The sequence below is a fragment of the Triticum aestivum genome, chromosome 2D, assembly GCF_018294505.1.
Source record: "Triticum aestivum cultivar Chinese Spring chromosome 2D, IWGSC CS RefSeq v2.1, whole genome shotgun sequence".
NCBI classification, from domain to species: domain Eukaryota; kingdom Viridiplantae; phylum Streptophyta; class Magnoliopsida; order Poales; family Poaceae; genus Triticum; species Triticum aestivum.
This window is the reverse complement of record NC_057799.1, coordinates 592,206,424-592,278,512: the sequence shown is the minus strand read 5'-3', so window position 1 is coordinate 592,278,512 and position 72,089 is coordinate 592,206,424. Positions and strand designations below refer to the sequence as shown.

Here is a 72,089-nt window from a genome sequence, read left to right as displayed (position 1 = left end):
ACTCAAAGTACGACATACGGATCTGAATATGGCAGACCCGTTGACTAAACTTCTCTCACAAGCAAAACATGATCACACCTTAGTACTCTTTGGGTGTTAATCACATAGCAATGTGAACTAGATTATTGACTCTAGTAAACCCTTTGGGTGTTGGTCACATGACGATGTGAACTATGGGTGTTAATCACATGGTGATGTGAAACTATTGGTATTAAATCACATGGCGATGTGAACTAGATTATTAACTCTAGTGCAAGTGGGAGACTCAAGGAAATATGCCCTAGAGGCAATAATAAAGTTATTATTTATTTCCTTATTTCATGATAAATGTTTATTATTCATGCTAGAATTGTATTAACCGGAAACTTGATACATGTGTGAATACATAGACAAAACATAGTGTCACTAGTATGCCTCTACTTGACTAGCTCGTTGATCAAAGATGGTTGAGTTTCCTAGCCATAGACATGAGTTTGTTGGGAATCGTAGCATAATTTTAAAATTTTCCTACACTCACCAAGATGCATCTATGGAGTATACTAGCAACGAGGGGAAAGGAGTGCATCTACATACCCTTGTAGATCGCGAGCGGAAGCGTTCCAATGAACGTGGATGACGGAGTCGTACTCGCCATGATCCAAATCACCGATGACCGAGTGCCGAACGGATGGCACCTCCGCGTTCAACACACGTATGGTGCAGCGACGTCTCCTCCTTCTTGATCCAGCAAGGGGGAAGGAGAGGTTGATGGAGATCCAACAGCACGACGGCGTGGTGGTGGATGTAGCGGGTCTCCGGCAGGGCTTCGCCGAGCTTCTGCGAGAGAGAGAGAGATGTTGCAGGGGAGGAGGGAGGCGCCCAAGGCTGTAGGTTGCTGCCCTCCCTCCACCCCCCTTTATATAGGCCCCTGGGGGGGCGCCAGCCCTGGGAGATGGGATCTCCAAGGGGGGGCGGCGGCCAAAGGGGGGGAAAGGGTTGCCTTGCCCCCCAAGGCAAGGGGGAAGTCCCCCACCCTAGGGTTCCCAACCCTAGGCGCATGGGGGGAGGCCCAAGGGGGGCGCCCCAGCCCACGAAGGGCTGGTTCCCTTCCACTTTCAGCCCACGGGGCCCTCCGGGATAGGTGGCCCCACCCGGTGGACCCTCGGGACCCTTCCGGCGGTCCCGGTACAATACCAGTAACCCCCGAAACTTTCCCGGTGGCCGAAACTGGACTTCCTATATATAATTCTTCACCTCCGGACCATTCCGGAACCTCTCGTGACGTCCGGGATCTCATCCGGGACTCCGAACAACTTTCGGGTTTCCGCATACATTTATCTCTACAACCCTAGCGTCACCGAACCTTAAGTGTGTAGACCCTACGGGTTCGGGAGACATGCAGACATGACCGAGACGCCTCTCCGGTCAATAACCAACAGCGGGATCTGGATACCCATGTTGGCTCCCACATGCTCCACGATGATCTCATCGGATGAACCACGGTGTCGAGGATTCAATCAATCCCGTATACAATTCCCTTTGTCAATCGGTATGTTACTTGCCCGAGATTCGATCGTCGGTATCCCAATACCTTGTTCAATCTCGTTACCGGAAAGTCTCTTTACTGGTACCGCAATGCATGATCCCGTGACTAACGCCTTAGTCACATTGAGCTCATTATGATGATGCATTACCGAGTGGGCCCAGAGATACCTCTCCGTCACACGGAGTGACAAATCCCAGTCTCGATCCGTGCCAACCCAACAGACACTTTCGGAGATACCCGTAGTGCACCTTTATAGTCAGCCAGTTACGTTGTGACGTTTGGCACACCCAAAGCACTCCTACGGTATCCGGGAGTTGCACGATCTCATGGTCTAAGGAAAAGATACTTGACATTGGAAAAGCTCTAGCAAACGAAACTACACGATCTTTTATGCTATGCTTAGGATTGGGTCTTGTCCATCACATCATTCTCCTAATGATGTGATCCCGTTATCAATGACATCCAACGTCCATAGTCAGGAAACCATGACTATCTGTTGATCAACGAGCTAGTCAACTAGAGGCTTACTAGGGACACGTTGTGGTCTATGTATTCACACATGTATTACGATTTCCGGACAATACAATTATAGCATGAATAATAGACGATTATCATGAACAAAGAAATATAATAATAACCATTTATTATTGCCTCTAGGGCATATTTCCAACAGTCTCCCACTTGCACTAGAGTCAATAATCTAGTTACATTGTGATGAATCGAACACCCATTGCGTCCTGGTGTTGATCATGTTTTGCCCTAGGGAGAGGTTTAGTCAATGGATCTGCTACATTCAGGTCCGTATGTACTTTACAAATATCTATGTCTCCATTTTGAACACTTTCACGAATGGAGTTGAAGCGACGCTTGATATGCCTGGTCTTCCTGTGAAACCTGGGCTCCTTCGCAAGGGCAATAGCTCCAGTGTTGTCACAGAAGAGAGTCATCGGGCCCGACGCATTGGGAATCACCCCTAGGTCGGTAATGAACTCCTTCATCCAGACTGCTTCCTGTGCTGCCTCCGAGGCTGCCATGTACTCCGCTTCACATGTAGATCCCGCCACGACGCTTTGCTTGCAACTGCACCAGCTTACTGCTCCTCCATTCAAAATATACACGTATCCGGCTTGTGACTTCGAGTCATCCAGATCTGTGTCGAAGCTAGCGTCGACGTAACCCTTTACGACGAGCTCTTCGTCACCTCCATAAACGAGAAACATATCCTTAGTCCTCTTTAGGTACTTCAGGATATTCTTGACCGCTGTCCAGTGTTCCATGCCGGGATTACTTTGGTACCTTCCTACCAAACTTACGGCAAGGTTTACATCAGGTCTGGTACACAGCATGGCATACATAATAGACCCTATGGCCGAGGCATAGGGGATGACACTCATCTTTTCTATATCTTCTGCCGTGGTCGGGCATTGAGCCGTGCTCAATTGCACACCTTGCAATACAGGCAAGAACCCCTTCTTGGACTGATCCATACTGAACTTCTTCAATATCTTGTCAAGGTATGTACTTTGTGAAAGACCAATGAGGCGTCTTGATCTATCTCTATAGATCTTGATGCCTAATATATAAGCAGCTTCTCCAAGGTCCTTCATTGAAAAACACTTATTCAAATAGGCCTTTATACTTTCCAAGAATTCTATATCATTTCCCATCAATAATATGTCATCCACATACAATATGAGAAATGCTACAGAGCTCCCACTCACTTTCTTGTAAACACAGGCTTCTCCATAAGTCTGTGTAAACCCAAACGCTTTGATCATCTCATCAAAGCGAATGTTCCAACTCCGAGATGCTTGCACCAGCCCATAGATTGAGCGCTGTAGCTTGCATACTTTGTTAGCATTCTTAGGATCGACAAAACCTTCCGGCTGCATCATATACAATTCTTCCTTAAGGAAGCCATTAAGGAATGCCGTTTTGACGTCCATCTGCCATATCTCATAATCATAGTATGCGGCAATTGCTAACATGATTCAGACGGACTTCAGCTTCGCTACGGGTGAGAAAGTCTCATCGTAGTCAACCCCTTGAACTTGTCGATAACCCTTAGCGACAAGTCGAGCTTTGTAGATGGTCACATTACCATCCGCGTCCGTCTTCTTCTTAAAGATCCATTTGTTTTCTATGGCTCGCCGGTCATCGGGCAAGTCAGTCAAAGTCCATACTTCGTTTTCATACATGGATCCTATCTCAGATTTCATGGCTTTTAGCCATTTGTCGGAATCCGGGCCCGCCATTGCTTCTTCATAGTTCGAAGGTTCACCGTTGTCTAACAACATGATTTCCAGGACGGGGTTGCCGTACCACTCTGGTGCGGAACGTGTCCTTGTGGACCTACGAAGTTCAGTAACTTGATCTGAAGCTTCATGATCATCATCATTAACTTCCTCCCCAGTCGGTGTAGGCACCACAGGAACATTTTCCCGTGCTGCGCTACTTTCCGGTTCGGAAGGGGTGACTATCACCTCATCAAGTTCCACTTTCCTCCCACTCAATTCTTTCGAGAGAAACTCCTTCTCCAGAAAGGACCCGTTCTTGGCAACGAAGATCTTGCCTTCGGATCTGAGGTAGAAGGTATACCCAATAGTTTCCTTAGGGTATCCTATGAAGACGCATTTTTCCGATTTGGGTTCGAGCTTTTCAGGTTGAAGTTTCTTGACATAAGCATCGCATCCCCAAACTTTTAGAAACGACAGCTTAGGTTTCTTCCCAAACCATAATTCATACGGTGTCGTCTCAACGGATTTCGACGGAGCCCTATTTAAAGTGAATGCGGCAGTCTCTAAAGCATAGCCCCAAAATGAGAGCGGTAAATCGGTAAGAGACATCATAGATCGCACCATATCCAATAGAGTGCGATTACGACGTTCGGACACACCGTTTCTCTGAGGTGTTCCAGGCGGCGTGAGTTGTGAAACTATTCCACATTTCCTTAAGTGTGTACCAAATTCGTGACTTAAATATTCTCCACCACGATCTGATCGTAAGAATTTTATTTTTCTGTCACGTTGATTCTCAACTTCACTCTAAAATTCCTTGAACTTTTCAAAGGTTTCAGACTTGTGTTTCATTAGGTAGACATACCCATATCTACTTAAATCATCAGTGAGAGTGAGAACATAACGATATCCTCCGCGAGCCTCAACACTCATTGGACCACACACATCGGTATGTATGATTTCCAATAAGTTGGTTGCTCGCTCCATTGTTCCGGAGACCGGAGTCTTGGTCATCTTACCCATGAGGCATGGTTCGCACGTGTCAAATGATTCGTAATCAAGAGACTCCAAAAGTCCATCTGCATGGAGCTTCTTCATGCGCTTGACACCAATGTGACCAAGGCGGCAGTGCCACAAGTATGTGGGACTATCGTTATCAACTTTACATCTTTTGGTATTCACACTATGAACATGTGTAACATCACGTTCGAGATTCATCAAAAATAAACCATTGACCAGCGGGGCATGACCATAAAACATATCTCTCAAATAAATAGAACAACCATTATTCTCGGATTTAAATGAGTAGCCATATCGAATTAAACGAGATCCAGATACAATGTTCATGCTCAAAGCTGGCACTAAATAACAATTATTGAGGTTCAAAACTAATCCCGTGGGTAGATGCAGAGGTAGCGTGCTGACGGCTATCACATCGACCTTGGAACCATTCCCGACGCGCATCGTCACCTCGTCCTTCGCCAGTCTCCGTTTATTCCGTAGTTCCTGTTTTGAGTTACAAATCTGAGCAACCGCACCGGTATCAAATACCCAGGAGCTACTACGAGTACTGGTAAGGTACACATCAATTACTTGTATATCACATATACCTTTGGTGTTGCCGGCCTTCTTCTTGTCTGCTAAGTATTTGGGGCAGTTCCGCTTCCAGTGACCACTTCCCTTGCAATAAAAGCACTCAGTCACAGGCTTGGGTCCATTCTTCGACTTCTTCCCGGTAACTGGCTTACCGGGCCGTCCTTCTTGAAGTTCTTCTTACCCTTGCCCTTCTTGAACTTAGTGGTTTTATTCACCATCAACACTTGATGTTCTTTTCTGATCTCCCCTTCCGCTGATTTCAGCATTGAATATACCTCAGGAATGGTCTTTTCCATCCCCTGCATATTGTAGTTCATCACAAAGCTCTTGTAGCTTGGTGGAAGCGACCGGAGGATTCTGTCAATGACCGCGTCATCCGGGAGATTAACTCCCAGCTGAGACAAGCGGTTGTGCAACCCAGACATTCTGAGTATGTGCTCACTAACAGAACTGTTCTCCTCCATTTTACAGCTGAAGAACTTGTCGGAGACATCATATCTCTCGACTCGGGCATGAGCTTGAAAAACCAGTTTCAGCTCCTCGAACATCTCATATGCTCCATGTTTCTCAAAACGCTTTTGGAGACCCGGTTCTAAGCTGTAAAGCATGCCGCACTGAACGAGGGAGTAATCATCAGCACGCTGCTGCCAAGCGTTCATAACGTCTTGGTTCTGTGGGATTGGTGCATCACCTAGCGGTGCTTCTAAGACATAATCTTTCTTGGCTACTATGAGGATGAGCCTCAGGTTCCGGACCCAGTCCATATAGTTGCTGCCATCATCTTTCAGCTTGGTTTTCTCTAGGAACGCGTTGAAATTGAGGACAACGTTGGTCATTTGATCTACAATACATAGTGTAAAGATTTTAGACTAAGTTCATGATAATTAAGTTCATCTAATCAAATTATTTAATGAACTCCCACTCAGATAGACATCCCTCTAGTCATCTAAGTGAAACATGATCCGAGTTTAACTAGGCCGTGTCCGATCATCACGTGAGACGGACTAGTCAAGATCGGTGAACATCTCCATGTTGATCGTATCTTCTATACGACTCATGCTCGACCTTTCGGTCCTCCGTGTTCCGAGGCCATGTCTGTACATGCTAGGCTCGTCAAGTCAACCTAAGTGTATTGCGTGTGTTCCGAGGCCATGTCTGTACATGCTAGGCTCGTCAACACCCGTTGTATTCAAACGTTAGAATCTATCACACCCGATCATCACGTGGTGCTTCAAAACAACGAACCTTCGCAACGGTGCACAGTTAGGGTGAACACTTTCTTGAAATTATTATAAGGGATCATCTTACTTACTACCGTCGTTCTAAGCAAATAAGATGCAAAAACATGATAAACATCACATGCAATCAAATAGTGACATGATATGGCCAATATCATTATGCTCCTTTGATCTCCATCTTCGGGGCACCATGATCATCTTCGTCACCGGCATGACACCATGATCTCCATCATTGTGTCTTCATGAAGTCGTCACGCCAACGATTACTTCTACTTCTATGGATAACGCGTTTAGCAACAAAGTAAAGTAATTTACATGGCGTTATTCAATGACACGCAGGTCATGCAAAATAATAAAGACAACTCCTATGGCTCCTGCCGGTTGTCATACTCATCGACATGCAAGTCGTGATTCCTATTACAAGAATATGATCAATCTCATACATCACATATATCATTCATCACATCTTCTGGCCATATCACATCACATAGCACTTGCTGCAAAAACAAGTTAGACGTCCTCTAATTGTTGTTGCAAGTTTTTACGTGGTTTGTAGGTTTCTAGCAAGAACGTTTTCTTACCTACGTGTGACCACAACGTGATTTGCCAATTTCTATTTACCCTTCATAAGGACCCTTTTCATCGAATCCGTTCCGACTAAAGTAGGAGAGACAGACACCCGCTAGCCACCTTATGCATCTAGTGCATGTCAGTCGGTGGAACCTGTCTCACGTAAGCGTACGTGTAAGGTCGGTCCGGGCCGCTTCATCCTACAATGCCGCCGAAACAAGAAACGACTAGTAGCGGCAAGAAGAATTGGCAAACTCAACGCCCACAACTGCTTTGTGTTCTACTCGTGCATAGTAACTACGCATAGGCCTGGCTCATGATGCCACTGTTGGGAATCGTAGCATAATTTTAAAATTTTCCTACGCTCACCAAGATGCATCTATGGAGTATACTAGCAACGAGGGGAAAGGAGTGCATCTACATACCCTTGTAGATCGCGAGCGGAAGCGTTCCAATGAACGTGGATGACGGAGTCGTACTCGCCGTGATCCAAATCACCGATGACCGAGTGCCGAACGGACGGCACCTCCGCGTTCAACACACGTACGGTGCAGCGACGTCTCCTCCTTCTTGATCCAGCAAGGGGGAAGGAGAGGTTGATGGAGATCCAACAGCACGACGGCGTGGTGGTGGATGTAGCGGGTCTCCAGCAGGGCTTCGCCGAGCTTTTGCGAGAGAGAGAGAGGTGTTGCAGGGGAGGAGGGAGGCGCCCAAGGCTGTAGGTTGCTGCCCTCCCTCCCCCCCTTTATATAGGCCCCTGGGGGGCGCCGGCCCTGGGAGATGGGATCTCCAAGGGGGGCGGCGGCCAAAGGGGGGGAAAGGGTTGCCTTGCCCCCCAAGGCAAGGGGGAACTCCCCCACCCTAGGGTTCCCAACCCTAGGCGCATGGGGGGAGGCCCAAGGGGGGCGCCCCAGCCCACTAAGGGCTGGTTCCCTTCCACTTTCAGCCCACGGGGCCCTCCGGGATAGGTGGCCCCACCCGGTGGACCCTCGGGACCCTTCCGGCGGTCCCGGTACAATACCAGTAACCCCCGAAACTTTCCCGGTGGCCGAAACTGGACTTCCTATATATAATTCTTCACCTCCGGACCATTCCGGAACCTCTCGTGACGTCCGGGATCTCATCCGGGACTCCGAACAACTTTCGGGTTTCCGCATACATTTATCTCTACAACCCTAGCGTCACCGAACCTTAAGTGTGTAGACCCTACGGGTTCGGGAGACATGCAGACATGACCGAGACGTCTCTCCGGTCAATAACCAACAGCGGGATCTGGATACCCATGTTGGCTCCCACATGCTCCACGATGATCTCATCGGATGAACCACGGTGTCGAGGATTCAATCAATCCCGTATACAATTCCCTTTGTCAATCGGTATGTTACTTGCCCGAGATTCGATCGTCGGTATCCCAATACCTTGTTCAATCTCGTTACCGGCAAGTCTCTTTACTGGTACCGCAATGCATGATCCCGTGACTAACGCCTTAGTCACATTGAGCTCATTATGATGATGCATTACCGAGTGGGCCCAGAGATACCTCTCCGTCACACGGAGTGACAAATCCCAGTCTCGATCCGTGCCAACCCAACAGACACTTTCGGAGATACCCGTAGTGCACCTTTATAGTCACCCAGTTACGTTGTGACGTTTGGCTCACCCAAAGCACTCCTACGGTATCCGGGAGTTGCACGATCGCATGGTCTAAGGAAAAGATACTTGACATTGGAAAAGCTCTAGCAAACGAAACTACACGATCTTTTATGCTATGCTTAGGATTGGGTCTTGTCCATCACATCATTCTCCTAATGATGTGATCCCGTTATCAACGACATCCAATGTCCATAGTCAGGAAACCATGACTATCTGTTGATCAACGAGCTAGTCAACTAGAGGCTTACTAGGGACACGTTGTGGTCTATGTATTCACACATGTATTACGATTTCCGGACAATACAATTATAGCATGAATAATAGACGATTATCTTGAACAAAGAAATATAATAATAACCATTTATTATTGCCTCTAGGGCATATTTCCAACAGAGTTGTCATTTGATTAACGGGATCACATAATTAGGATAATGATGTGATTGACTTGACCCATTCCGTTAGCTTAGCACTTGATCGTTTAGTATGTTGCTATTGCTTTCTTCATGAATTATACATGTTCTTATGACTATGAGATTATGCAACTCCCGTTTACCGGAGGAACACTTTGTGTGCTACCAAACGTCACAACGTAACTGGGTGATTATAAAGGTGCTCTACATGTGTCTCCAAAGGTACTTGTTGGGTTGGCGTATTTCGAGATTAGGATTTGTCACTCCGATTGCCGAAGAGGTATCTCTGGGCCCACTCGGTAATGCACATCACTATAAGCCTTGAAAGCATTGCAACTAATGAGTTAGTTGCGGGATGATGTATTACGGAGCGAGTAAAGAGACTTGCCGTTAACGAGATTGAACTAGGTATTGAGATATCGACGATCGAATCTCGGGCAAGTAACATACCGATGACAAAGGGAACAACGTATGTTGTTATGCGGTCTGACCGATAAAGATCTTCGTAGAATATGTAGGAGCCAATATGGGCATCCAGGTCCCGCTATTGGTTATTGACCAGAGAGGAGTCTCGGTCATGTCTACATAGTTCTCAAACCCGTAGGGTCCGCACGCTTAACGTTCGTTGACGATATAGTACTATGAGTTATGTATGTTGGTGACCGAATGTTGTTCGGAGTTTTGGATGAGATCACGGATATGACGAGGAACTCCGGAATGGTCTGGAAGGAAAGATTGATATGTGGATAGTAGTGTTTAATCTCCGGAAAGGTTCCGGAATCCATCGGAAGGGGTTCCGGATGTTTCCAGAAATGTTTGGGCACGAGAACACTTTATCTGGGACAAAGGGGAAAGCCCACGAGGTTTTTGGAAAGCGCGAAAGGAAGTTTTGCGGAGCCCAGGGGCCAGACGCCAGGGTCCCTGGCGTCTGGGTCCAGACGCCGGGAACCCTAGCGTCTGGCCCTGGAGTCCGAGAAGGACTCTTGCCTTTCGGGTGAAACCGACTTTGTGGAGGCTTTTACTCCAAGTTTCGACCCCAAGGCTCAACATATAAATAGAGGGGTAGGGCTAGCACCCAAGACACATCAAGAAACACCAAGCCGTGTGTCGGCAACCCTGTCCCCTCTAGTTTATCCTCCGTCATAGTTTTCGTAGTGCTTAGGCGAAGCCCTGCGGAGATTGTTCTTCACCAACACCGTCACCATGCCGTCGTGCTGCCGGAACTCATCTACTACTTCGCCCCTCTTGCTAGATCGAGAAGGCAAGGACGTCACCGAGCCGAACGTGTGCAGAACTCGGAGGTGCCGTGCTTTCGATACTTGGATCGGTCGGATCGTGAAGACGTTCGACTACATCAACCGCGTTGATATAACGCTTCCGCTTACGGTCTACGAGGGTACGTAGACAACACTCTCCCCTCTCGTTGCTATGCATCACCATGATCTTGCATGTCCGTAGGAATTTTTTTGAAATTACTACGTTCCCCAATATGGCGCTCCTTGCCCTGTGTTCTCTTGAGGGAAACGTGCCGCGAAGCACGCCTCCAAGTGGTGCCCAAGCGCCTCCCTCGTGAGGTTGGCAAGGTCCGAGGCCCTCCAGAAGAGAGCCCCCGAGCCCTGCCCGAGGAGGGCGTCGGGCGCGCCTTCCTATGCGATGGAGGGAGGCGCCCCTGGAGCGGGCGCTGATCCTGACGAGGCTCCAGCTACGTCGCCACCCTCCTGAGATCCTGCACGGCGCAGCTGCTTCTTCTTGGGGATGGCCTCCGGAGGGCCCTCACTTCTGCTGTCGGGGTCGTCGATTGCTGCAGCTTGGAAGGCGCGCTCAAGGGAGCACACCGCATCTCTCTCTTCACATGGGACCGTGATGATTCCGCCGCTTCCTGGCATCTTGAGGACGTTGTAGCCGTGGTGGGTGATGGCCATGAACTTGGCCAGGGCTGGATACCCGAGGATGGCGTTGTACGGCAGACGGATGTGGGCGACGTCGAAGTCGATGAGATCGGTGCGGTAGATCTTGCGTTACCCGAAGGTGACAGGGAGGCGGACCTGCCCAATCGGTGTGGTGGAACCGTCGGTCACCCCTGAGAAAGGCTTGGTACGCTGAAGTTGCTCGTATGTCACTTGGAGGTTGTCGAATGTGTCGACGGACAGGACATTGAGTCCGGCGCCGCCGTCGATGAGGGTCTTGGTAACTTGCACGTTGCTGATGACTGGGGAACAAAGCATCGGGAGGGCGCCAGCAGTGGCTGCGCACTTGAGCTGATCTGCCGAGTTGAAGGTGATGGCGCACTGGGACCACTTGAGCGGGCGCGTGGCCTCGAGCTTGGGGAGGACTGCGTTCACTTCACGAGCAAACTGTTTGAAGATGCACTGCGTGGCTGGGGCCTGAGCTCCGCCCAAGATACATGCGATTGCACGCGGCTCCTGGAAGCCCCCAGCCCCCTCGTCTTGGTGGTGGTCGTCGTTCCTCCTTGGCGGTGGCGGCAGCGGGGGAAGACCGGCATTCCCCTGAGGGCGGTCCTCGTGAGGCTGGTCTCTCCAGGCACCCTCGCGAGGATGTTCCTGCCAGCGGTCCTCACGAGGACGGTCACGCCACTCCTGGCATGGGCCACGGTCGTCCCAGCGTCCACCACCACGTCCTCCTCCACGGCCGTAGCCACGGTCGCTGCGTTTGGGGCGTTGACCGACGCGCCCCTCGCGGATGGCTCTGAGTTGTTGACAGTCACTGGTGTTGTGGGTGTTCAGGTTGTGGAAGGCGCAGAACGGCCGACTGTTCTTGGATGACTCGGGCTGATCTCTGCCCCGCTTGGTGTCGGGCTCTGCTGCGAGCACGGCCGCTTCCTTGCGCTTCACGTCCTTGGCCTTGGCCTTCTTTTCCTCTGCACCCGCAGCTGGCAGCTCGAGAAGGGAAAGGCGCCCCTCCTCAGCTCTTGCGCACTTGGTCGCCAGGTTGAACAGCTCCTGAGACGTGCACAACTCCTCGTGGATAGTGAGCTCTTCCTTCATCTTGACGTCACGGACGCCGTCGGACAACGCGGAGATGATGGCCTCGTCCGTGACCTTGGGATCTTGAGGCGAGTGTTGTTGAAGCGCTGGATGTACTTATGGAGGATCTCTCCTGGTTGTTGCTTGATGCGGCGCAGGTCACCTGCGGCCGGCGGGCGGTCGCGGGTGCCCTGGAAGTTGGCAACGAAGCGGTCGCGCATCTCGTCCCAGGAGGAGACCGAGCCGTGCGGCAGGTTCAGGAGCCAGGAGCGGGCACCATCCTTGAGAGCCATGGGAAACCAGTTCGCCATGACTTTCTCGTCGCCGTTGGCCGCTTCGATGCTCAGCTCGTAGAGCTACAGGAACTCCGCGGGGTCGGTGGAGTCGGCGGTGCCGTCGTAGCGAGGAGGCAGGTCCGGCTTGAACTTCCCTGGCCAGGCGACGCTACGCAGCTCGGGGATGAAGGCGCGGCAGCCGGCCGTGGTTGCCGGGGCCCGTCTCTAAGGTGGAGCTTGGTCTTGGTGAGGTCCACGCGCCGCCACCGCAGGCAGCGCGCGGTCTTGGCGAGGTGGCGCGGGGAGCGCAGGTGCAGCTTCTCGCGGCCGAGGGATTTCTTGGCAGCTCCACTCTTCGCGCGCAGGCACCGGGCGTGGTGGATCGTGCCGTGGGGCCGCGCGCCTTGGCACCAGGGCGCAGTCTTGGGGCAGAGGTGGTGGAGGTGCGCCACGGGCCACGTTGCCCGTAGCTGGCAGAGGGTGAGGTAGAGAGAGGGACGGCGCCGGGGAGCCCCCTGCGTCGCGGACGAGCTCGGCGACGCGGTCGAGCCACTCCTCGTAGAGGTCGTCGACCGGGCGGTAGCGCAGGAGCTCGTTTGCCGCGAGGAGCATGGCCCGCGCATCCATGGGAGCGCGGCGTGCATGAGACTAAGAACCGGCAGGGTCAGCGATGGAGTGGCGGTGCGGCCGTCCTGCCGCACCGATGGGTGCAGCGAGGACGCTTGCTGCTCGTTTCCCGCCGGACCGGTGGCGGCGTTGGCGGCGGGAGACGGAGAACGACGAGGTGGCCTGCCGACGGGAGTCGTCTGAGCAACGCGGGCGGTGAGGGCAGCCCGGCGCTCAGCTCGAGCGCGGCGAGCGTCCGCCATGGAAACGACGGAGCGACGGAGCGACGGATCGACGAAAGGGAAGCTACGACGCACCCCTACCTGGCGCGCCAAATGTCGGATGTGGGGTTCCGGCAAAACCCTTAAGGTTCGAACTCTGGGGTGCGCGCGAAGTTCTTTCCCTCCTACCGATCCACGCCCTAACTCGCTAAGATCTCACGGACGAACTCGACGAACTCACAACACAGAGAGACACGAGGTTTATACTGATTCGGGCCACCATTGTGGTGTAATACCCTACTCCAGTGTGTGGTGGTGGATTGCCTCTTGGGCTGATGATGAACAGTACAAGGGGAAGAACAGCCTCTTGAGGTTGAGGTGTTCTTGTGCTTGGTGAACTTGTGTGGTGAGAGAGCGACTTCTTCCCTCCCCTCTGTGGTGGCTAGCTCTACTTATATAGGCCCTGGTCCTCTCCCCAAATATTGAGCGGGAAGGGAGCCAACAACGGCGGGCAAATTTGAAAGGGGACAGCTAGTACAAGCTATCCTGACAAAAGCGGTCTTCGCCTGCAAAAGGCTCTGGTGATGACGCCGTCTTGGGCTCCATGGTGACCTCCGTCTCGCCGTCCTGCTGGTCTTGGTCTCGTTGCACCGATATGGAAACCTTTGCTTGATGCCTTGGTACTCCGCGCCTGCGCCTGCTTCTTTAGCACCAAAGAGGAAACAAGGACGCCGCGCGCGCTGGCGCCCACCTGGCGCCCGCCTGGTGTCGATCGTCATGGCTCATGTCACGAGGGCCTCTTGAGGTTTGCCCCGTCTTGATATCTCCGCTCCTCGTGAACCTGCCTGGCGAGGCAGGTCCTGAGAAGGTTTTGCGTCGTCCGCCTCGTGAGGCTTGGCCCCTCGCGAGGGTCTTGAATGCCTTGTTGATGAAGATGGGCCGTACAGGCCTGCCAGCATAGCCACGCCATGGGCCGCAGGCAGGCAAGTCTGGGGACCTCCGTTCCCAGAACGCCGACAGCTGCATATATGCATGTATTTGTACTTGGCTTTGCCCACTTATAAAAACATATATATGAGGTGGATCAGTTATCTGAACCTAGAATTATGCATCCATGTAGTTACATAACACATGATGTTCTCCAAGTGCACATAGTTTACTTGTAGCTTCTCTAAATAAGAGTATCAATCACACAGAACCACACAAGGAGCACATGAAGTCACTACTACATGTCTAAATAGCCCTGACCAGGCAAACTGTATCATCACTGACGTGCAAGTGGTTGGTCTGTGCCTTGGAGTTAGTAATGATGTCTTCATCACAAACGGGCCTATAGGCCGGTCAGTGATGTGTTGACTATCGACAGGACTAGAGAAATAGCGGTATCAGTGACCGTCCACTGATAGGTATACCAAGTACTGCACAGCAGGACACAACTTACACAGGCAATACACAAGAAACACATATAAACATTTTTCATATGACATCAGGTACACAAAGGCATCTCCAACTCTTACAATATCCTTTGATAATACAATTTGATTCACATATATAACATATATGCACATCTAACATTGACTTAGCGTTAAACCTACAAAATTTTAGAACCTCTTGGGAATGATATCCTCTTGTGAGCACACTACTGAAGAGAATAGCGTTAAGTCTATCAACTCTCGGGAATGATATTCATTCTTGGATAAGCGCTCAAGAGTCAAGAGTCCAAACATGACCCTCATCTTCTTAACATATTCATAATTAAATTGTCACATATAACATGCACTATATATAATTACAGGCATCACATAGTTGTAAAAAAACATTACGAGAACAATAACATTGAAGCAACAAAAAAACGGTAAGGATCTACTACAATTGTAATTGAATCATGCATGACATGCCTAGCTTATTTGAAATAGCAACATTATTACAAAGGAATGTAGCTCCCTGTTGTGGCCTGCGCCGAGACCCAATGAGGAGCGGGAGACACGGCATGCAGCATGGTAGACCCGGGGCAGAGCAACCCCTGGACCACTGGAACTATCATGGTCGGGTCTATGACAGAGCGCCTAGATGGATGAAACCCAATGTCCCACGGTAGAGAGGCAATGGCTTGATGGAAGAGCATCGCCGTGGCGTCGGGACGACGTGTGAGCAGACGCGTGGGGATGGTGGGGCCATGACATATGGCCTCTGAGGCATCGAAGAGGCCGACACGGATTATCGGCCATACGTAGAGGAGGGATAAGATGAAGGCCAACATGAGGACAAACTCGGCGACGGTAGTAAAGGTAGGGCTTGGATTGGGGAATGGGCGATGGATTATAATAGGTTGTGTACACACAACACTGACCGGCGTCAAAACCAGGGGTTCAGACATGAGACAACTACACAGACGGGTCGACTATGTCGGCTGGGTAGTGATGGCAATCAGTCCAACTGGACCATCAGGACCACCTATCACAGACGATTCCAATTTAGACCAGTCTGTGATAACCATCGAGGCGAGGTAAAATATCTTTACCACTGACGAACGACGGTGGCTGGTCAGTTATAATGCTCAACACTGACGGATGGTCAATGACGGGTCAGTGATGAAGGGTCAGTGTAGTTCGGATCTATAGTAATGAGTAGTCTTTGTATTTTGTGGAGGGCTATTGTAATGTGTCTGCAAGTTAATTGAGGTCCAAAGCAAATTCATTATGGAGGTTGAAATATTGCGAGTGTTTGGTGACTGGAATTACAAGTGTGAAAATAAAGTAAAAGAATGAGATAGCAAAGGAAAGCAATTTGAATTAACAATAACGCTAAGATGTTCTCGAGGAGTTTGGATTCACCACTAGTATGTATAAAACATAATTATGTGAATGCATAATTCTAGGTCGGATAACTAAGCCACCTCACATCGTTTCCATAAGTGAGCACATACATGCCAACATGCGTAGCCACGTATCATACACGCCATCACCATTCCACCCCACATTTAGGTGATATGGAGCTGCTGCATGTATGCACATATCTGTAATTTGCTTCTTCCATTTACAAAAACATATGAGGTGGACCAGTTATCTGAACCTAGAATTATGCATCAGCATAGTGAGGCAGGACACATACTAGTGTGAATCCTGATTTCTTAAGACTGCCTTAGCCATATTCATGTTTTCATTTTCCATTACCTCTTGTATTTTTATTTATTCTTGTGCACTTTAAATTCTCATTATAACCTACCTATTGCAAAATTTTCACCTTCACAACGCATTTACTTTGAATCACAATTAACTTGCGGGCACATTCTGATAAACCACTATAAGAAGCAGATACCATTTTCTATGCTCCCTGTGAGATCAATACTCTTAATTACTTCGAAAAGACTAACAACTAAATCATGTGCACCTGTAGAACATCAACTAGTAGTTGTAGACGTAGCCGAGTATGTTGATGTCGAGGTAGCCGATCATGATGATGCATACATGGTTGAGGTAGTCATGGACGATGGTGTAGTCTTCCTGGATGATGAGACCGCACAAAGCAGGAGGTGCAAAAAAAATTGTGATATGTTCTACATGACGGAGTTGCAGTTGTTCACGACGCACCTTGCAGATATCAAAGGGCGTTGTCGGCAATGAGACCACCGATTTTACCAGGACCGGAGGAAACACATTGAGCACACATCGTATTTGCCAGGACCGTGTGACCGTATATGGGTCGTCACTATAATAACGCCTTGTCGATGCACTTGTGTCGTCCTAGATGAAGCGGTGAACGTCGTCGTCTTGAGCGGTCCTTGTCGCCGTCGATGAAGCATCTTGTAGTAGTACCGTCAGAGGACACTGGAGATATCCATCTTGTGAATGAGGCGGCGGCATTGTTAATGAAGATGTTGATGAAGACAACGTCATAAATACCTTGGCCATGGTGTTGACACGATGATGCGTCGCTTGAATAATATTGTGTTTGTCGGAGAAGTTGTTGGAGATTGCATCTCGTTCCCCACCGGTCTGTCGTGTGGATGATGCATGTTGATGTCGCTTCTAGCAGATGTGCTCGTCGGTTTGTTTTTTCCCGTCATGTAGTCGTACAACTTGACGGAGGGATTCAGCTTGCTGGTGCAGATCGGTTGCTCGGCGGAGATGACGCCGCGTAGTCCGATGATCCATGCAGAAGTGCTGACGCACCCGATCGTCATGGTTGAAGGCGAGTAGTGTGCGGTTGCGCGTGTCGCCCTCCCGGTCTCGATGCGCTGGTACGAGTCACACGCGAGAGTTGCCGATCTCCTCTCGTCATCTCGTGTACGCGCTTGGAGTTTGCTGCTTGGCTGTGTTGCGCTAGAGCGCTAGTGCATACGTGAAGCGGTTTGGTTTGCATACCTGCACCACGTACATAGACTAGCTCACGTGCCGGATATACCCGCAACGGCAAGCCGTCGTTGATGCCACCTTAGCCCACACGTGTTCCCGCGCAGATATCAGCTTGCTGATACACCAGAGGCGCAGCTACCGGGAGATCCGCGCACGCGAGTTGCTGGCGACCGTAGGGAGATATGCGCACCGGGCTGCGGTGAGGCTGCATGCATGCATGCATGAGCCAGAGCGGTGCATGCAATGCAATAATGCAAGAGACCGTGAGAGGTAGTAGGTGGGGGCATCATTCGACCTACACTACTTGCGCGCAGTTGACTTGAAGCTTCAAAGGGATGGGCAGAGTATGCTAGGTTATCTAGGAGGATGAGGATTGGACGGGTCAAATGATGCCCAGCTAGCCGAGCAAGTGTTACGCATACTGTTTCAAAGAAACGATGGTCAACTCAAGGGCATTTTCTGCTCTTCACCGCTGAGCTGACCATGCCACTTTTTCCACTCCCGGAAGAAGGAACAGCACCAGTGACATGTGTTCAGCGCTTGCCGGGAGTTGGTGAGCAGAGGGATGGATCAAGTTGGGAGTCGGGACTCGGGACGCCACGTTCAGACATCAGCAGACAACGAGCGGGAGAATATATATTAGCACTAGTGTATGGTACACGCGTTCGAGTAGTTACCAGCTGCATGACGAATGATGGAATTAATTGACTACGTAGCCGGTGGATAAGGTGACACGGGTGGTGGAGGAAGCTGAAGTGGGTATATAAGTACTCCGGAAATTCGATAGCGACGACGACGTGCCCTTGTTCGATCCATTTCCCTGGTCAGGCTTGTTTGAAGAAACCAGTACCAGCTCGTGCAAAGTCAGCACTAAACCAAAGGTCAAACTAGCTAACCAATTAATTGCTGCCATTAGAATTGCTATATAACAATTTGTTACATTATCAGGAGTTGGAGGGTTAACGGAATAACATAAATAACAGTTTTGCTAAGTCTCAGTCGACTGAGACTTCGTTATGTTTCAGTCGATGCTATCTTTCTTTGATTTTGCATGGAGATTCGTACAAAAAAGTTATTTTCAGTTTTTTTTTCTTCTTACATACTACTTCCTCCGTCTCAAAATAAGTGACTCAACTTTAGTTTCAGTGTCGACTGAGACCTAGCCACACCCCATAAATAATTCATGCAGCCCAGATGGAGAAACGTGAATCTGATGGCTTTTCTTAGGAGGTGTTTGTACTCTCTCCTTAAAAAATATAAGGCGTTTTGGACCACTGAGTACAACCAAAGGTAACGGGACTGGTAATGGAATCAAGTAGCGGTGGGATCACGGTGTAACAGGTGCATTTGCTCTTCTGTTTGTTTCATGCATGTAAAGGTATCAAGTTACAAAACTGTGTTTGGATGTGTGTGTAATCAGATCACATGACTGGATGAGTTCTGTAGATTGTATGTACAGAACAGGCTCACCACATGATCTTGGCAAATGTGAATGAACAAGGACTTGGCGACCAATGATAGCAATAAACATATCATGGAAAAAAAGGGATCTTGCTGGTTTGTGAGGATCGTAGAGGAGTCTAGGCAGAGGGACAAGAGGGGGTCGTCCTCGGGCCCGTTGACGTCGAGGGGGCTCCTCGCCGAGATGCAGGCCAATGAGCTCCGGCGGCTGGCGTGGTGGCGCTGACCGGCGGCTTCGACGAGGCAGGGGGGATTGTGTGAAGGCGAACGAGATCGGGGCAGCCTGAAGGGTGATTCTGTACGAGGAGGATAGGATCGTGGGGAGGCGGAGAGGACGGTGACGCAACATGATTACCCGCGCGCGGGGGGGGGGGGGGGGGGGGGAGTGTGAATGCAATCGTTTACGATGGGAGTCAATTACAACACTTTACCAATTACGGTGGTGCTGTGAGACCATATCCGACGAACATGCTTTGGGATACCACTGTAATTGGATGACGCACGAAAATCACCGAACCAAACACCTTAATTTCACTGTTTCGCTTCGTCGGATATGGTCTCACAGCATATGCCGTTAGCACATCTTTGGATCACGTTTCCGTTCGCTGTCACAGAACGCGGATTTGAACAAGTCCTGGTCCAATCAGGACTATCTTTCCCCAACGGGACCTGGCCTAGAAAAAAGGCCTAGGCCAGGTGTTAACTTAATGACGCTATCATAAACAGAAAAAAGTGAAAGAACAATGTGCAAGGTACATGGTGCTGAAGGATCAGCTTACAAGACATCAAACAAAATAGGCAATCTAAAAAACATACACAAGAAGCGACGCCTGAACGTCATAGTCCTCAGCCACCAAGCAAAACACCAATGGTGTGAAGGTAGGCAATGAACATATATTGAGCAATGCGCAAGAGGGAAATCATGCAATTGTCTTGCACAATGTGGTCAGATCGAGTCAAAATTAATCCCGTCTCCACCGACGAAAAGGGCCCACCTGCCCCTCGCCCTAGTTCGGTAGAGTCGCTCACCCCTGAGCTTGAACGGTAGCAACCAACAGCTGTCCAAGAACAAAACACCAACACAACCACCAATCCAAGACGAGCTCGTCATAGGATCAAGAGTGGCACTTCCGAACGAGCGGTTGCATAGGAGAGGGATGCCGCTAAGCATAGCCCCAAGTGACCACCATATATTCGCCGCCGGTAACTAAGCATACTCCCAGCCCCATTTTCGCGCTTCCAAAAAGGGGACAACGCAAGAGCGTTGTCGCCACCAAATCAGGAAACAATTGGGTTTTCACCTGGGAACTCATGGGAGGAGGGGAAGGGTCCAAATAAGCACAAACATCATAAACATGCGACTTGTCTTGGTGCATTGAGCAATAAGTTAAATCATGCATCTTCTCATTTTGACCGAAGATTAACATTGCGTGTCATCCATATTAATTATGTTTTTCTGAAAACAGCATCATTAAGCACCTACAGACCTATTCAACTTCATGTGTGTAGTAACAAGTCGAACTTAATCCCGAGAAAATTCGAGCTATTGAACACAAGGATAATGAAGAACACAACGAACAAGATTTTGTGTTGGCAACTCAGCATCCTCACAAAACTGAAATCACCCTACACACCTCGCAAAAAAAAACACCCTACACAATCTCTGGTGTATGACACATTTTTATGGCCACTGCTATGTTGCACCGCATAACATTACTTGTTGTATTTTATTCAGTTATATCTAGCGACAACTTACCAGAGAGACAAACACATTAAATTTGTCCATACTTCTAACCCATACTCCTTTACCATAGTACCACACGTAGTGCATGCATACACGCACGCATGCAACACATATGTATACGTGGCACTGGAGATACATTTCAAAACAACCATACTTTGACAAGACAATATTAACTCCAACGATGCAAATCTACTCGAGGTTGTAGCAGCAGTTCTTGAAGGCGTCCATGTCGCGGCTGAAGAGGGGCACGTAGGCGTCCACGCTCCCGTCGCCGGCGAAAGACGGCAGCAGGATGAGCAGGCCCTCCACCGGTAGGTAGCTTGGCATGAAGAAGAATGGCTGCCCGCCGCCGAAGTCGAGGTCGTAGAACGGGATCCGCAGCCAGCTGTCCACCTCGATGTTGGGGCTCAGCGCCATCTCCGCCGCGTCGGCCGTCGTCACCAGCCGCTCCTTCTGCACCGCCTCGGAGCTGGCGAAGTCGATGAACGACTCGAAGTAGCCGCCGTTGATCCGGGCCACCTCCCGGTTGATGAGCTCCACCGCGTGCTGCAGCGGCCTCGTCACGAGCTCCTGCGCCGTGGCGGTGGGCCGCGCCCAGAGGACGACGTTGCCGGTGTAGCCGTCCGGCACCTGCGGGCTCATCCGCGCTCGGCCGTCCACGGCGATGGCAACGCTGGTGGAAACGCGCCCGTCGAGCCCGCGCGCCTTTGTCACGCACCGCCAGAGGTGCGCCACCAAGCACCGCAGCGTGCTGTGCGGCCGGTGCGCGCCCACAGACGCCCGCGACTTGAGCTTGGAGATGAACTCCAGGCTGAGGTGCACCTTGTTTACCACCACCACGTCGCCGTCCCCGGCGTGGCGTTCGTCGTCGTTTTCCTCGACCTTCTCGTAGGGCTTGAACTCCACGCCGCGGTGCTCGAACTCAACTCGCGGCGGATCGCGTGGTTTAAAGAAGGAAGCGCGGTCGTGCACCGGGACGGGGTCGACGGCGAGCCCGCGGGTGGCCTGACTCCACGCGAGGAAGAAGTTGCTGGTGGCACGGCCGTCGGACACGAGGTGCTGCGCAGTGAACCCCACGACGATGGACCCGCACGCGAAGCGCGTGACCTGGATGAGCATCAGCTCCTCGGGCCCGTCGTCGCCGCTCGGGTGCAGGCTTAGCACCTCCGGCGTGGGTTTCATCGGCATGACGCTATCCAACGCCACGTCGGCCGTCGCCTCCACGAACCGCGCACCGGCGTCGCAGAGCAGGATGGCGCGGTCACCGCTGGCCGCGTCAACGCCGAGCCGCCCGGCCCACTCGCGGTAGTCGACCAGCGCCCTAGCCAGGCCGGCTTCAAGGACGGCGTTGGGCGGCGCCGGCGGGCGGAAGGCGTAGATGACGGAGATGTACGCGTCGAAGTTGGCCTTGTCGAGCACGGTGAGCGGGACGACGTCGGCCGTGCTGCCCGGGGGTGCACCGCAGGCGCCGTAGTCGGGCTTGACGGCCCTGGAGGAGAGCACGGTGACCTTCATGGCGACAAGTGCAAGGTTACGTACAAAGAAAACAAAAACCTTGTAGTATCACTGTATGTCTGTGACCGTGCGGCGCAGTGAGCTGTTAGCTAAAATCATCCAGTGATGTATATATAGATAGCTAGCTAGAGACCGAGGGTGAGGCGGTGAGCTAGCCAGAGATTGTTAATGCACGAGAAGAGATCAAACGAGGGTCGGTGAACGCTACGGCTGAATATGATTCTCTAATAATTATCTTCTGGGTGAAGGTTATGATTTCTCAGCGCCGGTCAGTCGTCGACGTGGACGTGTACTGCTCTCACGAGCACCATATCTGCGACTCTTCATGCATGCACATGTTTGGTACACTAGCTATTGCACTGCGTACCATCTCCCTTAGGCCTCCCCCGACCCCTCCTCCCCCCATGCGGCGGCGCCGCGCCGCACCGGGGCAATCCCGCCGGCCGCCTCTAGTCATCACCAGCGACCCCACCTCCCGCCGCCGTCACCGAGGGCGTCGCAGGCTAAGCTTGCGGGCCGCAGCGATGGCGGTGGCAATCCTCCTCGGACCGCGATTGGATCTGGGTGGCGGCATTCTACTCTGGCCGAATCAAGGGCGGTGGCGCGGGCCGGTGGTGACCAGGGTTGGCGTGCTGGAGCCGGCGGCGGCTAGGGCGCCCGATCTGGGCCCAGATGGGCTTCAATGGGCCGCTCCACACGTTGTCGTGCATCTCCGTTGATCCGGTGACGTCAAGCGGCTTCTGGGCGGGACCTGCAACACGAGGACGTCGGGGGCTCCGGCCCTGGGCGCGGCGGTGGTGGCCATCTCCTTCGCTAGAGGTGGGTGGCCGGCTGGTTCTGGCATCTCGCATGTAGTCCCGGCGTCGAGTGGGGGGCGATATTGCCGGTGAAAACCGTGCTATGACTCCGGTCATGGCGGGCGATGGCGGCGTTTTCGCTTCGTTATCTTGTTGAAGACATCGCCACTGCAGCTACAGTCGACTTGCTTGCGCTGCTCTGGGTGAGAACCTAGACCCGGTTTCCTAGTCCGGACGATGGCGGCGCTGGAGGCATCGGTCTCCCTCACGGGAGCATCGTTTTTGGAGCAGCTGCCGGATGGGGGAGACAAGTGGTGGAGCGGTGTATCATTTACCGCATCGAAGACGACGGATCTCGGCGACGTGGCGCAGCAGGGTCTTGTCGGCGGAGGTGTGATGATGGACGCGCGCAGGGAGGTGGCGTTGTTTGGCGCCGTGTTGGCGTCAACGACAGTCTTGGCAAAGTCGATGCGTCTATACATGCTCTGAAGATGGATCGGTGGATGATGGCGGCGGCGGCCTTTGAGGGTGCGCTAGACCGGTGTGACCCAGTCCCGGCATTGTGTCTGGCTGGGCCATCCGGCTTTAAATGTTAGGCTTTGGTGCGATGTTTGTTTGGTATTCGGCTCGGACATTCGGCACCCCTTCATTAAGGGGATAGGAGTAGCAACAGGTGTTGCTAAGTTGGTGGCTTCAGCCTTACTGATGTATTACTTTATAAGGTCTTTATGAATGCATCGTCTACATGCAGAAGCCGGGGGTATATCCTCCTTTTCTTTAAAAAAAGCTATTGCACTGCTCCAACAAATGCAACGACACGGTCGAGCAGACCAACCACATCACAGCTGGCTAGCAGCTCCTCCACGCACTGTAGCCGGTTGACAGTTCCGCTTGTGTTCAACGGTGGTACCTGTGGCGGTGTGGTGTTTTCAACGCTGGGAGTTGGTGAGCATGCAGTGGGAAAATCGACCCGCCACGTTCAGACGGATAGGTTTGGGCTGAAGGGATACACACGCGTATAGTAGCGTCGTTGTTCTTGTAAATATGCAATTTTGTGTGTGTAAATATCCTTCTTTCATCTAAATGAAAAGGTGGCGTTCCTTGTCGTTCCTCGGGAAAAAAATGGTTACGTCGGTGTGCGGTTGATGTAACTCCAGCAAGGACAGAACTACGGCTATGCACCACCTAGCACAATTCGTACTCGTACTGATCGTGCGTGTGGGACGTGGAAAATGGAGCAAGAGGAAGCATGGTATCGTGATCGATCGGGGTATGCTGTCGACCGCCGCAAATTCGATGTGCACGTTACCCGATCGAGCGACCCCGGCTGGGGCAAATGTTTCCAAGTTTGTATATCGTGGTCAGATACTTAGACTAAGACAAGCTTGGACTAAATGGTACGGTACTACTATTGTCTACAGATAAGCCTTTCTCAAATAAAAGTCTACAGATAAGCCATGCATTCATCCCGGCCGGGTCAAACTAGATAGCTACTTGCTGCTATACTAGTTTGTGGTTGTACGTGCAGCACACAGTTATCTTGAAGTAAGGGTCTGTTTGGTTTGCTGCCCACAGTGGCCCTCCCAAAAGATTGGCTGCCTATCAAATCTTGGTCATTGTTTGCTTTGTTGCCAAAATTTTGGTTGCGGATGGATGTCCACCCCTTCCTCACACAGATTCTTGCCAAATAAATGGCCAAATGAGGGTGAGGGATTTCTTGGCCAAAAAATTGGCAAGTCAACTCTTGCCAACATTTGGTAGAGCTAGTGTGGGCATCAGCCAAACACACCCTAACTATCATACTACCTCCTTTGCTTAATATTCCTAAATATAAGTCATTTAGATTTCGAATATAGACTAGATACAGAGCAAAATAGAAGACACTCTAAAATATGTCTATATACATCCGTATATAGTTCATATTAAAATCCCTAAAAAAATTATAATTAGAAACGGAGGGAGTAGGCACTATCAATCATTTTTATAGCCTCTAGTCTCCAATCTAAATGTGCAGTTTAACTACGAGCACTAGTAGAAAAGAGGGATTTGGTTCAGGCCGGGTCAGCCCATTAGTCCCGGTTCAGTCCAGAACCGGGACCCATGGGGGCACTGGTCCCGGTTCGTGAGGCCAGGGGCCTGCCGGGCCTCGTGGGGGCATTGGTCCCGGTTCGTCTGGCCCCTTTGGTCCCGGTTGGTGGGACGAACCGGGACCAATAGCCCTTTAGTCCTGGTTCATACCACGAATCGGGACCAATGAGGTGCCTATATATACCCCTCGCCCGCGAGCAGAGCACTCCAGTGCTCTGTTTGTCTTTGGCCGGCGAGGGGAGGGCTTTGTGGTGCTCTACCTCACCTCCTATGCACATGAGGTGTTCGATGAAATGCCCGAGCCACACTAGTTAAGCTTTCTCGTCTCGAAGCTCGACCTCAAAGCTCCATTTTCCTCGAGATTTGTCTAGGTTTAGCGGCCCGTCACGTCCCATTCCTATCTTCACCGCCGTCGATCGCCCGCGCCGATCTCGTCGCCGGCACCACCGTGGTGAGCCTCTTGTTCTTATCTTCTTTCCGAAAGAAAAAAATTCTTACTTTAGATAGATACTTGTCTAATTTTCTTATTATTTTATTGCTTGTTATTATATAGTGCGATGGTTTTGGTATCCGCCCCCGTCGGCCCTCGTCCTGTCTATGATTCGGATGTGGTATATATTATCTTTATAACTATTGGTTCATTTATTGTTTATGAAAATTATGCCGACCAACGTGACATAGATTTTATTTATCTAGGAGGTATGTGAACCGGAAATTCCAACCGACCCTATTGTCGAGAGGTTAAATTTAGTTGAAGAAGAAAACAATTTCTTGAAGGAAAATATAAAAAAAATTGAGGAGGAGAAGATGATATTGGAGTTGCATGTTGCGGATGTGGTCGATGATCACAAGATCAAGATGGATGCAATGCGCTTGAAGATTAGAAAGATTAAAAAATATGCCATTCATACCGAGGCTTGGTATCATTATGCCGTTGGATCAATTGTTACCTTGGTTGCGATTATGATCGCATTTGTTTTCGCATTGAAATGTTTTACATAGTTTTAATGTATGGTTTAATTAATTAGATGCTCTGGAGAGCTATATGTTGTTAGATGAGAACTATGTATGTACTTTGGTTTTAATGTGATGATGAACTTCTATTAATTTGGTCACTTAATTATCTATTCATGATGTTCTGTAATGGTTTTTGACACACTTAATTATATATAATGCACGCAGATGAACCGGCAATGGATGTACGGTGATAGACACACCTCCGAGTACATTAAGGGCGTGCATGATTTTCTCGAAGTGGCTGAGGCAAACAAGCAGAATGGTTTTATGTGTTGTCCATGCCCTAAATGTGGGAATACGAAGTCTTACTTTGACCGGAAAATCCTTCACACCCACCTGCTTTACAAGGGTTTCATGCCACACTATAATGTTTGGACGAGGCACGGAGAAATAGGGGTTATGATGGAAGACGGCAAAGAAGAAGAGGACGATGACAACTATGTGCCCCCTGAATACGGTGATGCTGCAACGGGGGAAGCTGCTGAAGATCAAGAGGAACCAGACGATGTGCCCAATGATGCTGCAACGGGGGAAGCTGCTGAAGATCAAGAGGAACCAGTGCCCGATGATGATGATCTCCGCCGGGTCATTGTCGATGCAAGGACGCAATGCGAAAGTCAAAAGGAGAATCTGAAGTTCGATCGCATGTTAGAGGATCACAAAAAAGGGTTGTACCCCAATTGCGAAGATGGCAACACAAAGCTCGGTACCGTACTGGAATTGCTGCAGTGGAAGGCAGAGAATGCTGTGCCTGACAAAGGATTTGAGAAGCTACTGAAAATATTGAAGAAGAAGCTTCCAAAGGATAACGAATTGCCCAACAGTACATACGCAGCAAAGAAGGTCGTATGCCCTCTAGGATTGGAGGTGCAGAAGATACATGCATGCCCTAATGACTGCATCCTCTACCGCGGTGCGTACAAGGATCTGAACGCATGCCCGGTATGCGGTGCATTGCGGTATAAGATCAGACGAGATGACCCTGGTGATGTTGACGGCGAGCCCCCCAGGAAGAGGGTTCCTGCGAAGGTGATGTGGTATGCTCCTATAATACCACGGTTGAAACGTCTGTTCAGAAACGAAGAGCATGCCAAGTTGATGCGATGGCACAGTGAGGACCGTAAGAAAGACGGGAAGTTGAGAGCACCCGCTGACGGGTCGCAGTGGAGAAAAATCGAGAGAAAGTACTGGGCTGAGTTTGCAGGTGACCCAAGGAACGTATGGTTTGGTTTAAGCGCGGATGGCATTAATCCTTTCGGGGAGCAGAGCAGCAATCACAGCACCTGGCCCGTGACTCTATGTATGTATAACCTTCCTCCTTGGATGTGCATGAAGCGGAAGTTCATTATGATGCCAGTTCTCATCCAAGGCCCTAAGCAACCCGGCAACGACATTGATGTGTACCTAAGGCCATTAGGTGAAGAACTTTTACAGCTGTGGAATGGAAACGGTGTACGTACGTGGGATGAGCACAAACAGGAGGAATTTAACCTGCACGCGTTGCTGTTTGTAACCATCAACGATTGGCCCGCTCTCAGTAACCTTTCAGGACAGACAAACAAGGGATACCACGCATGCACGCACTGTTTAGATGACACTGAAAGTATATACCTGGACAAATGCAGGAAGAATGTGTACCTGGGCCATCGTCGATTTCTTCCGACCAACCATCAATGTCGAAAGAAAGGCAAGCATTTCAAAGGCGAGGCAGATCACCGGAAGAAGCCCGCCATGCGTACGGGTGATCACGTACTTGCTATGGTCAATGATTTACACGTAATCTTTGGAAAGGGTCCCGGCGGACTAGCTGTTCCGAATGACGCTGAGGGACATGCACCCATGTGGAAGAAGAAATCTATATTTTGGGACCTACCCTACTGGAAAGACCTAGAGGTCCGCTCTTCAATCGACGTGATGCACGTGACGAAGAACCTTTGCGTGAACCTGCTAGGCTTCTTGGGCGTGTATGGGAAGACAAAAGATACACCTGAGGCACGGGAGGACCTGCAACGTTTGCACGAAAAAGACGGCATGCCTCCGAAGCAGTATGAAGGTCCTGCCAGCTACGCTCTTACGAAAGAAGAGAAAGAAATCTTCTTTGAATGCCTGCTCAGTATGAAGGTCCCGACTGGCTTCTCGTCGAATATAAAGGGAATAATAAATATGCCAGAGAAAAAGTTCCAGAACCTAAAGTCTCATGACTGCCACGTGATTATGACGCAACTGCTTCCGGTTGCATTGAGGGGGCTTCTACCGGAAAACGTCCGATTAGCCATTGTGAAGCTATGTGCATTCCTCAATGCAATCTCTCAGAAGGTGATCGATCCAGAAATCATACCAAGGCTAAGGAGTGATGTGGCGCAATGTCTTGTCAGTTTCGAGCTGGTGTTCCCACCATCCTTCTTCAATATCATGATGCACGTCCTAGTTCATCTAGTCGACGAGATTGTCATTCTGGGGCCCGTATTTCTACACAATATGTTCCCCTTTGAGAGGTTCATGGGAGTCCTAAAGAAATATGTCCGTAACCGCGCTAGGCCAGAAGGAAGCATCTCCATGGGTCATCAAACAGAGGATGTCATTGGGTTTTGTGTTGACTTCATTCCTGGCCTTAAGAAGATAGGTCTCCCTAAATCGCGGTATGAGGGGAGACTGTCTGGAAAAGGCACGCTAGGAGCGGACTCAATAATATGCAGGGACGGGCATTCTTGGTCTCAAGCACACTACACAGTTCTACAGAACTCTACCTTGGTGACCCCGTATGTCGATGAACACAAGAACAGTCTACGCTCCAAACACCCGGAGCAGTGCGACAACTGGATTACATGTGAACACATCAGGACTTTCAGCAGTTGGTTGGAAACACGTCTCAGAGGTGACAACACTGTTTGTGATGAGCTGTACTCGTTGTCCAGGGGACCATCTTTGACTGTATTGACTTACAAAGGATACGAGATAAATGGGAATACATTTTACACGATCGCCCAAGATCAAAAGAGCACCAACCAAAACAGCGGTATCCGCTTTGATGCAGCAACCGAGTGGGGAAAGGACACATATTATGGTTACATAGTGGACAAATGGGAACTTGACTACGGACATGATTTTAAGGTCCCTTTGTTTAAGTGCAAATGGGTCAATCTGTCAGGAGGCGGGGTACAGGTAGACCCACAGTACGGAATGACAACAGTGGATCTGAAAAATCTTGGGTACACTGACGAACCGTTCGTCCTAGCCAATGATGTGGCACAGGTTATCTATGTGAAGGACATGTCTATCAAACCTTGAAAAAGAAAAGATAAGGAAGTGAATACATCATACGATGAGCCAAAGCGCCACATAATTCTTTCAGGAAAAAGGGACATCGTGGGAGTGGAGGGCAAGACAGACATGTCTGAAGATTATGAAAAGTTTCATGAAATTCCTCCCTTCAAAGTCAAGGCTGACCCAAGCATCCTGATAAACGATGAAGATTATCCATGGTTACGGCGCAATAAGCAAATGACACAAGCGAAGAAAAAGTGAAGGCTTTCTCCCGCAACTATTATGATGATACCATGCCAACTTTGTAACAGACGAGTATGATACCATTGTCCGTTTTGTATACGAAGTGCATCCAGTTTTTGCCGTAACCCTCTCAACTTTCTTGCACATGCTATGTGGATGAAATGATGATACCATGCCAACTTTCAACCTTTTCAGAGTTCATTTGAAATGCTTTTCAATTTCAGGGGTCTTATAGCTCAAAATAATCAATAAATGCATGAAAAATAACAAATGAAGTCAAAAAGGGTTGAAAATTGATGATGTGGCTTTGAATGGTGCATTTTGAACACACAAAAAGTCAGGAGTTCAAATAAGTTTAAAAAAATGAAATCCCTTTGTAACAGACGAGTTTCCGTATGAAATCATGATACTTCGAAAGAGATTGTCCCGTTTTGTACATGAAGTGCATCCAGTTTTTGCCGTAACCCTCTCAACTTTCTTGCACATGCTATGTGGATGAATGATGATACCATGCCAACTTTCAACCCTTTTCAGAGTTCATTTGAAATGCTTTTCAATTTTAGGGTCTTATAGCTCAAAATAATCAGTAAATGCATGAAAAATAACAAATAAAATAAATAAGTAATTAGAAACAAAATAATATAAACTTTAATAAAATATATAAGTAGAAACAAAATAAAATAAACTTTAATAACATAAATAAAATTTATGAAACTAAAATTATCAAAGTATTTTCTGTTCAAAACATTATAAGCAACCTCTAGTATTGTTGAAACTAAAATTATATAAAATTGATGCAACTAAAATTATCGAAGTATTTTCTGTTCAAAATCATTGAAAGCAAAAAGAATTTTCATAAAGAACTTTTTTTGTTAGAAACTTTAATAGCAAAAAGAATTATCATAAAGTAAAATAAATAAGTAATTAGAAACAAAATAAATAAGTTTTTGTTGTAAGTAGAAACAAAACAAAATAAATAAAGCAAAAAAGAAAACAAAAAACAGGCAAAAAATAAAAAATATGCCACCTACTGGGCCACCACGGCCTGAATACGACTAGAACCCATCGATGGGCCAGGATTCGGGCCCGCAGAAGGCCCGGTAGGCCCATCAGGCATAGCAGTGACAATTAGGCCCGTAAGCCTGCAATGGAGAGGAGCTCGAGAGGGGAGCGGCAGTGGGGCTTATAAACCACTGCGCGCCCCTCTCAACTAGCGAGGTGGGACTAAACTTTCGACGCGGGCGTAGCAGCACAAGGCCTTTGGTCCTGGTTGGTGGCACCAACCGATACTAAAGGGGTGCATTGGTACCGGTTCGTGGCACTAACCGGTACCAATGCCCCCCTTTAGTCCCGGTTGGTGCCACCAACCGGGACCAAAGGCCGCCGCTTCCCGCCCTTTGGGCTGCTGAAAAGAGGCCTTTGGTCCCGGTTGGTGACACCAACGGGACTAAAGGGTGGCATTGGTACCGTTTATGCCACGAACCGGTACCAATGGGTTTGCTATATAAGCTAGCACTTGTGAAAATTTCCGTCAGTTCTTCGATCCCTCCGACGACGCCGCCAGGCTGCCCGAGCTCGCCGTGCCTCTGCCGCTCCCCCGACCCGCCCCGCCGTCGCCGTCCCCCGCGCCCTCGCCCGACGTCGTCGCCGCGCGCCCTCCGCGCCGACGTCGTCGCCGCGCGCCGTCCCTGCCCCGACGTGCGCCGCCCCTGCCCGGACGCGCGCCGCTCCTGCCCCGACGCCCCTGCTTGCCCCGACGCCGCTCGCCGCGCGCTCCTCCCTCTGTGAGCACCGCGCCTCTGCCGGCCCCGCCGCCGTGCTATTTTTTTACATGTTTTTAGATTTTCATATATGTATGTATGTATTTTTTAGATATATGTATTTTTTATGTATGTTCATATATGTGTGTATGTATTTTTACATATTTTTTGTATGTATGTATGTATTTTTTCAATTGTAATGATGTTTTAAAAATACATATATGCAAAAGTTAGATTTTTAGAAAAGTTTTATCTATATATGTTCTCTGATTTAGTACATTTTAAGGTTAGTTTCATTTTTAGAAAAGTTTATATATTTAGGAAGAAGGGATAGAAGGAAGAAGAAGGAAGAAGAAAAAGTTTTATATATGCAAAAGTTACATTTTTAGAAAAGTTTTATATATCTAGCTAGGAAAGGAAGAAGAAGAAAAGAATGAGAGGAAAAGGAAGATAAGAAGAAGAAGAAAGGAGAAGAAGAGGAGAGGAAGAAGATGAGAAATAAATAAGAAGAAGAAAAAAGAAGAAAAAGAAGAAAGGAGAGGAAGAATATTCTATTTTCTCTTCTTCTCCTCTATTCCTTTCTTTTTCTCCTCTTTTTTTTTCTTCAATCTTCTCCTCTATTAATATCTTCTTCTCCTCTTTTTTATTTCTTCTTCGTCTTCTTATTTTTTATCGGATATGTCGTTGTCGATATACCCCGTGTCCCGATAACTTCAACACGAGGGGGGGGGGGGTTTCGACCTACCCCCTCCCCGATAACATTATTTTCCCATGTATGTATGTCGTCGTTGTCGATATAACCCCCTCCCGGATAACTTTGACCATGATAACTTATACCACGGGAGCACCCCCCTACCCTCTCGCTCGACCAAAACTCTCGAGGACACCCAAACCCTAGAAAAAAACGATGTCGGTCTCCTACCCCCTCCCGCCGCGCCCCTACCCTTGAAGCGTTGCCGAGGCCACCCCAAACCCGGAATAAGCTAGGTCTACGTTTGCACTTATATATCCACCTGCTGTCATGTTTGTGTAATAATTGCCATGTTGCAATATTTGCAGAAACAATGGAGCACGGACAAGACGAGGAAGCAGAAGAGGTGTTGGGGGACATAATCTTAGTCGGAGGTGATGTCTTGTCGTATCTTAATGACAATGATGGTCTGGAAGAACAGGGTGAAGAAGCAGGCTATGGTGATCGAAGAGTGGAGGAGGAAAGACATGATTATGATGGCTCTGGTGACCCAATGCTGGTGCAAGAAGGAGCCCGTGGTGACGGCTCCGATGACCGAACAGAATCCGGCCAGGTAAATATATTAGTTAAGCCTGTGCTGACTAGCTAATTGATGCATTCATTGTTTTGGTATGTACACATATTAATTAACTCTCGTCTTTCTTCCTTTTTCTAGCCCTCCGGATCGAGCACAACTTCGGTAAAGAGACGAGGCCCGAAGAGAAAGTTGCGCTCGGATGAAAGGTTTGAGATCACAGCAATCGCGCACGACGGCCAACCGATTGAACCCATCCGGACAAAGGAAGCATTTGCTGCTCAATGCGGGGTTCTTGTTAGGGACAGATCCCGATCAGCAATCCACCAATGTATAAGCCTAAGAAGGAAGACCCTGAGGTGTCTTATGTCAATGATATGCAGAAAGATGATCTTTGGACTGAGCTGAAGGCAAATTTCACCCTACCACCAGAGAGGATCCGGAGAAGCCAGTTAAAGAGCAATTAATCAAGTCTCATGCTCTTAAGAAGATGGCAGACCTATTCAGGAGGTGGAAGAATGAGCTGAAAACGTTTGTCGACAAAGAAGAGACACCAGAATTCATCGGCAAATATGAGAAGATCAGAGATTACTGGCCCGCATTTGTGGCCCACAAGACATCGGAAAAGAGTAAGAAGTTGTCAGCGACAAACAAGAAAAATGCTGCGAAGAAGAAGCTTCACCATCGCACGGGGTCAGGTGGCTACCTCAAAGCCCGTCCTAAGTGGGCCAAGGCTGAGAATGATCTGCTTGATAAAGGGATCGAACCAGAGACAATGAACTGGCCAGGCCGTTGCCGGACTTGGTTCTTCGGGGCTGGCGGAACCTTGGACCCTGTATCAGGGAAGTGCGTTTGGACGGACGAGCTTTTGAGAATACCAGTCAAGAGGATTTGACACTATATCGATGCAGCGCAGCAAGGGACGTTCGTTCCAGACAGAGAGAACGACAAGCTCACAATGGCCCTCGGGAATCCTGAGCACCCTGGACGGACACGAGGCACGCCAGGCTCCGTTCCGTGGAAGGCTGGTTTCCAGACACAGGCGGTTACAAATGCCAGGAGAGGAGGAAAAAAGTGGAGCAGACCCAAATTCAGAAGCTGCACGAAAGGGTTCAAGCGCTAGAGGAACGAGACGTAGCTCGCAGCAAGCGACCTGCCGAAACTACCCCCGAAGCTACCCCGCCATCTCAGCGGAGAAGCAGCGTGGCTTCCACCGAGCTGCTTCAGCCGGAGCATGTCTTGACGGCTCCTGCTAGCTACCCCGTGGATGCTATCACGGAGTCTCAACATTACCACCTTATGACGCAATGGCAGAACTTCAAAGTCAAGGCTGCTGTCGGCTCTGTTCGACCTCCTGAACCCGTCGCAACTTTTCACTATCGTTCGATTCCAGAAGGATATGCTAGGGTGACGGTGGACGAAATAACGGAGGGATTTGAGGACCTCCAGCTTGACCACCCTACCGGTGAAGGGGAGACTCGACTGGGTTCTGCTCTGAAGACTCCATGCCTATGGCGGAAGGAGCTCATCAACCTTCCGAACTGGACGCCTCCGCCTCCTCCTCCTCCTCCTCCGGCGAGTAAGAGCACTCCGCCTCCTCCTCCGCCTCCTCCTCTGGCGAGTGATCAGGGCACTCAGCCTCCTTCTCCGGCGCGTGGCGGCACTCCGCCTCCTCCTCCGCCTCCTCCTCCGGCGAGTGATCAGGGCACTCAGCCTCCTTCTCCGGCGCGTGGCGGCACTCCGCCTCCTTCTCCGCCTGCGCCAGCGCGCCCGAGTAGCCAGCCTCCTCCTTCTCCGCCTCGTCAGCAAGGGCGGAAGAGACCCGCCGCCGCTCAGGCTGCTCCGGCGCGTCGTAGTCCTTCTCCTCTGCCTCGTAAGCAAGGAAAGAAGACAGCCGCAGCCGCTCCGTCTGCTCTGCCGGCGTCTAGCAGTACAGCCAGAGGCGGGAGGCAATACAGATTCAGTCCTTCTCTGAAGACTCAAGAGAAGTTACCATACGAGAGGACCGAGGAGGAAACCACGAAGATCGTGCGAGCCGAAGTGACGAACTTCTTTGAAGGGGTGAAAGCAAAGAAACATCCACCTCCGGAGGAGAAGGTAGATCCGGTGAAAGCGAAACGCACTCTGGCTGCCCTGACAAAACCACCAAAGTCTCCGCCGAAAGGCAACTATGAGCGCATTATTGCAAAGACATTTGTCGAAGCGGAGCGGTCGGGAAGTACTATCAGTGATCAAAGGTTAAAAGAACGACGAGCTGGGAAAAATTGCCCAGCTCGGCGAACAAGCGAACCAATCGTGCCCCCCGCTCAAGGTGTCTAGCGACATCGTCGCTAATGATCCGAGGATGGTGCCCGGTTATAGCAATCTTGGAGATTACCTGCCCGACGATGTACATTATGATTTCTTGGAGGTGGACGAACACAAATACCATTACGGGAAGCCTCTCGTCAAAGATGAAAGATCTCTAACAATGATGATGCGAAGATTACATGATTGGTACATGAAAACCTGCAGAGAGTCTGGGGGGAGGAATACTTTGACACTGAGAGTTAAAGAGGAGCATGACCTCGTTGGAATTGAAATGTTGAATGTTCCATTTGAGGAGTTCTTCCAGTTTTTCAATCAAAAGGCCCTCGATAAATCAACGATCACTTGCTACTGTCTGTAAGTAGTACTACTTCTGTCATTAAGTCTCTCTATATAGGTCAGCTCTTTCATTGCATGTATTTATAATTATCCTCACTATATTATGCAGATTGAAGATCGCCGAATTGAAGAAAAGGCAAACCGGTAATATTGGATTCATTAACACAAATCTCATAGATGCAACTGAGGATAAATATCATGCCGAAAATACCGAGGCCAACTTGCTACGATCGTTGGTAATAAATGAAAACAAAGATATAATACTCTTTCCTTACAACTTCAAGTGAGTGTTACTGTCTTGTGCATATTCGGTTTCCCTTATTAGTCTAGGTTATAGTAATGTAATTGATGACTTATGCATGCGTGCGCATCTTTCACTATATTCTCCTAGAGATTAAGCTTGAGCAGGGACTAGTAACCGTCTTAGACTCGAGACGAAAAGATCCCCAGGACTATGCGGACATGACACAAATGCTCGAGAAGTAAGTTAAATCGATGATTATCCACCATATCAGCAACTTTATTCATTTCCTGATATCAAGTAATTGTTTTCTTTGTCTGGCAGGGTTTGGAGAAAATTCACCAAAAATGCTCCGGGACTGCCGAAGAAGCTGCAATTTAGACACCCGAAAGTAAGTACTATAGTAGCACGTTCCGCGCATCTCCTAGTGATTCAAGCGCTAGTTTCATCAATACCATTTAGCATGCTTGCTTATCGGTTTGATTGACCTCTATTTCTTGTAAAGTGGTTGTGGCAGGAAGCCGGGAATAATTACTGTGGATACTACGTTTGCGAGTCCATCCGCTACACGACCTGTGAGTGGGGCTACTCTGACGAACAATATGAAGTGCGTAAGCAATAATATTCACAATTTTATTTTATTACCATCATTTGTGTTGAGTTTCATTTATTCATATATATATATATGTATTGACCCCTTCTTCAAATTAGATCTTTCGGATGCGGGATGAACTCCTACCACCAGATCGTATGCGAGCAATTCAAGAGGAATTGGCGGCATTCTTCCTTGACCACGTGATCGCTGAAAACGGAGAATACTATGTGGACCCTGTGTACATATATAATTAGGAGATTATATTGTAAGAGATAATTATTGTATATATGTAGCCGGTAGTGTCGGATAGATATACGAGAACTTGTTGTTCGACCAATCTCTCGGAGAAGGAGAGGTGGTCGATATCACTTCTCTCTGTATGCATATATATGTTCATGACGATCTTCTGTTTCCTTCATTTGCTTACTAGCTAGCGTGTCTAGTCCTCTCTATACGTATATAGTACGTAGCGTCGACCAAGCACGGAGATAAGAGAGGACACTTCTCTCTATTAATTAGCTAGCTAACACAATATATGAAACACCTAAATTAACCCCCCAAAACCCCCAACCCCCCCCCTTCAAAGAAAGAAAAAGAAAAACCCCAGCCCCTGAAATGCTGACGCGTGGATGCCTATTGGTCCCGGTTAGTGCCACCAACCGGGACCAAAGGCCCTCCTGCCTGGGCTCGCCGCACCGGCCACGTGGAGGCCCATCTGTCCCGGTTCGTGTAAGAACCGGGACTAAAGGGCTAGGGCATTAGTAACGACCCTTTAGTCCCGGTTTAACAACCGGGACAAAAGCCCTTACCAACCGGGACGGATGACCCTTTTTCTACTAGTGGAGTCTCAAAATAAGTACGGGAGGTGAGCCAAGCTGCTTGGCATGCAAGGTGCTGAGAGCACCCGTGTCGTCTGAGCCATCCAACAACTAGGGAGGCAAACCTCAGAGGCTTAGACGACACAGCTGTCCAACTAGGGAGGCAAGCCTCGGCTCAGCAACACCTTGCATGCCAAGCGCCCAAGCAGCTAGGCTCGGCTCTTGTACCTCATTTTGAGACTCACAGTTAAGCTACACATTTAGATTAGGGATTTCTATTTCCGTGCCCCTACTTTCTTAGTTGTGCTCAGTTTTGCCCCGCCCAACTAACGTTGCTCACTTTTGCCCTCCCCCTCCATTACCCGCTCACAAAAGCCCAAACGAAGCACTTCCGTCCGGTCAAAGCCTTTGACCGTTACCTCCTGAGTTAGTGGGGACGCGTGATATCCTGATGGGTGGGTCGGTCTACTCTCTCTCTCTCTCTCTCTCTCTCTCTCTCACTACCGTGTTGACACGGTAGAATCCTGACTTGTGGGGTCGAGGCAACTTATGACATGTGGGGCCGCGTGATACCTTGACTAGTGGGGTCGGGCTACTCTCTCTCCCCATAGTGTTGACGCGGGATATCTTGACATGTGGGGCCGGGGTAACTTATGATAGGTGGGGCCGATGCAAGTAGCAAATATCTCCCGTGTGACGTGTTTCACGCGTATTGAAAGCAGAGCAATATCATTCGCAATAATTGTTCGTATTTCCTCTGTATCAAGGCCAAGCAGAACCCACAACTTATCCACCTCAACATGGGGCCCATAGCTTGTCCACTAAGCGCGGGACCCACATATCAACCTCAAAGCGGGACCCACCCCTAGCGTGCCTAACCAAATCTATGCATATGAAAGTGTCCATTCCGAGCGCTCACTGTCTGGCCTACGGTCGCCAATGCTTGCCCCTCTTCTGCCGCTGCTAGGTGGGCCACTCACGTCAAATCCTTCTCCAAGCCACGGAGCACCCCCACCAATCCAACCAATCAGGTCGCCTCTCGCGGATCGACCATGTCTAACCCTAGCGCCTGATCCAAACCGTCCACGCACAACGATCCAATGGCCCGGAGGGTGCGGGGTACCAGTGGGGTTTGATGGGTTTTGAGAGGAGTTTCAGGAGTTTTCAGAGGTTTTTCAGGGGTTAGAGTTGAGCATAAGTAATTTAAAAAATTTATAAAAATATAAAACTTGCACGCATCATCGTTTTATGTGACTAAGTTGCTAGGAAGAATATAAAATTGGATGCACTTCATGTACAAATTGGACCAACTCTTTCGAAGTATCAAGATTTCGGACAAAAACTCAGCTGTTACAAAGACATTTCATTTTTTAAACTTATTTCAACTCCAGACTTTTTGTGTGTTCAATATGAACCATTCAAAGTCACATACTCAAATTTAAACCCTTTCTGACTTCATTTGCTATTTTTCATGCATTTCATAAATTTTTTGAGCTAAATAACCCTGAAATTGGAAAACACTACAGATGAATTCTGAAAAGGTTGAAACTTGGCATGGTATCATCATTTCACCCACATAGCATGTGCTAAAAATTTGAGAGGGTTGCGGCAAAAACTGGATGCACTTCATGTACAAACTGGACCATCTCTTTCAAAGTATCAGGGTTTTCGATGAAAACCCACCTGTTACAAAGACATTTCATTTTTTTAAACTTATTTCAACTCCAGATTTTGTGTGTGTTCAATATGAACCATTCAAAGTCACATCCTCAAATTTCAACCCTTTCCGACTTCATTTGCTATTTTTCATGCATTTAATGATTTTTTTGGGCTAAATGACCCTGAAATAGGAACGCACTACAGATAAACTCTGAAAAGGTTGAAACTTGGCATGGCGTCATAATTTCACACGCATAGCATGTGCTAAAACTTTGAGAGGGTTACGACAAAAACAAGATGCACTTTATGTACAAACTGGACCATCTCTTTTGAAGTATCAGGGTTTCAGACGAAAACTCACCTGTTACAAAGACATTTCATAAATGTATTTCAACTCCAGATATTTTGTGTGTTCAATATGAACCATTCAAAGTCATATACTCAAATTTCAACCCTTTCTGACTTCATTTGCTATTTTGACGCATTAATGATTTTTTTGAGCTAAATGACCCTAAAATTGGAAAGCACTACAGGTGACTCTGAAAAGGTTGAAACTTGGCATGCATGGTATCATCATTTCATCCACATAGCATGTGCTAAAAATTTGACAGGGTTACGGCAAGAAATGGATGCACTTCATGTACAAACTGGAACATCTCTTTCGAAGTATCAGGGTTTGAGACGAAAACTCACTCGTTACAAAGATATTTCATTTTTTAAAAACTTATTTCAACTCCAAACTTTTTTTGTGTTCCGTATGAACCATTCAAATCCACATCCTCAAATTTCAACTCTTTCTGACTCCATTTTCTATTTTTCATGCATTTTATGATTTTTTTAGATAAATGACCCTGAAATTGAGAAGCACTATAGATGAACCCTGAAAAGGTTGAGACTTGGCATGGTATCATTATTTCACCCACATATCATGTGATAAAAAGTTGAGAGGAATGCAATGAGTTAAAAAAATCACAAAATGGACTACCATGTATGAGGATTCATGCATTTCAAGTCAAATGACCAAGTTCATGGCCATATGCATGGCATAATTCATGGTAAGGGAACTATATTTGGCATAAACATTGTTCTTGACAATACATATCAAAGCAAAATTTTGAAATCTAGCTCAAATTTGAAAGTCGGCTCAAATTTAAATATGGCTCAAATTTGAAATCTGGCACATAGTTTTAAAGTACAATACACATCAAAGTATAAATAGCATTACATCACACAAGTTGAGACTTGTAGACTAATCATGACTAAATGACATTAGTCGACACTAAAATTTTCACTTATGCTTCTTCTTACCACTGCTTGTTTTCGATTCTACGACACACACACTCACGATCTAATTCTAGTGAATTCCTATAAACAGTAGCAACCCTTGCAGCACCATGACAACCAGGTTATGGATATGCGTCGGCCCCTCAGCTAATGATAAATTAGGAATACAATGAGTTTTTGAAAAAAGTGTTCACAAAAGATTTTAAAATTTTGAGTTTTCTTTATATTCCATTGATTATATGAATTTTTGAACATTTAAAGAAAGTAATTCAAAATTGAACTATAAGTGTGTTATAGTTGGGTTCCAAACAATTGGAAAAATCATTTCTCAGATACTCAAGTGGGATTGTATGTATTATCCACAAAAAATGATTGAAATTTTATTTTTATTTTGAAATATCTAAACTTTTTTTCTAGTTCAAAAGAAAACAAATGTGGAGAGATAAAATGACTTCTTCAATATAAAAACTACTTGGAAATATGTTTGCAAATTATTTAGAGTTGATAAAAGTATTTCAGAAAATTGAATTGAGCTGGCATTAATGTTCACTAAGCTCTATATGAGTATATTTACTTTTGTGAATTTTCCTAATTTTTATAAATTGGTTTGGACCAGTTTTGGGGCCAAAATCATTTCCTGGAGTTTAAAATAAAAAGAAAGACAATTTGCCTAAGTTACTGGGCTACTATAGAACTTATACCCAACAACCATTCACGCAGCTCACGTGAGGCCTTTTTAATCAGCAAAGGGGTCCGGCACGTCAGTACCGGGTGAAGTAATGGTCAATGGCTTGACCCGATGGCAAGCCACCGTTTGGGCTCTTGTGAGACGGGGGTGAGTAGAGGAGGGCAAAAGTGAGCAAAGTTAAATGGGCGGGCAAAACTGAGTACAAGGAACGAGGGGCACAGAAACAGAAATCCCTTTAGATTATGGATTTGTCTATGGCACACCTATCAATTAATATAAAAATAAAAATAAAAATAAACAAGAAAATGCCCGCGTGAATTTTCGTGTAAAATCAATGAGCACATCTAGATGTGCTTTACCAAAATTGTTAGACTATTAACTAAATAACCTATACGTTCCTTTATATAACCTATGTTTCTTTGTATGATAAATACAGTAGGCTATATAATATCACTTCTAATAACATAGTTACTGTGCCTAATGTCTTGGAAGAAGCCTGACTCGTTATTCGATTTGGAAGCATGCTCTAGGGCAGGGATGAAGCTAGAAAAAACAGGCACCAGTGTCAACCACTGCCCACTACAGCACAGACTTTGACTACACAATATAGCTAAATCTGAGGGCAATATAAAGAGTGAAAATATGCAATGAATCAATTATATAAATGTTAATGTACTAAAAGGATTTCCATATCGAGTATTGTTGAGCGAAGTCATAAAACCACTTGTTTACATATTCAGGAAAGTGGGGATTGCTGCAATGTTTTAGTCTTTGTGGAGGTCCAGAGATGATATTTTCTTTAATAGAAAAATAATTGGGGATCCGTTGACAATTGTGAAAATGATGTGTGCTTGGATCACCGATTGGTCTTTTTTGAAGATAAAGGAGCCAGGCACAAGAATGTTGAGGGTGGGAGCAAGGCTTCTCAAGCAAGTAGCAAGTGAAATGTTCGCAAGGATGGAGGCCGAGAGTGCTTCAATTGGTAGATCAGTAGGCAGGCTGTAGCGGAAGGAGGGATGGCTATGGAGCTGTGAGTCGTATGACTCTGGTCTCATTCCAGCGAAGACCTGGAACAGATTCTTCCCGACGTTGCTTTTGGTTCTTAGTTTATGACTCTCGCTGCTAGTTGTAGTAGATACTTATCTGGTTTGCATATGTCGCGCCTGATTGTTTTTGTGCCTGAAATGTCTCGAGATGTTATCCAGCCTTCTAGGTTCCCTACTGATCTTGCATGTGGTGGCTAGTTTGGGATGATCCCCCTCCTAGTTTATAAAGGATTGGTTCTGGTGGTCCTTTTCTTTTTCTTCTTTTAGTAGTCAACACATTGGTTTTCTATAATGACAATCGGAGAGGGTAGCCTCTCTTTTGCTAAACAAACTTATTAAGGAAAAACAAGCAAAACAGATGACTTCGAGGCACTCCAATTGTAATGTTCCGAATAGGATAAACAAAAGAAAAAAATTATATTCACAAATCAAGATCATTAAGCAAAAAAATGTGATGTGAGACTCACTTATAACTTACCTCTCGATCTTTAACATGTTAAACAGATTAATCATGACATCATTTGTAATGACAAAACATAGATCTTTCTCCACATAGAAAACTAGCTACCCATTCTATTACGCAGCACACTCTTGACACTATTCATTGATGAAAAACACCTAGCTGCAGCAAGCAGGCAACTGGCAAAAATAGCACAAGTTGATACACTCTTAGTGTCCAACAATTTAGCAAGATCAGCAATGCGGTCCAAATTGGCAAATCCTTTGTTCGGTCGGACATAGTCAATGTACATTCGAAGTTAATGACCAAGATCTGTCTATTGTGTTGAATGGAAGTTGTCGGGATAAAACTTAGCTAGCTTCAACAACTCTCGGAGTTAAAAGAAGCGGAAGTATTTAAAGCATGCTTTTCCTCTAAGGTCCTCTAATTAAATATCTTCGTTTGATCTCACGCTGCTTCTTAGGATTCTTCGTCCACTGTAGTATTCTTTTTCGATCAGCGGAATCTGAAGGAAGTTTATCTAAATTAATTATCAATTATCCCCGTATCTATTATAAAAGTTCATCAGAAGTATAAAGCATCTCAAACATAATAAAAATTCTGTTGAACAGTTGACAGTAGTGCTTACACGTGAGCTTCGTCCGTGTCTGGGGGAGACTGCTGACCTTTGGTACAAGATTCAACATCATTGCGCTTCTATAGTGTTAAATTATATGATGAACATGATTCTTGTTGATACCAGTGTACTTAGTTATTAAAATTGCATATGCTAATTGTCCATGTAGACATATTTGGTGTATAGAGCATCTCTCAAAATAAAAGTTCTTTTATGGTTACCTGCACATGATGTTATCCTAACTAAAAAGAGTTCTTATTCGACGTGGTCGGAAAGAAAACGACAATAAATGTTATTTTTTGATGATTTGGAAGCTTGGGATCATCTTTTTTTTCATTAATCATCTACTTTTTTGTTCATTGTAAGGTCTTCCTACACATGTTTAGGGTGTGGTGTAATGGTCAACAAGTCTAGTATATGTGCATGAGAGATTTCCTGAATGTACTGCTTGGATTATGAGCTTCCCAAGTAACATTTGGGGGATGGTTTCAATGGGCGTTGTTGTTGTTGTTTGGTTCTTGGGAAAGACCAAGAACATGGCATGTGGTGATCACATTTACTCGCATGATCCAGCTAATATAGTGTAGCAGATTTCATGGTTGATTGATGGTTGGACATATTTGCCAAAACTAAGCGCGACACTGGCTTCCCAGCACGATGTTGCGAGTGTCAAAGGTCATGCGTGACTTCTTAGCCAAGCTCTACCTTAGCCAAGCTCTACGGGCTGGGCTCTGATGACGAAAGGGTTGGGTGTTGGCTAAGTGGTGTAAAGCAAAGTCACACATTTGAGCCTTGAAGTAGTGGTCGTAAGCACTGGTTTCGAGAATCGCAAAGTTGATGTAAGACGCAAATACGACCCTAGTGTGTGTAAGTGCATTAGTGCAGCCTTGAGGATTTGGATGTTTAATGACAAAATAGTTAAGGAACTAATGTGTTTGTGAGTATACACAGATGAAAGTCCTCGAGGATTTGGTTTAACATGAGATTATGGCCCCAGGGTCTATTTTCCTCTACTGAAGACATAAAAAAATATATTATTTGTTATACCATTTATTTTATTTTATATATCTACCAATTCCTACCATACCTTGGAAGTTATCTTGTAACTGGCAGGACAAGCAGCTTGACTACCTTCTTGAACTGTTAGGGGCAAGTTTGTTTTGTGTTTTTATGTGCAGGCATGCGTGACTTTGTTTGTTGAAAGAATTCTTTCTGGTTCGATAAATCTTGGTTCTCTATGGAGAGAAATACGTATTGCTACTTTACTTCACCCTTATACTTATACTTGAGGGTTACCCAACCACTCTTACGAGAGAGCAAAGAAATAGATATCGGCCGCATCGCCTACGTATTAGCTCAGCACTCGCATGGATGGGCTGGCCCATTAGCGCACAATTGCGTGGGATCGATTGAAAACAAGACTCGGATGGCCGGACAAGCTTGGAGGATACTCGAGAACCCGGTTTCATTGACTGCAAGAATATTTGAAGGGTGTGTACTTCCCTCACGCGTCTATTCTGGACGCTATATGGGCAAACATCTAAGCCAAATATGGAGATCTACAGTTGAGGGTCAAGATCTATTAAAGCTGGGTTTAATAAAGAGGATTGGGTGGAGCGAGCAAGGATCCCAAGAAGCGAAAATATGAGGCCAATTGTATCACGAGTTATTGACCCACCTCAGATGGTATTCGAGCTGCTTGACACTTCAAACGCATGATGGAATGTGGAACTAGTAGAGAAAATCTTCCTGCCATGCGACGCCCATCAGATTCCCATCTGTACTCATAATATTATGGACTTTTGGCCATGGGACTTTGAGAAATCAGGGATGTTTAGTGTGCGCTCAGCTTATCGCTCGATTATGTCCACAAAAAATAGAAGAGAAGAATGGCTGGAAAGTAGGCGGGTTCCTCTAACTCCGAGGCATCACAAAATCATGGGTATTTCTCTGGAATGTCATGGTGCCGACCAAGCTAAAGTATTTTCGTGGAGGTTGATGCATCATTCTTTTACCCACGGAAGATGTTAGAAAACACGGACACATGAGCGATAGGGATGAATGTATCGTCCGTGGAATGCAGGACTCATGGAGGCATAGCCTAATTGAATGCACAATGGCCCATCGTGTATGGGCTCTGGCTGATCAGGAACTCATGGAGCTCATGACGGAACTCCTAGCTCGTAGCTGGTTATTTACTATGTTTGATGTTCTTCCTCACAAGGATTTTACTCAGATGGTGGTCACCTTGTGGGCGTGTGGATGGCGAGAAGAAAACTTATACATGAAGGCATCAATCAAAGCCCATTATCAACACATATGTTTATTACCAGATATATAGCCGAGCTTGAGCAAATACATGCCCCGTTAACACCACATACAATCTAGTTTGACAGGGAACTAAGGTGCAACAGAGATGGAAACCGCCACCCGATGGCCATTTAAAAATTCAATTTTGCTCCAGGAATTTCTTGAGTTCATAATGTGGGAGCAGCTGCAGCAGTGTGTCGAGACAGAGAAAGGAGCTTTTCTAGGCACTTTTAGTTCTAGTTGTTCAGGGTCTCCTTGAACCGGCAACAGTGGAAGCCATTGCGTGTGGGGAAGCGCTAGCGTTGGCAGAAGATCTAGGGGTGTGCCACTTGCACGTGGCAACTGACTGCAAGCAAGTCATGGAACATATCCAACATGTAGGCTGTGGAAATTATGAAAGCATAACCAGAGAAATAAAGGAGCCAGTTAGATCTTGTAGTTCTTGTATCTTTAGACATGAACTTAGATGTCAAATGTTGATGCTCGTAATTTGGCTAGGTATGGTCTCTCTCTCCATCAAGGGAGACATGTTTGGCTAGGCACTCCATACGATTCGGTGGTGATTGCTGTAAACGTTTTGCGCTTCGGTACAACCCCCCTTAAACACATCAACGGATGATATCTGTTGATACCCCTTCATAATAAAGGGTAGGATAGTCTTTCTTAAAAGTACGTCGCTCGCACTTAAAATTAAAAACAACCCAGAGAAAGTTCGCCATGGGCCGGCCCATTACTGAGTGTATCCTGTAGCGGGTTACCGAAAATCAAAAAATAATGCAGGCTACTAAGGATCGAACCCACAACTTCAACCGGTAGTGAACGTGTTGCTAGCCAGTGGGACACACGTACTTTGCTGGCACATATGCACCGCCATATATCATCAAATAGAATTGATGTACTGTAACTAGGTTTTTTTCTCGAACGAATTTTTCGGAAACGGGTCGAAACGGGATTTTCCGTTACCCCTGAGAAAATATGCTACCGATTATTTTTATTTTGAAATCTTTGAATTTGATCTGTGCAAATGATCATATACGATACCTATGCAGCTATGCAAATTATTGTTGTTCGGATGATTTGGCGTACTGGCTATTTGTGCCAGTAAAGGCCAGGAGTGGTAGGGATGGAGCTCCCATTTTCCTTTTTAGTGATTTATTCTGTCCGGTGGGCTATTCGCGTTGAAATAGGCGACCGCAAGGACTCAATCCCAGCAACTCCGTGGAAGATGTGTCGCGTACTGACAAACACAAACATTATTTCAAATTTTTGAGCATTGAAAACACAAACTTTTTTCCAAAATTACGAACATTTTTTGAATACATGTTTTCATTTTGTAGGGCATAAGCAATTTTTTGTTCTATATATTTTTGGTTTTTCTTCTCTTTTTCGTTAATTCATTTTTCTCTTTCTTGAACTTTATTCTTCTTTTAAGAACTTGTTCAAAAATTTGAAATTTTGTTTAGAATACTAGATCTTTTTAAAAATATGGTTTACAATTAAAAATGCTCTGGAATTTCATAACATATCGCATTTTGAATTTTTAGTTTACAAATTTAGAAATGTTTGCGTTTAATAAAAAAAATGATGAATTTTTAAAAAGTACAAGCCTTACAATTTTCGTCAATTGTTGAGATTTTCTTACACTTTTGGGAAAAAAATCAAGTTTGTAAATTTTCATACACAATTTGAAATTTCAAAATTGTCGAGCAATTTCAATAAATGGTTAGGACATATGAAAATGTTCATATTGATTGATAATGGTAAAATCGCAATTAACAGAAGCAATCAATTAGGAAAAGCAACATGCTCAGTGAGGCCTTGTGTGACACACACTTTTGAAATGGTGTTTTTTGGGATTATGGATAAATGACCCCAACTTCTTGAAGCGGCCTGCCACAGACATATGAGCCATTCATGTCAGGTATTAATAAGTTATGACGTGTTTACACGTTGCGACGCTTTCGACCATTTTATCGGCTCTTGTCACCAAGAAAACTTCAGAAAATGCAAAACTTGTCAAAAATCCAAACAACTTGGCATGAGGCATTGTTGGTCACAGAAGCTGAAGCTGGTGGAAAGCATTTGGACCATTTGAGGGACGTCGAAAAAAATGTGCATTCAAATGGACCCTTCTAGCCTTACCCGAACACCCTCCGTTGAATATCATCTGTTTTTGGACATCTTGAAATGACCCAACTTTTTCAACAAGGTGGGAATGCCCATGGAAAGCACGCATGCAAGGTTTGAACGCTTTTCATCATTGTATGGCTATTTTGGTATTGCAAACAATATTTTTTAAAAATAAGGATTTCAAAAATAATAATAAAGTAAAAATAGAAAATAATTGGTGAAGAAAGAGAATGAAAACAAAAAAAGCAGAAAAGCAGAAAAAAGAAGAGAAGAAAAAATATTTTTCTTTGAGAAAAGCAGACAAATACTTCAGATTGCCACTGTTTCGCATAAGGCAAGCGGCCGAGAGACGAGTTTGGGTCAGCCATTTCTGCAAATAGCGTAGGAACTACCCCCACCCCAACTTGGGGACCTTCTAGTTTTTCACTTTTATTTTACCGTGTTTTCAGTTTTATTTATTTTTTATTTTTTCCTTTTATTTTGCTTTATGTTTTTTTCATTGTTTAAGTTTTTTCTTTTTTTGTTTATTTGTTATTGTCATACTTATTTTTCCTTTTAAAAATGTTTGTGACTTTTTTCGGAAATTGCAAAACAATATTCACATTTTAAAAAGTTATTTAGTAGTTTAAAAATGTACAGGGTTTTCCAAAAATATATTGTTCTCTAAAACTTGTCATGATTGTTAAAAAACGATGCCATGTTGGATTTTTTCTCAGAACTCTAAAAACATTCACGTTTTCACAAAACTCGGAAATTTCAGAATTATTTTTATTTAAAAATAAATAAATATTCACGACTTCTAAAAATGTTTGGTTTTTTTATTTCAGAAATTCTCGTGTTTTCATATTCTGCGTAGTAGCTCTTTAAGGGGCTCGCTCAGATTTTGTCACCAAAGCTTCTCAGGGTGACTGGTCTGCAACTTTCCTTTGTGGGCTAGAGGTGCGGAGTTCGAATCTTTGTGAGGTCTCTTTTTATTCCTGTCTGATATTACATGGCTGTCATACTGTTGCGTACTGCGGAAACCTTCATGGGCTGGCCCAGTCACCGGGTGCGTAGGGCGTATATTCAAGCGGGCATCGTACATACCTTGTGAAAAGACTGTAATGCCCTTTATACGTTTTCTAGGGGTGTTGTACCGAAGCGGAACTCTAATTAATAAAGCCTGGCAAATTTCTGCTAAAAACGATCGACTTGACGTGGTCGTGCTTTCCTCCAAGGAATTGATTAAGGGAAGGAAAATGTAACACATGCGCGCGTGACGCGACGCGAGCCAACGCCCAGCCGCACATTAGGACTGGACGCTCGAACGAGCTTTTTGGCTCCATCCGAAACTCGCTCCAGCTCGGCCCGACTCAGCTCGGCCCGACAAGAAAAGAAGCCGAGCCGAGCTAGCAAATTTAGGCCCGTTCGACGACCGAGCCGAGCCGGTTTCCGCTCGGTCCAGCTCGGTGGCTCATTTCGCAGCCCAATTAATTTTTTTTGATAATTTTCAGCCCATTGCCTAGACATAGCAGCCTACACGAGCAGCCCAAGCCCACTAAAAGCACCCCGACTCACATGTGCCTCCCCTAGCGAGCGAATGCAGCCGCCGCTGCTTAGGGTTTGCGCCTTGCCGCGCCCGCCACCGTCCAGCCAATGGCCACCACCAGACATCGTCCTCCTCGCCTCGCATGACGCTGGATGGCTCGCCGTAGACACAGACGGCGTACATGCCTGTTCGCCGCTGCGCTGGACGCCGTCGTTCGTCGCTCCCGTGATTCCTCGCCGGCAAAAGCAGGTACGACCTCCAGTCCATGCGCTCCTCTCTTGACGATGACCCCGGCAACCGGCCATGCGGAGGAGACTTTGCAAGCCCACACTTCACCGGCGTCGCCCGGCGGCGCGCACGCACACACCGGCCGCTCCCATGCACACTGAACATACATCGGCACTCACTCACACGAGCCGCTCGGGCTGGACCGAGCAGCAGGCAAGACGAGCCGAGCCACTAAAAGTGGGCTCGTTCACCAACCGAGCCGAGCCGAGCCAGCTCGCACACGGGCGAGCCAAAGCCTAGCTCGGGTCAAACTCGGCTCGGCTCGGCTCGTGTCCAGCCCTACGCACATACATATATGTGTTTGAAGCAAAAAGAAGAAGATAAAACACACCTTGCCCTTTTCTGTAATTTGTTCACAATTTTTAAATTTGTGAACCTTTTTTGAATTCATGAACAATTTTTTATTGCGTGAACAACAATAGTTTAGTGTGTATTTTGAAGAAAATGTTCACTGTATTTAAAAAGTTCGGTGTGTAATTTGAAAACTGTTCACTGTATATTAAAGAAACCTTCATTGTATATACATAAAATGTTCATCATATATTAAATAATTCTTCAGTGTGTATTTTGTAAAAATGTTCAACATATTTTAAAAACTTTGAGTGTGTAATTGAAAATTGTTCACCATCTATTGAAAGAAGTTCATTGTATATAAATAAAATATTCATCGTATGTTAATAATTGGTCAGTGTCTATTTAGTAAAAATATTAACCATATTAATAAAATTGTTCACTTTTTCAGAAATTGTTCATAATTTTGAATTTTTGAGCATGTTTGAATTTTCTTCGTTGCTTTGAAAAATGTTCATGAATTCCAATTTTTTTTGCCATTTAAAAAAAAATGTTCTTTAACTAAAAAAAGCATGAACGCAAATATATTTCATGAATTAAAGGAAACGGTAAAATGTATAAGAAAAATAAAATAATAAAAATAAAAAATAAATAAAAATAGAAAAACAAAATAACCGGACAAATAAAAAGAAGACTCAACATAAAAAAGGAAAGAAAAACTTTTGAAACTGGTACCCTGTGCTCCCGTTAGCTATGAACTAAATTGGCTGGCCCGCTCTACAGGCGTTGTAAGTGATCGTGGTCTTAACAGTTGCAAAAGGTAATACTATATATCATTTGCACCAAACTGGGGCGCGTCTTTATGTCGTCTCTAGCGAAACGAAAGAACAACTCACATGAAGGTGCTTATAGTGGGCCGGCCGGGTAGAGAGCAGTTGGTTGACCGTGCATTAAAAATCTTCATGTAATGTAAAATAGTTGTTTCTCAAAAAAAATGTAAAATAGTTGTTTCTGTAATATTTAAATAATCCATATCATTTTTTTTCATCATGCCTCAAAATGACTACACATTTTAAAAATACGTAGATGATATTTAAAAAATGTTTACTCAATGTAAAATTTGTTCCATCCCCTTCAAAGAAAAAGTTAAGATATTTTTATAAGACGTTATAACACTTAATATTTTTGATTAAAAAATGTCCATGGCATTTGTGAGAAATGTTCAATGTGTCTTGGAAAAATGTTCACCGTGTATTTGAAAATGTTCAATGTGCATTTGAAAGATGTTCAACATGTATTCAAAGAAAAGTCCAACGTTTATTTGGGAAATGTTTGGCACGTATGTAAAAACTGTTCAATGTGCGTTGACAAATTTTCAATAAGTAATCGGATAAAAATGTTTAACATGTACTTGAAAAATGCTTAGCATGTATTTAAAAAATGGTCAGTGTGTATACAAAAAATGTTCAACTTGTATTCGAATGAATCAACAAGAATTTCCGAAAATAAAGGTAAAGAAAAAACCAAGATTTTTCTTTAGAGAAAAGAAAAAACAAAAACCCCGAAAGAAACCGATGAAGAAGACACACAGAGAACAATAAAGTGAAAAAGCCTCTATAACCATTACAAGCCGGTCCATCAAAACTTTCCAAAACCACTTTGAACGCCTGAGACGAATCGTCCTTCGGTCTTGCCGTAGGCGAGATATAGCCCTGGTGACCCGACCTTCACATTTTTTTTTCGCGGAAACCCAACCATCACATACTCGTTCATCTTCGTAACTCTCTTCTCGACAGCATGATTATGCGAGCTTGATGCCTGCTCCATCACCTCGAGATATTTCGAATCGGGCTTGAAATGAACGGCCGGCCAGCGGATCACGACGAAGCAGACATTGCATTCACTGGCGTGCATGCACCTCCATGTCGACAGTAACAGTACGCTGCAGATCAGAATAAAATAAGATTATAAACACGTGCCATCACAGCCACGTAAAGCTACCTTGATGGGTGATGGCCCATTGTGGTTTTGGGTGGCTCAATCAATTGGCCATGGCCCCTTTGTGGTGAACCGTGAACGTGATTTCACAGCGACAGTAGAGAGAGAGAGTAGGGTGTCGCAGCCTCGATCGCGGAGGTGACAACGTGGCCGTCCAAAGCGACATCCACCTGCCACGAGTAATACCTCCGAGTTAAAGCCGTCCACCAATCATGCCGCTCATGTATAAAACGCGGCCGCGGCAACAGCAGCTGAGCAGCAGCAGCCACACCGGCGACGATCGACATGGCTGCCCCCTCCCTTTCCCGTCCCGTAGCCCTGGCCATCCTTCTCCTATGCTGCCTCGTCGTCTCCATGCGGGGGACGAGCCAGCAGGTCGAGGAGTCGTCCATGGTGGACAGGTTCCACCGGTGGATGAAGCAGCACGGCAAGTCGTACCCGATCGACCGCCGACGAGAAGCTGCGGCGGTTCGAGGTGTACTGGCGTAACGTGGAGGACATCGAGGCCACGAACCGGGAGGGCAGGCTCAGCTACACGCTCGGCGAGAACCAGTTCACCGACCTCACCAGCGAGGAGTTCCTGGCGACGTACACCGGCCGGTTCACCGTGACGCCGGAGATGAGTGAAGCGGGGGATGACGACGCCGAGATGTTGATCACGACTCGTGCCGGGGACGTCGCCGAGGGGCACGGCGCCAACCTGTCTGCTGCGGTGCCTGAGAGCGTGGACTGGCGAGAAATGGGTGCCGTCACGCCCGTCGAGCATCAATGAAACTGCGGTGAGTACGGTCATCGTCTACACTTGAATATACATCTTTTTTTTTTGTATCTTATATGTATTTGATTGCCCTCATTGCGTCAGATCAAATCGATTTTGAGGCTGGCTTAGATTGGAAGTTTCTAAAGAAAAAGGCTGGCTTCGTATACAAAGTATACATGAGATCGCTGGCGTGCAGGTTAAAATTTAGTTTTTGGAAGAACGTATCGTTCAAACTTGGACCTTGTTGCTAGACTTAAAACTAATTAACGAGTTGTGGTGTTCAAGAAAATAAAAAAAATAACGAGTTGTGTGTGCATGTTAACCGGCGTGTCGTGTAGACAACAAATTTGACGTTGCTTAAAAAAAAACAATTTTGCACGTTAACTCGCTGTAATAAAACACACACACAATGAACCATATTAAAATGGCAACCAGTACAGAACTGACGAGGGACATGCATCCACGGTGTGGTGTTTTGTTGCGCAAAGTCTCTTTTACCGGCAACGGGAGCTACCGGGCAACGCACAGCCAATGGGATTCTGCCACATGGTGTGTACCCCGATACAGTCGCACGTATTTGATATCTTTCCCTGGCTTTAAGCGTTAGTATTTCTCTCTTGTGGGTTCCACCATTAGCAGATAAAGGTAGCATGCATTGTCCTATACTTCTTTTTTTCTGACATGGGTACAGGTTATGACACATTCACTCTCTCCTCTCCCACCAACAAACCCATCATTTTATTCACCCCATGACAATTTTAATCATTCATATCTTTTAACTTATAATTTTGTTTATGAAATAATTTATATATTTGAATTAATTGCGCCAAGACCTTTAGAACAAGAGCAATCTTGGATATATTTGAAACAAGTTTAATTTTCAATGTTTCCATTAACATATTTCACTCAATATATTTTGTGTGGAACTGCGTATTTTTAATGTTTGATACTGATATTTGTGATCAGTGAAATACGTTTCCATTTTGTTAGAAATACGTTTCCATTTGTGATCATTATAGAATTTGTTTTATAGATTCAAATTCCTTGCAACATGATCTTCAGAACAAGATCAATCTTGAATATTTTTAAATTAGATTTCAAAATAACATGTTTCATAGTCTTCAAAAATATCTCGTTTCATAGATTTCACTTAGTTCAAAAAATAAATTTCACTAAGTTCATAGATATAAAGTATTCCAAAGAATTGAAACATACATTTTGTAACGAGTGAAATCACTTTTTACAAACAAGTGAAATATAGTATTTCAATTGAATGAGTGTAATATATTTTCTGAAACTAGTGAAATGAGTGAAATCTATCTTTTGTAACAAGTGAAATCACTTTTTTGAAACAAAGTGAAATATAGTATTTCAATTGAATGAGTGTAATATGTTTTCTGAAACTAGTGAAATGAGTGAAATCTATCTTTTGTAACAAGTGAAATCACTTTTTTGAAACAAGTGAAATATAGTATTTCAATTGAATGAGTGTAATATGTTTTCTGAAACTAGTGAAATGAGTGAAATCTATCTTTTGTAACGAGCGAAAGCACTTGTAAAGAGATTGTTTTTGTAAAGAGTGAATCAGTTTTCCAAATCACAGAATTGTGTTTTTTCAAACTTGTGAAATACTCATTTCGGAATGAGTGGAACTATATTCTTTCAAATGAGTGAAACAGTAAAAGTACTTTTTGAGATATATTTTGTAATGAGTGAAAACAGATCTGCAATTCAGCGAAATGCTTTTCTTCAAATATTCTTTGAGATATATCTTGTAATGAGATATATTTTGTAATCGGTTTTCTGAAACAAGTGAAATATAGTTTTTCAGTTGAGCTAGGGTAATGCGTTTTCTGAAATAAGTGAAATAAGTTGTTTGAAATAAGCGAAATATATCTTTTTGGTGTGAAACGGCCTTTTTCATTTTTGTCATTTCACTCAATTTTAAGCTCGTTTAAATTATAGCATTGCAGTCCGCGTATTTCACTCAATTTTTTTAGTATGTTTGTCAAGATGGTTATTCCACTATGGGCAACATGAGTGGAAGCAGTTTTATAAAATGAGTGAAATAAGTTTTTAAATGAGGGAAAATTATTTTTTAATTGAGTGAAATATGTTTTTATATAATGAGTGAAATTTGTTTTATGAAATCTGTAAAAATAAAACTAGTTCAAATGCATCCATAATTGATCTTGTTCTGACCATCTTCTCGCTACGAATTCAAATATAAAAAAAGTTTCAAAAATGGAGATTTAGTTCAAAATATATCGATCATTCAAAATATGACTACAAAATAAAATACCCACCTTTTGCATGGAGAGAGAGAATGCATGCAATTGTCCTTCTACCCACTCTGTGGCTCTCTCTGGTGTTAAAGCCGACACAAGCTGACACACCATTGTATTCCTCTCTCCAAGCTTACGTATAACACTAGAAAAGATATCTCATGTTATACATGCAAAGCAAGCACAAATCCCAATATAAGCAGTGGACGGCGGATGCTTCACCGCTAGCTCCCGACACCGGTAAATTTACTTAGTCGTGTTTTGTTGGTCGAGCTATCAGTCTGCATATACGATTGCCTGTTAAAATTTGCCTGTTTGAGCTGTTTTAACATGGTCCCTCATACGTCCTCTTTTTACATAAAAGTTAATAGTATATAATAGATCTGCCGTTGATTTTATTAAGTAGTGGGTCTGAGTAACTCTTACCCTTTTGCTTAGGGTGTACACTTGGAGGTCGGGTGCCTTTGCATAACTGAAACATCTGACATTTTTTGTGTTGGGCTCGACCGAACAGGGTCTTGTTGGGCTTTTGCTGCAGTAGCAGCAGTAGAGATCTTACACGAAATCAAGACCGGGGAGGTGGTGGACCTGTTCGAGCAAGAACTCGTGGACTGTGGCATGTATGGCTGCGACATAGGTAAATCCTACATGGCCATGAAATGGATCTCGAGGAATGGCGGCATCACAACGGAAGAGGACTACCCATACAAGGGAACGAAGGGCACATGCGACTCGAGCAAACTGAAGAACCACGCCATCACCGTGCGTGGCTATAGCCGGGGGTGGCGCCAGAAGCTCATGGAGGCGGTGGCTAAGCAGTCCGTGACCGTCATCATCGAGGTTGCCGCGAGCTTCGCCAAGAACAAGAGCGGTGTGTACTCGGGTCCATGCGGGTATGACTATAACCACATCGTCACCATCGTGGGGTACGGGAAGGATGACGCCACTGGGAAGAAGTACTGGATCGTGAAGAACTCGCATGGGACATCTTTTGGGATGGATGGATATATATTGATGGAGAGGGATTATGCTGATTCACGAGGCTTGTGCGGCCTCTTCCTACTGGCCCACTTACCCTACAATGTGATCCATGTGATGGCACCGTGTGCGTCATGTCATCGACCTAATAAGTATGTACTTTACGTATGTGTTTATACCATACCATGTTGTACGTGAATCGCTCACGATGTATCACTGTAATCAATAAGGAAATGGTTGGTTGTTTAGGCGCCGAGGTGACCTTCTTGAGTACAGTGACCAAAGTGAATTTTTTGGGACAAGTTGCCGGTGAATTCCATTTTTTCCAAGAAGGTGTAGCATACTATCTGCACCTAGAAAAACTTCAACCACACCATCGTGCTCACACCCTGCTCACCCTTCAATTCCTTGTGAGATTACACTATCATCACTTTGGGGAAACTAGAGCGCAGATGCTTCATCAGGGTCTTGCCATAAGTCATCTTTGGATTCTAGGAGAGAAACAACCCTACAGCAACGCCAAGGTTCCCTATCTCACCATTTGTACCTCAGTTTTCACTTCTGTCTACACCTCAACCTCTCCTTTGTGAACATTTATGTTGTGCAACCTCGCACGAACTAGTGCATTGCAAAGCAAGAGTTTGCTCATCATCTTTTTTCGCCCACTATAGTCATAATTTTCCATGTTGATCCCCCTAACTCAATGTTGCAAGCACTGGATGGAGAAGCTCGGCTTGTAATTGACCGTGATCTCGTTTGTAACCATGGTATCTCGTGTACATATTGTGACCCCTTGTTGATTCTTACTCTTGCAACTCCTTCATGATCAATGACAAAACCTCTAGGCTCGAAAATCGCTTGAAGATCCTACCCACCATGACATTAGTGGCATAGCCTTGCATCATATGCCACGGCAGGCTGGAGAATAGAGGGATTCCCCTGGCAAACAATCTTCTCTCTAACCCCTCCTTGTTGAGAGCCTCATAGAGCTCAATGGTGCACAAAGTTATAACAACCGTTGAGCTATGCAAAGACAGGAGGGACTCCACGGGTTCTTAAACTGTGTATTCTAGGGATCTCAACCACAAGAGGTGTCGATGTGATATATACTTCACGATGCGGCAATAGAGCAGAGTTGATGGGTTTGTCAAGAAGGGGTACCTTTTCGAGCTTTGATGATGCGTAAGATCACCTTGAGCGTGGAACCTGTTTCATGGTTAAATTAATTGCCACCCCCAGTGCATGAGCCTCGAGCATTGGCTACACCATCAAATCCATTCTCCATAGTCCGTACAGATGAGGATCCAAGAACTCTGTCGATCCACCGCTCTTCTTGCACCGCTAATGATTGTGCAGTCTGTTCCGCCATGCCAACCTATCGTAGCACACGGCGTCGATGGAGTGGATGGTGTAGTAGGCAGGGTTTAATTCTACACCTACGTAAGGAATACTACGTGGTTAACGTAAGGGCTTATGGGGCATTTTGGTTGGATGAAATCATTGGAGGGGCCCCACCCAGTTAAATTCAAGGGGCCTGGAGAGATTAGTTTAGGAAATTTACGTAAAGAGCAGGTGTAGCATTTTTGGTAGACGAGGTCATCTTTCCAGATACTTTACTTTGAACCTAAGACAACATGTTGTTAGCATGAACTCGCAGAGGGCGTGTTTGGTTGCCGACTTGCCGTATCTACTCTTGCATGCATTGCATCTGTGTCTCAGTTGAGCTTGGCTGAGGGAAAACAGGCAAAAACCCAACATCTGCATGCTGTTTAGTTGCCTGCATACCCTCTAGCCTGCGTGGGGCGAAACGAAAGGCAGGTTGTTTGGTTGCCTGCTTGTTTCGATGGAAACACAAGCCATGGCGTTTGGTTAGATGAACGCATGTTATCTGATAACCTTCTCGTCGAGGTGGTGAGGTTAACAACACACTAGGCACGTGGAAAAAGCAAAGACACACAAATAGATAGCATATAACCATAGGTTTAAACCAAATTAAGAAGCTTTCAACATAGTTCGACACTTAAACCAAGCAGTTTTCAAGCAAACTAGTACAACATAGTACTAACCAAACCAACAAGAAAACCACCCAGTTGAATTCAAGGGGCCAGGAGAGATTAGTTTAGGAAATTTATCATAAAGAGCAGCTGCGCTTTAAAGTTCCTCTTGTTGATGATTTGCATCAATCTTCATAAAAAATGGTTGTGTGTATCGCATTGATGCAATGATGTACTGACTATAGTAGTTATAACAGATGTACTAACTATAGTAGTTATAGTTAAATGAAAATCTTTTCTGGATTGGTCGCTTCGCCTCCCATCTTCCCATCTGAACCTTCAGTTTCTCTTCAGACTCAAGTCTCACCCCCACTGCAAACACGACGTGCAACTTCTCAAGAACCAGCGCGTTGCGAAGCAAGCACTTGGCGAGCTTCCTATGTGGCCTGCTGCCATCGTAATCTTCCATTCTAATCTCCCTCAGTCGATGCCGCATACACGGGATGGAGAAGCTCAATTTACGAGGGATCGTGATCTCGTTCGGAACCTTCCGCATTCGGCTCGAACAGTGCCTCTGTGTCTCCGTCGACTCTCGCGATTCGTTCATGACCAGAGACAGGACCTCTAGGCTCGGGGTCTGCTCCAGGATCCCGCCAACCGCAAAGACGCACCGTCGGCTGCGGATGCAAGCTTGCAGCGTGAGCCATGTTAGGCAGGAGAACAACGGGAACCCGGTGGCGAAGAACCCGTTCCGTAGGCTCTGGTTGTGCAGATGCAGGTGCTTGGTGTCAAAGATTTCCTCAAGGAACCGCGTGAACCCGGTGAACTCCGCAGGGTCATCGACGGGTCTGCACAACTCGATGGTGCACGAATGGATGATCGTCGGTGAGCCGTGCAGGGTCAGGAGGGACTCCGCGGGTGCTTGGCCTATGTATTCCATCCAGGGATCCCAGCCCCGCCGACGCGTCCATGTGAACGGACCTCAGGTTGTGGCAGCACCGGAGGGCCACCCTTCGGAGGGTTTGTCGAGCAGGGAGACCCTTTTGAGCTTGCACAGGGCTTCAAGCGTCACGTCGGCGAGGCGGGGGCAGCTCGAGATCAGCCGCTGGATGCTTCTGCCGGAGTCACGGAGGCCCGTCAGGCGCAATGTCTCAAGGAGTGGCAGGTCGATACGAACCACCTCCGGTAGCTTGAGCCGGCAGTAGCTGAGGCACAGGGTCCGGATGGCGGCGTAGGACAAGAGCCTACGTGGGAGGATATAGTACCAGGAGCCATTCCTCTTCTCCTCCTCCTCCTCCTCGTCGGAGTACCTGCCGGCCTCATTGTAGGTAGCTGCCAGTGCAAATAGAGCGGATGTGGAAGCGCAGGTCGAGGTGGAGCCCCGGGTGGTTCCTAAGCGGCGGCATCATCACGTAGGCGAGCCACTGGTCGACGGCGACCTTGTCCCACCGATGCCAGTGGTCCAAGGCGAAGCGGAGGCTGCGCAGCGGCACGGCGTGGCCGGGGCATCGGCGGCGGCAGAGGAGCGCCGCGCGCGCCGAGGCCGTCCAGGAGCACGTCGCTGCAGCTCTTCCTCTCCGGCGCCTGCACGTAGTAGGTGAACCAGTCTTGTTCCCTCTCGCCCTCTGTCTCCTCGAACGAGATGGTGTGGACGCTGCCGAAAACGTGGCGCCACCGGCGGGACAGCACCGCCGCGCGGGCCGCCTCCTTGGTGGGGAGGAAGGAGAGGATGTGGCCCAGCACGTCGTCGGTGAGGCCGCTGATGCGGTCCGATCGGCGCCCCGACGACGGCGGCGATTTCTTCTTGCGTGGATAGGCCATATCGGTCGATCCCGGCCACTGGGTAGGAAGAGATCGCTGATTTGGTTTGGGGTGGAAGTTAAAGATCAAGGATGGCTTCCGTTCGAAACAATTCGAATTCGGTTTCCTTTCCGATCCAAGTGGCCACCGGATTCCTAGCAAAGCAAATCTCTCCGTGACAACATTCATCACGATCGATCTAGAATTGGATTGATGTAAAATTAGGTGGGCTGAGCCTCCGCGAGCGGTCGACCTCGGCTCGGCTCCACCGGCGTCTTCCCCGTCGGCCAAAACAGATCTTCTCGCTGCACATAGGGAGCATCATAGGGAGGGCTTGACAAGGCACCCAGGTAAGGTTTGCACACAACCCTCTCGCCATCATCAGATCCGTTTTCTTCGATGCCGTCCAAGTAGGTCCTGTGACTATAAAACCATCATCCAGGCCTCAAAGTGCAATAAGTGTGCCATCCAAATCCAAAATCAGTTCAACACTAAAGTAGTCCGAGGTCCTATATTTTGCCTAACATGACACACTTGTTGTACTTCGAGGACCTGGACGAGGACTTTCATAGTTTGAGGTCCTACGTGACACCTTGAAATAGTTCAAGGACCTATTGTGCACTTCGCTCACTACAAAATTCATAGTTGGCTCCTGCTATTATCTTTCTATTTCCCCCGACAACTGGAAAACCAATCTTAATAATACATAAATAAATCCATTGGTATGTAGTGTAAGTGTAACTACTCCTATGTGACCATAATTTGGGATTTACAAAGTCTCACTACTTAGAATCAAATACAAATAGGAACTGAATACTGAATTCCTCTGCATTTTTTGTCTATCTTGCCAATTTCTGTTAATACAGCATGATTCATTCTCAGATTAAAGTTTCTTCCTTTATCATTGCGTTCTATGTCCTCCTACAAATATTGCATTCATACTAGCATACACATAATATTGTTGTATCTACGTGGTTGCTCCAGCAGTAGTAATAGGTCAAATAAATATAGCGGTTAAGGAGAGCAATGCAACCACTAGCTGCCACACTTGCCAGCAAGTCATTTCTTTGTTATTGAGAGCTAAACTTTACCGCTCCTGGGCAGGAATAATGTGATGAAAATAGCTGGGAAATACAAAGATGATATCTAGGTCAGATTAACATGTGCAGTACTTTTTTTCTTGTAAAAAGTGATAACTTCATAATTAAGAATACACTTTGCACAAAAATCTAGGTAAAATTGAAGTTCATAGTACAATTAATTGTCCAGATAATTACCCCTGTATTTTCCATTGTCAGTTAAAAGATACGATAAATGTTTTATATTTACAGGAATCTGTTTGTCAAAAAGAGCGCCTCGGAAGGGACCAAAGACTAAAGACTGTGTGAAGAACACTTGTAAGATGACAAAATTCAAGGGTCTTCAGCTTCACCATTTACCCCACGTAAGTAAATTCATGACTTGAACCTTGTTATTGGTAGCAGCACATTCATTCTCTTCTTCTTTTGTGAGGGGAACTGAGACAAAATACATGCATATTCTTTGTGGCTGGAACATGCTGAGGATATCCAGTGATTCACTGAGTTGTCTTTGTTCCGCCTGCAGGATGTTCTGCGTATCATACTGTCGAGATTGACATTGAAAGAGGCTGTGCGGATGAGCATACTATCTAGGAGGTGGAGGCGCCTCTGGAAATGCTACCCAAAGTTAGTATTCACCAGAGCCACGATGCGCGGAAGCAATGCCGTGGTAGGCTGTCGAAAACCACCCTTACGGACACGGTTTATTAGGGGTATCAATAGCATCCTCCGGCAGTTAAGGTCCACTAACCTGAACAAGTTTGTGGTTAAGTTTGCGCTTCGCAAAAGGCACACATCTCACATTGATAGATGGATCAAATTTTCTGCCACATCGAAAACGAAGCATGTTGTCATGGATCTGTCTCCAGGACTGAAAGGCAGTAACAAGAGAGATGATATGTACAGTTTCCCACTGCATCTTTTCAGTGGCTCCAGTGGCTCTTGTGTCAGGTCTCTCTGTCTAGGATTTGTCTATTTAACACCGCCTGCCGATCTCCACGGATTTTCAAACCTTAAGAAGCTCTCTCTGCATATGGTGACCATTACAGGAGAACTCCAGTGTTTGTTTCCTGAATGTGCTGTTCTTGAGTGGCTAAGCATCACCAAATGCAGGATGGTTGGGCTAAGCATAGGGCAGGAACTAAGCCGGTTGCAATATCTGTGCGTGAAGATCTGTAGCCTGCAGAAGTTGGATATACGTGCTCCAAACCTCACCACACTTGTCTTCGCTGATCTGATGGTACCTATCATGCTTCATGGACCTCTGAAGATTTCTGAGGCAACGATCAGCTGTTCTCGGCCTCGGACTGTTTCAATTACGTCTGCAATGATGTAGTCAATGCCCTTTCGCACGTCCAGTCTCTCTCCATATATTTTCAGATGAACACCAAGGTTTGTTCATTGAACACTGGAAGAACGTGCCCTCATGATTTTGCTTCAGTTCTTCATGCTATGAAGAGGTCATTGCTTGTTTCACATTTGCCATGTTTGTTGTCTTGCAGGTTCAGGGGTTTGTCAAAAACCCTAGCAGGCTCACCAACCTGAGACATTTGACCTTAGAGATCAATATTGGTGGGTGGCCAGAAGCTCCTGGTGGAGTTCTTCGCCTGGCTTACCTTTTGGAGTTGGCCCCTCTTTTGGAAGACTTGGTAATTCATGTAAGTATTTGATCTTGGGCTAATTTAGTCGAGATAACAAAGGTTTACTTAGACTTCTTAGTGTGTAGTCAGAAATTCTAAAGTTTGACCGCTACTAAGATTAAAAACTACCTACTGTGAAGTGGTGGAAAACTAACAGTGAAAGGAGCGTCCTAAAGACTGAATAGTCGAAGACATCAAGTAAAATAGAACGGCAGTAACACAATTTGTTTGTTCTAAACAAAAATTAAAAATCTACAGTAATTTATTTGACACATTTTTATGCAGATGTGCTGTTTTGCCTCAGCAACCCACATCTGGGAACCGAGTGCGGAACCCTCCCCGCTGCCTCCGCACAATCATCTCAAGACCATCCGAATGACGGGGTTTTACGGTTTGAATTGCCAGCTTGAGCTGGCACACCATCTTCTTCGGAGCACAACCTCTCTTGAGCGTATGATCATAGATCCAGTGGTGGGGAATAACTCATTTATTCCATCTCTGAAGGTAGCACAAAGATACATGCGTGATGGTAGGGCGTTGGCCTTTGCTAAACTTTGGAGGAAGGGGTTGGACGGGGTCCTTACCATTCTATGAAAAGGGAACAAAAAAGTGCGGGTATGTTCATCCGTTCAAGGCAAGGAAGTTGCCATTGATGTTTGGAGGAAGGAACTCAGAAAGGTCTATACCATCTTTCAGGAGAGAGGAAACTATGTATTTTATTTATGTGTTTGTTGTTAGACTAGCTGGAGACGGAAGAGAGGGTGTGTTGTTTTGACATAGTGTTATCATCCAATGATGTTTTGAAGGAAATTTCTCTTGATGTTTATCTTGGAATTAGAGATACTCCCTCTGTCCCATTATGCAAGTATAAGAAAACAATTTCTGATTTCACAAGAATTAACCGCGGTCAGAGATTTTGGTAAATTGCTGTATAAATTTGATTAAACATCAAATAGTTTGACATACAAAAAAACTAAAAATAAACTTATTATTGGAAACAGAGGGAGTGAGCATTTTATTGCAGTTTTTTTCCCCTTTGCCATAGTAGAGATGCTCTGCCTGACAGCTCCAGTGCTTGCTGCTAGCAAACTATCGATACAATATTCAGCTCGCGTCCTGCCGTCACTACAGCCAAACAGAGTACGATGCTCATAACTTGGGAGTCTTGGATCACCTTTTTAAACACAACAATTTAACAGTCAGGGCATTCTCTCAAGTCATGGAGACTACATATACTACAAAAGGTACATACTACTGTACTTCATTTGAGACAAGACTTCTGTTCTTCGCATTATGAACGGTGAGAAACATTCTAGGGGTTCCAAACCTGCATTAATGGGAATCAATCTCATGCTTATATGAACAAAATCGCCCAAGTAGCAATGACTAATGACTAAACTGCACCGGCTAGCGTGTAAACTGTTCCATAGGGGATTTTCTATCTGCATCTTTAGCACTCTCCTCCACACTCAATATTTAGGAATTTCCAGCTCCCATGAAAATGGCTGGCAGTGGGGACTTCTCTATATGAATATCTATCACTATATTGTTTTGAGAGTATATAAGATGTCTTTGGATCGGCTATATATTATTCAACTTTGATCAGCAGTTAATCGATATTGTGCAGTTTTTGGGGCTGCTGCGTCGTAGCCTTTGTTATCGCCCTCTCGCCACCACCAAATAGGATGAAGAAGTTCTTTTGGCGAGACTATAATCGAGTACATGTGAATCACGTTCGACTAACATAATTCAAAAATCAAAATGAAATCAGTTCTGGACACGTTTGGAATCTTTACCGATTTGGAAAGCAAATTTTCTTATATTTTTGTTTTCTTACTCAAATATTATTGATGAAATGATGAGCACAAAGATAGTAATATATACATGTTAAAATTATGAGTTTGATGAGCAAGTACAAATCATGTTAAAATTATACACCCTTTTCGAGAAAAGTGTATAACCAAACACATGCATATTGCACGCACGCAAGACAATCAAGTATGACATGTTGTTATCTATACAGAAAAGTTAAGAAATTTAGTGACATTAAGTACAGAAAAAAGGCTATAAATGCATAAGTGATAGGGTATGGTGGTGGCACAACCATTGGATGAACAAATTTTGACTAAAATTTTGGACGGCTTAGAGTAAATTATCCCATCTAACTCTTATTTTTTCATATTAGTACAGCAAAGTTTATTGGTGACAATCTGTCAACTGATTGTTAGCATAATTTTTTTGGCTGGAAAAAGAGAGACGTCAATCTAATCTGCTCCGGCTGTAATTAACTAGAGAATATCTCTAGACGAAGATATTTTCTGAATTGGCCACTCCCCATTTTCCCATCTCTGCCTCCAGTATATTCTTTCGCTCAGGCTTGATTTCCTTCGCGAACACTACATGCAATCTTTCAAGAACAAGCACATTCCGAAGCAAGAGCTTGGCCAAGCCTCAAGACTTTGGACCCAAAAGAAGCAGAGTACGAGAAACTAGTCATATTGATGGAGAGTGGTTGCAAACATCATCAAACCTAGTATATGAAACTAGTATACAATACACACACATACACTCTCTTCACATCATCCAAAAAACTGAAGCACCAAGGCATTTCAACAAAAGCTTGTATCATCAGATTAAACACATACACACATGATCACTTACAATACTTCAACTGGCAAAGAAGTGGCAGCAAGCTCTTGACATCTGCCCCCTGTAAGCTTATCATCAATTCATCATCAGGTTTCTCTTTCTGTACTTGGTGTGTCCATCTCAGAGTCACACACTTATCCTCAAGATACGGTCTCTTGCGGTCATTAATTGTGCATCCAAAGTAATGATTTTGCTCATAAGAGAGTCCTTGTCATCCTCAGTAGGACGCAAAAAGGCAGCTAACTCCACCGCTGTTTCATTAGTACTGTCAAGCAAGAAGTCATGTAACTCCACCAGTAATTCTTTGTTACTGTCACTGCCATCCATCAGAGCTTGGCTGAGTGAGTGCAGTGCAGTGACAAGGATAGAGGAAGCTTCTTCTGTGCCCACGGGACCATCATCTGCAACCCTGTCTCCAGTAACTTCAGTTTCTGAATCCTCCTGTGACAAAGAGGGACTTTAGTATGCATAAGAATTCAAGTATTTGTCCACAGAAATTGTGCAAGACTGTATTTTCCAAGATTACAGCACCAATTTAGTTAGGCTTTTACACAGGCAGTGAAGGTGAAATGTGATATTGTTCACCAGAAAAGTATGTGTAGAGGGCTTTTTAGTGGACAAAAAATCCAATCTTAAACATATGCAGTACAGCAGCACTATAAAATATGCTTGTGCTATCATGTAACTGGCACAAAAGCTCATGCTAAAATTTTATAAAATTGCATCCTCGTACTAATGAACAATCTGCAATTGAATTCTCGAACTACGATTAATGCAAATCAGGCATGTTAGTGTGTCTAAACCTAAGCTAAGAACTGGTCAGAAGCTTTTCGCAACAATGCCCAACGCTCAAGTAAATTAAATGCACACAATGTACAAAAAAAACAGAAGAATACTTCACACATAAGCGTGGGCTTACCTTGCTTGGCAACAAAGAGGGAGGCCATGCCATGACATAAGGATGGACCTCCACATTATCACGATATGCATCATGAAAGAGCTCGCTCATTTCCGATGTTTCCAGGCATAATGATAGGTACAACTCACGAGACTGTGTGTCCTTGACATAGAAAATAGACAGGTATACAAAGCCATCGATGACCTCCACAAGCTCCACCCTGGCATTACAACCCTCTTCCTCCATCAAGAACCCGGTGAACTCCTTAACAATTGGGTTCAATGGGAACTCCTTGTACATCATCCACCTGCTGAAGGCAATGTCATCATCGGATGCCAGGAACCAAGAAACAAGTGTGTTGTCCTTTATATCTACGATGCACAGCTTCTCATCCTTGGTCTCTCCAAGCTTATACGTTGATTCATCCCACTCCGTCTCCAATTGCTTCGGCACATCGATTAGAGAGAACTGAAAAGTGGACGTGTCGAGCACCACAATTTGGTCATACATCCAGTTTTGCCACCAGATGAGCCCATGCATCATCGTGCCAATCTCGGCCGAGAGAGATTCACGCAGCCCCAGCAGCGTACTAGTTGGGAGAATTCGCCACTCCATGGTGTCCGATGAGAAGACGGCGACGCGCTCCCGCCATCGGCGGTGGTGACGGATACACACCACACGGGACGGCCCCTGACGATATGCGGAGGGTACAGTGTAGAACTCAAGGTCGATGTCGATGTAGCATAACCCGGGCCGATAGATGTGGAGATCCAGAGCCCGCGTCAGCGGGTTGTAGGCGGCAGCCCGGCTCCGCTCGGCGGCGCCGCTCCAGCTGACGAGACACAAGTAGCCGTCGCCGCTAGGAGACTTGGGAACTGATCTCCCAACCGGGGGCGTGCGGGTCGCCGTGGCGCGGGACCCGGGTGTTGAAGAAATCGGCGGCGACGAGGTCCGGGTCGGAGCGGCGCCAGGGGCAGGGGGAGGCCGGGACCACCTCGTAGTTGGGGTCGAGGAAGAGCGCGAGGAGCGGCGGCGCGTGGAGCGCGCGGAAGCTGCGGCGGAAGGCCGGGGACGAGCGGACGGCGCGGAGGAAGGTCCGGCAGGCGAAGGCGGCACGGACGAGGCTCGGTAGGGAGGGCAGGCGGAAGAAGATCTCGCGGAGAAGGTCGACGCCGAGAGCGGTTATCGCGGTGGGAGCGGATGGCGGCGGCGGCGGCTAGGAGGCCATGGCTGCTGTGTGGTGACGGGTTCGCGCGGCGGCCCCGGTGGATAGAAGGTAGGCGGCTGACGAGTTCAAGCAACGACTGGATCCATAGCTAGGAAATTTCCTCCTCTGCAAAAAACAACAAAAGCTGTACGAAACTTCCTTCCCCTCGAAATGACCAAAAACACCTCAAATGTAAACACCTGAAGTGTAAAAAAACACCTTAATGCTAAAATAGGGTTTAGATCAATGTAACTCAAACTACTACCTCCGTCCCAAAATAAGTGTTTTGAGCTTAGTAGAAATTTGTACTGGAGTTAGTACAAAGTTGAGACACTTATTTTGGGACGGAGAGAGTAGCATATTAAATAAAATGTGATTCAACATGTCACTCTGTCACATATATATTGTTTAAATAAAGTTTACTCTTTTCTTTTTTTAAACCAGTGTTTTGTGGTGACTGAAGACTGTGGTGCAACGACCTCCTACGACTCCACGAGGCGGTGGTCATCCGAAGGTCTAATAGAGCGTTCATCTCTCGAGATTCGGCGGTGAGATGCAAAACTAGGGACGACGTTTTGATGCAGAGGGAAGGTTGTGCAGCGGCAACAGATCGCAAAACTGCTGGGATCACGGAAAAGTGGTGGCGACAATACATGTGTGACTTCGATGGTGGTGCTACTCGAGCACCCAGTCGAGAGCTCAGGGGTGAAAGCCTAGGTTCAACTGGAGTTGGTTATACCTGGCAATGACGATGTTTTTTACATCGTTACCTTGTTGAAGACATTGCTCGGATAAGCTTCAGACTGATTCTTCAGGGTGAAAATCCAGATTGTGGCCTTAGTGGCTGCATCGGGTGTCGGCGTTGCTTGAGCGCCGCTCCCTTCTTGAAGGCGTTGCTGTTGAAGACCTCGTCGTCCATGTGGTGTCATGACATATTTGGTGCAGATATGGTCATTGTTGTAGTTTTGACGATCGTGGATTTGATTGCTTTGAGACTTTTTTCTTTTTTCTCTCTTACGCATAGCTTTGGTCTTATGACTTTGCTAGTTGCCGGCGTGTTTGCGTGTGTTGGTGTTGGTTGTGTGCATCTTAGCTATGTAGATCAGGTGTGGGCCCATCGTGTTTTGTATCTTCTTGATGCTTCATTTTGAGTCAATGAAATTCACCCTTTGTCGAAGAAAAAAAGGCGTTTTGTGCATTACTCCGTGGGCAATTCAAATCAACACGAAGGAGCATCTGCTCGGCAGTGAACAAAATGATGTTCTTAGCACAATTTTCTTTTTGAAAACTCACATTTTCGGTAGCAGAACGAAACGACGCTACATCACCCTGCTACCTCTTGAGCTTACGTTGGTTTCTCCCTTGAAGAGGAAAGGGTGATGCAGCAAAGTAGCGTAAGTATTTCCCCCAGTTTTTGAGAACCAAGGTATCAATCCAGTAGGAGACTACACGCAAGTCGCCTCATACCTACACAAAAAATAAGAACCTTGCAACCAACGCGATAAAGGGGTTGTCAATCCCTTCACGACCACTTGCAAAAGTGAGATCTGATAGAGATGATAAGATAAATATTTTTGGTATTTTTATGATAAAGATTGAAAGTAAAGATTGCAAAGTAAAATAGATTAGAAACTTATATGATGGAGAATAGACCCGGGGGCCATAGGTTTCACTAGTGGCTTCTCTCAAGATAGCATAAGTATTACGGTGGGTGAACAAATTACTGTCGAGCAATTGATAGAAAAGTGCATAGTTATCAGAATATCTAGGCATGATCATGTATATAGGCATCACGTCCACGACAAGTAGACCGAAACGATTCTGCATCTAGTACTATTACTCCACACATCGACCTCTATCCAGCATGCATCTAGAGTATTAAGTTCATAAGAACAGAGTAACACATTAGGCAAGATGACATGATGTAGAGGGATAAACTCAAGCAATATGATATAAACCCCATTTTTTTATCCTCGATGGCAACAATACAATATGTGTCGTTTCCCCTTCTGTCACTGGGATCGAGCACCGCATGATTGAACCCAAAGCTAAGCACTTCTCCCATTGCAAGAAAGATCAATCTAGTAGGCCAAACCAAACTGATAATTCGAAGAGACTTGCAAAGATATTAAATCATACGTAAAAAATTCAGAGGAGATTCAAATATTGTTCATAGATAATCTTGATCATGAACCCACAATTCATCGGATCTCGACAAACACACTGCAAAAAAGAGTTACATCGAATAGATCTCCAAGAGAATCGAGGTGAACTTTATATTGAGATCCAAAGAGAGAGAAGAAGCCATCTAGCTAATAACTATGGACCCGAAGGTCTGAGGTAAACTACTCACACATCATCGGAGAGGCTATGGTGTTGATGTAGAAGCCCTCCGTGATCGATTCCCCCTCCGGCGGAGCGCCGGAAAAGGCCTCAAGATGGGATCTCACAGGTACAGAAGGTTGCGGCGGTGGGGGCATCGATCACGGAGGGCTTCTACATCAACACCATAGCCTCCCCGATGATGTGTGAGTAGTTTACCTCAGACCTTCGGGTCCATAGTTATTAGCTAGATGGCTTCTTCTCTCTTTTGGATCTCAATACAATGTCCTCCCCCTCTCTCATGGAGATCTATTCGATGTAATCTTCTTTTGCGGTGTGTTTGTTGAGACCGATGAATTGTGGATTTATGATCAAGTTTATCTATGAACAATATTTGAATCTTCTCTAAATTCTTTTATGTATGATTGGTTATCTTTGCAAGTCTCTTTGAATTATCAGTTTGGTTTGGCCTACTAGATTGATCTTTCTTGCAATGGGAGAAGTGCTTAGCTTTGGGTTCAATCTTGCGGTGTCCTTTCCCAGTGACAGTAGGGGCAGCAAGGCACATATTGTATTGTTGCCATCGAGGATAACAAGATGGGGTTTATATCATATTGCATGAGTTTATCCCTCTACATCATGTCATCTTACTTAAAGAGTTACTCTGTTCTTTTGAACTTAATACTCTAGATGCATGCTGGATAGCGGTCGATGTGTGGAGTAATAGTAGTAGATGCAGGCAGGAGTCGGTCTACTTGTCTCGGACGTGATGCCTATATACATGATCATACCTAGATATTCTCATAACTATGCTCAATTTTGTCAATTGCTCAACAGTAATTTGTTTACCCACCGTAATACTTATGCTCTCGAGAGAAGCCACTAGTGAAACCTATGGCCCCCGGGTCTATTTTCCATCATATTAATCTTCCAACACTTAGTTATTTTTATTGCTTTTATTTTACTTTGCATCTTTATCATAAAAATACCAAAAATATTATCTTATCATATCTATAAGATCTCACTTTCGTAAGTGACCGTGAAGGGATTGACAACCCCTTTATTGCGTTGGTTGCGAGGATTTTATTTGTTTGTGTAGGTGTGAGGGACTCTTACTCCTACTGGATTGATACCTTGGTTCTCAAAAACTAAGGGAAGTACTTACGCTGCTTTACTGCATCACCCTTTCCTCTTCAAGGGAAAACCAACGCAGTGCTCAAGAGGTAGCAAGAAGGACTTCTGGCGGCGTTGTCGGGGAGTCTACGCAAAAGTCAACATACCAAGTACCCATCACAAACCCTTATCTCCCGCATTACATTATTTGCCATTTGCCTCTCGTTTTCCTCTTCCCCACTTCACCCTTGCCGTTTTATTCGCCCTCTCTTTTCCGTTTGCCTCCCTCTTTCTTTTGGCTCCTCGCACTTTCTGCCGTCATGTCTGAAATTGGGGAAACTATTGTCGATATGGACAATAGTAATAATATGGAAAATTCTGATGCTCCTGCTGAAGAACCCCTATCTTGCATACAAAGAAATCCGAATTGGTAGTGGTAATATTATTGGAAAAGGGGTTATTCAGGATTTCTTTACTTGTGCCGGTGCTTTGCCTTCTATGGGCAGTTCTATTCTTCATAGAACTAGTAGTCTTGCGGACGCTATTGCCATGCTTGTAGTTGAACTTGAAAGGCAATTTATGCACATGCACCCTTGCATATAAAGGATTTTCCTAGAATTTTCTAATATTGAGTATTCTTCTGTTAAGCGTGCCGCTACTATTTTTTTGGCTCATGAGTTCAAATTTATAATAAAAGAGGCCAAAGAAATCTTTGCGCATTATAGGGTGGACGCTGGCCGTCCTCCCATAGAAACTATCCTATTTGATCAAGAGGAAATAATGCGTTTTCAATCTCTAGACTATGTTGCTTTTAATGAGAACCTTAGAAAAAAGGTTCCTACCAATGTTCTAGTTGACAGAATTTCTGATCTTAATAATGATTTTGCTATTCGAAATAATGAGCTAGGATATTCTCTCGAGTATAGGCTCACAAAGTTCTGTCAAAAGAATGCTTATAATGATGAATTGGTTGTGCAATACGAAGGGCCGAAGGAGGAACCTATACCTCCTAAAGTTGATCTTGGGGACATTTGTCCCATTAAATTTAGCCCTTTTGATTACTTTTGCTTGCCTCAAAGAAAACTCGCTGCTGAACGTAGAGAATATGAAATGAGTTTTAATGATCTATCCCATTATTATGGCAATACCTAGATCTATCCTTGCTTTTATGCCTAGCTAGGGTCGTTAAACGATAGCGCTTGTTGGGAGGCAACCCAATTTTATTTTTAGTTTTTTTCTTTTTGCTTCTGTTTAGGAATAAATATTTGATCTAGCCTCTGGTTAGATGTGTTTTTATGTTTTAGTTAGTGTTTGTGCCAAGTTTAACCTATAGGATCTTCTTGGATGATAGTTATTTGATCTTGCTGAAAATTCCAGAAACTTTCTGTTCACGAAAATAATTGTTAAAAATCACCAGAACGTGATAAAATATTGATTCCAATTGCTGATGATCAATAAACAAATTTTCTAGGTCGTCCTATTTTTGCTGAATTTTTGGAGTTCCAGAAGTTTGCGTTAGTTACAGATTACTACAGACTGTTCTGTTTTTGACAGATTCTGTTTTTCGTGTGTTGTTTGCTTATTTTGATGAATCTATGGCTAATAAAATAGTTTATAAACCATAGAGAAGTTGGAATACAGTAGGTTTAACACCAATATAAATAAAGAATGAGTTCATTACAGTACCTTGAAGTGGTGTTTTGTTTTCTTTCGCTAACGGAGCTCACGAGATTTTCTGTTAAGTTTTGTGTTGTGAAGTTTTCAAGTTTTGGGTGAAAGATTTGATGGATTATGGAACAAGGAGTGGCAAGAGCCTAAGCTTGGGGATGCCCATGGCACCCCAAGAAAATCTAAGGACACCTAAAAGCCAAAGCTTGGGGATGCCCCGGAAGGCATCCCCTCTTTCGTCTACTTTCATCGGTAACTTTACTTGGAGCTATAT

General features: G+C 45.9%; 2 protein-coding genes and 2 pseudogenes across 2 annotated transcripts; 2 read left to right on the top strand and 2 right to left on the bottom strand.

Moving 5' to 3' along the window:
• Positions 1–20,833: 20,833 nt before the first annotated feature.
• LOC123050224 (agmatine coumaroyltransferase-2) lies at positions 20,834–22,459 on the bottom strand. Its single transcript, XM_044473047.1, has one exon. It carries the CDS (start codon positions 22,388–22,390, stop codon positions 21,065–21,067), a length of 1,326 nt encoding a protein of 441 aa, XP_044328982.1. The 5' UTR covers positions 22,391–22,459; the 3' UTR covers positions 20,834–21,064.
• Positions 22,460–51,702: 29,243 nt separating this feature from the next.
• On the top strand, positions 51,703–55,554 carry LOC123050223 (ervatamin-B-like; annotated as a pseudogene).
• Positions 55,555–60,641: 5,087 nt separating this feature from the next.
• On the top strand, positions 60,642–62,143 carry LOC123056001 (F-box/FBD/LRR-repeat protein At1g13570-like; annotated as a pseudogene).
• Positions 62,144–64,438: 2,295 nt separating this feature from the next.
• LOC123054778 (uncharacterized) lies at positions 64,439–66,811 on the bottom strand. The gene is made up of 2 exons (XM_044478624.1): positions 65,527–66,811; positions 64,439–65,048 (listed from the first exon to the last, which is right to left on the bottom strand). The coding sequence occupies exons 1-2, from the start codon at positions 66,118–66,120 to the stop codon at positions 64,734–64,736; spliced, it is 909 nt and encodes a 302-aa protein (XP_044334559.1). The 5' UTR covers positions 66,121–66,811; the 3' UTR covers positions 64,439–64,733.
• Between the last annotated feature and the right edge of the window lie 5,278 nt (positions 66,812–72,089).

Coding starts and splice junctions, on each gene's coding strand:
- LOC123050224 (XM_044473047.1), bottom strand. CDS start 22,390: ATGAAGGTCACCGTGCTCTCCTCCAGGGCCGTCAAGCCCGACTACGGC.
- LOC123054778 (XM_044478624.1), bottom strand. CDS start 66,120: ATGGAGTGGCGAATTCTCCCAACTAGTACGCTGCTGGGGCTGCGTGAA. Junction 65,049..65,526: donor CCTCTTTGTTGCCAAGCAAG/GTAAGCCCACGC, acceptor TCTTTGTCACAG/GAGGATTCAGAAACTGAAGT.